This window comes from Nelumbo nucifera, chromosome 8 (assembly GCF_055504915.1).
Source record: "Nelumbo nucifera cultivar China Antique chromosome 8, China Antique-T2T, whole genome shotgun sequence".
Lineage (NCBI taxonomy): Eukaryota > Viridiplantae > Streptophyta > Magnoliopsida > Proteales > Nelumbonaceae > Nelumbo > Nelumbo nucifera.
The window spans coordinates 41,794,079-41,866,167 of record NC_142656.1 but is presented as its reverse complement, the minus strand read 5'-3'; the positions used below and the strand labels follow the sequence as shown (position 1 = coordinate 41,866,167).

The 72,089-nt window shown below is 38.6% G+C and overlaps 1 protein-coding gene across 1 annotated transcript; it reads right to left on the bottom strand.

Annotated features, from left to right (window-relative positions):
* Positions 1–23,646: 23,646 nt before the first annotated feature.
* On the bottom strand, positions 23,647–71,371 carry PFD1 (PREFOLDIN 1). Its single transcript, XM_010247821.3, has 6 exons — positions 71,195–71,371; positions 71,003–71,056; positions 41,140–41,245; positions 25,422–25,428; positions 25,225–25,309; positions 23,647–23,938 (listed from the first exon to the last, which is right to left on the bottom strand). Exons 1-6 carry the CDS (start codon positions 71,216–71,218, stop codon positions 23,825–23,827), a joined length of 390 nt encoding a protein of 129 aa, XP_010246123.1. The 5' UTR covers positions 71,219–71,371; the 3' UTR covers positions 23,647–23,824.
* Positions 71,372–72,089: the final 718 nt, after the last annotated feature.

Here is a 72,089-nt window from a genome sequence, read left to right as displayed (position 1 = left end):
ATGCTTGGTAATTGTTAGTTTATGTAGGAATAAGGAAGTAGTCAATTAAGAAATAATAAGATGAAACTATGAAAGTCATGAAACCATTAAAAAATAAAAATCACAATAGCATATAATGAAGAAGTATAAAACTATAAATCGTCATTCATCTCCACAAGTCCACAAAACATAAATATGAAGTTTAAAATTTTAAAATTTAAATGCGTCATAGACAATCCTTAAAGAAAATTCTCTATTCTCTAACTAATTGGACTGTCTAAGAAGTAAGAACCACCAACACCTACATTGAATGTATCAACATCATTAGCACCATAATCAACATCTTCATCCTTGTCATCATCATCATCATCATCATCTTCAACATCAATATCTTCTTCTTCATCTTCATTATCTTTCATATCTTTGTCCCACATCAAGTCTCCTTGTTCTTCTTGAACAACACTTTTGCCTTTATCTTGTCTTCCAGACTCACCTCCCCCACAATCACCTCTACCTCTACTTGCACCCCCAGGTCCCCCACTTGCATTTCCACGTCCATGTCCACTTCTCCTTGGCCTATTTGACCCTTCAAGGATTTCAGATGCCTATAATTATTCATCAACTTGAGTCCATGTAAGATCACACCCTTCATAGATCAAGTCACTTGAGGGGTCTTTCCCAGTCAACCTATTCACTAGTTTCATCTACATCATCAAAGCAAATAGGGTCAAATTGCTTTGGATTTCCATGCCTTGTTATAAATCTTTCTCGGAGGTGTTGGTTGTATTGAACAAATACAAGATCTTTGAGCCACTTATGATCAAGCCTATTCTTATTTTTTGTATGAATCTACATTCACAACAAAATAAGAAAAATTATAAAAATAAATATCTTAACTTTTATAAATAATTTTATCACAAAACCAACCATTAGGTCCATTACTTAGAACTTACATTCTCAAAAGTGCTCCAGGTAAAACCTAATATGCATAATGAAATATGCCTAAGGTCTTGGGTGCAATGTCCATAGCTATACCACCAATCAGCTACAAAATAGAAAAAAATTAATTAAAACAATATAAATTTAAAATAACAAGAATAAGATATAAATATAAGTTTCAAGAAAAGATAACTTGTATTACTTGGTTGCTTCGTTTCACGTTGCCTAATTGCCAATTCTTTAGAGAAAGCACCATGAGCATGCTTATACTCTTCCAACTGATGAGAGATCTTGTCTTGAATTTCAATATCATTGACCATTCTCTCAATGCAATCTACAAAGCTCATTTCAAATTTTCTAACTAATGATTCATTATCTTGTGCTTTATCCTTATAATAAAGGGGTGGATTGAGAAAAAAACAACAAGTTGCAATGGATGTTGCATCATATTAGTCCAATGCCTATCAAAAATGTCTAAAATGGGCTTATACTCCCTTTCCTTCCCACTAAAATTTTTTTTTATTTTCCCTCTTGCTCGCTCAATTGCATAGTAAAAACAACCCATTGCGAGTTTCTCATCACCATCAACCAATTGTAAAATCTCCACAATCAGTTGAGCAACCAAAAGAACAACTCTTACATTTTCCCAAAACCCAATAGAAAGCAAAGTGCTTGATGCTCTTAGTCCATCTGATTCGTTAGCCCATTTACTCTTGTTCCAAACATCACCAACAAATAAAGCACGCAAGGGCTCCTTGAAAGTATACAAACTTTGTTAAGTTAGAAAAGAGGTAGCAAACCTTGTAACTATACATCATACAAGATCTCTTCTATTTGTTTTTTCCCTTATGCATGCAAGAAGATGGTTCCTATAAATAAAAGCAGTCACATGTCTTTCCCTAGCAATACAACTTTTTGTGAACCTCAATTCTCCAATGTCTTCCAACATAAGGTCTAAACAATAAGCAGCACAAGGAGTCCAAAATATATTCTTCATCTTCAATCTTAAAAGATCACCGACAGCAACTAGGTAGAGTGGTTATTAGTAACCACTTGCACCACATGTTCCTCCCCTATATCCTCAACAACCTTATCAATCAACTCAAATAGAAAAGTTGCATTATGGACTTTAGTTGATGCATCAACTGATTTTAGAAAAAAAGTCCCTTCAAGAGAACTCACCAAAAAATTAATCAAAGATCTGTCTTTTATCAGTCCATCAATTAGACATGATGGTACAACCATAAGTCTTCCAAGAAGCCTTATATACCTTGTACATTTTCTTTGTTTTCTCAACCTCCCCTTTCAAGAGTGGCTCTCATAACTCATGGTAACTTAGAGGTTGTATCCGGACCCGAATTGTGTAATTGCTTCAACCATAACTTCAAAACTTTTCAATTTTACCGTATTGAAAAGAATCTCGGCTTGATAAAACCACTTTGCTACATATTCATTTACTTTTTTCCTTTCTTCCTTTTTCAAATGACTTTCAATGCTTGTTTGAGCCAATTGTCCATTATGCTTCGCTTCAAACTTAGTCTCACAAAACTATCCATAGGTCCTCTGACATTTTCATTCTTTTTTGGTGGAAAGGAGGAATTTGAAATTGGAGTGCTCCTACTACCACTTGATATGGAGACATCTTCTATGGGTTTAATACTTTAATTGTTAGAACCCCTTTCAGATACAATCTGCTCCCAAGCCCCACGATTATCCTCAATTGTAAAATCATCGAATGGTTTCTTCCTCTTATTCTTATGCATATATTCTTGCATCTCCTTGGCAATACTTGCAGTAGTTTTGGGACATCTAGTCACATCCCCATATCCCCCAATCAAATGTTGTTTTATCCTTTTTATTCCTCCTTTGACAACTTTACCACATAATGAGCATGAAATTGCATTTTTTATCTTCTAAAATATGCCAAAATGCATATTTTTGTGCAAGGTCCTTTGATTGAGCCTTACGCCGAACACTGCCACTTTCCTCTTCAGATATCATTCTCCATTTCTATTGAAAAAAAACCCAATCAGCAAATACAACAAACAAAAATGTTAAATTATAAAATAGTTAACAAAGCAAAGCAAGCAATGAAGTTTCAGACAAAAACAAAGCAAGCAATGAAGCAAATTTCAACTAATCAATAGTTCAGTTATTCAGTTAGAAATAGAAATTAAGTAAAATATTAAAGCAAGCAAATTTCAGCTATATCTATATAATATAATCAAGTTTGATTCAATATTACAATATTCATACATTTCCTAAACCCTAAGTAAGCAAGCAACCATAATGCAAATCAGCAAATGCAATATTGCAATATACAAATAGAAATTAAAAAAAAATCAGCCATATAATCAAATATCAAATTTTCAATTCACCCATATAATCAAGTTTCAGACTTGTTGTTCAGCCAGGTAAAAAGATTTCAGACATATGGCCCATATATATATATATATTAATGATATAAAAAACATTTGAAACAAAACTGATAGAAAAATAATAGAGTACTAGAGTAGTTCAACCATGTAAAAAAAAATTAATGAAGCAAAATAAAACATTTCAAATCTCATATTTTCAATTCAGCATACAATCAAGTTTGAGACATGTAGTTCATCTAGGTAAAAAACATTTCAGCCATATAATCATGTATATTAATGATATAAAAAAACATTTGAATGAGAAGAAGAAGAACTAAAGAAGAGAAGAATTGAAGAAGATAGGAAGAGTAGGTTTGGCTGTTAAAAACTAAGAAGTTCATTGTAAGGAGGATAAGAGTATAGGGAGGAACCCCGATTTTTTCAAAAAAAAAAACAAAAGAATAGACTCAAGGGGTGGACGACTGACGACTAAGAACAGTTGGACTCATGGGCCGGAATGGAAGAAGAAGAAGAAGAAGAAGAAGAAGAAGAAGAAGAAGAAGAAGAAGAAGAAGAAGAAGAAGAATATGATGATGATGATGATGATGATGATGATGATGATGATGATGATGATGATGATGAGTGGAGAGAGGATTGAGGAGTATAGGGGCAGAGCCCCTATTTTTTCTAAAGAAAAAGAAAGGGAGGACTGGTGGAGCCCCTGTTTTCTTGACTGAAATTTGAAGAAGAAGAGTACAAAATACAGAAGGGAGGACTAGTAGACTATTTTTTCGAAAAAAATGAAAAAATGCCAAAGAAAGAAGAAGAAGAAGAAGAAAAACTTACCTACCGCTGCTAGAGCTAAGTGTGGGGGTATTTGATGAACATACAATTTATCTATAATTTATGAGGTCTTTGCATTGATTATTATGCCGGTTTTATTTAATTTTGCCCTAATTTAGCTTAATGCTAAGAAATGATTTCAGGGGTAATTAATTCAAGAAAAAAAAAAGGCAAAAGGTAAGAAAATAAGGTCCAAAATGACCAAATTCAGCCCAGCCCAGTTATGGAAGCAAGAGAGCACACTTCGGCCCAAGAAGTACAAGTTGATTCCTTGAGAAAACCCAAGAAAAGAAAGCCTAGCAAAGAGTAAAATTTGGCTCAGCTGAGAAGGCCCATTCTCAGCCCAAAAGAGTAGCCTAGAGTGTAGCTATCATGTGCTAAGAGGGAGCCTAAGTGCAACCCAAATAGCAGCCCAAAGAGCTAGGGGCGGCAACCCATTCTCAGTTCAAGAAGGAGGTGTAATACACCCCATTTTAGAGGCTTCAAGAAAGGGCAAGAGCCCCCTTGAAAATCTATATAAGGAGGCCTCTAGAGGGGGGAGAGGTGTTCATTTGCTTGAGATCAAGGCTCTCCCACTCCTAAAGGTTCGAACACCTTGAAGAGAAGAGAAGAGAAGAAGGGCTAGGCGCAAGGAGGAGAAGAAGAAGGGCTGAAGGAGTTCAAGTCAAGCTAGCAAGAAGAGAATGTGAGTTTGAAATTGGGAGTTTTTGATTCAGAGATCTATTGTAATAATTTCATTCTAGTTTCATTTTCCTTTGATTCGAATTCAGCTTCCTTGTTGTAATTTTTTTCTCTTTCTCCCTCTTCCATTCTTTCTTGATGTAATTAAGTTTGTAAAATTTCAGATCAGCAATCAAATTCTTATTTATTCATTCGAATGGGTGTGAATTGTTCTTGAAGTTTCTTGAATAAGGGTTAATCGTATATCAATTCAGCCAATTAAACTTTCAAAACTCAAATCTGAATTCTCAGATCTGAGATTGCAAGATCTGAATTCTCTTTCAAGCAATTCAGATCTGCAATTTTTCAGATTGGCTGAATAGATCTAAGCTTGGAATTCTTAGAGTGCTTGAGAAAGACTCTAGGAATTCAGATCTACTATTCAAGAACTAAATTGGATGCAAGGTTAGAGATAACTTGCACAATTCAGTTGGTGATCAATTCTGATTTGAATTGATGCTTTAGAAGTGTTTGAAGAAATGCATGCATGGGGATTAGATTCTTGCTAGAGATAGAAGAATCGTCACTCATGCATAGGATGAACATGCACTTGAGAGAGGCTGTTCATGACCTTGGGGTTTCACCAAACCAAGGCTCAACATGATCTATTCGAATGGTTCAATTTGATTGATTGCTGAATTCTGAGATTGACATTAACTGCTTACTCTTCTAACCTGAATTGAAGGCAATTGAGCCAATAATTTAGATAGATTTTAGTTTAGGATTTTTAGCTCTTGAATAAAGTTTGATTTATTGTTGATCAGATAAGAAGTTCCCAATTTAGTATTGGTGATTGTTTCCTAAATCCTCATGGGAACGATACTTTATTCACTACTTTACTACTTGAACGGCAAGTGCACTTGCTAGTGTCACAATGGTCCACGTCACTAAGGTGTGATGGAGTTGGGTTGGGGCTTGAGGTTGAAGTGTTCGGTTCTCCTCCCTCTCCAATCGAAAGAAGAAAACCCTTGTGATAGAAAAGAAAATGGATATTAGATTAGTTGTATACTTGTCTTAATATTAAAATGATACCATGTAGCATATTTATTTTAAAAGAATACAACAACTAATAAAATATCAAAACAATAAATCAAAAAAAATAGTTTTATATAGGTAAGTAGGTGCCCACCTAGGCGCCCGCTTAAGTCTCTGGGCAGGCACCTAGTATGCAAAACTTAGGGCGTTTGGGTAAGGCGACCATTAAAAAGGAATAGGTCAAGAAGATTGTAAGATCAAAGGGGATCAACAACTGGCATATTCAAAAACTCCCTTGTTCACCACTGACACTCTTAATGGTGACCTTCTGGCACCTGCGATGTACGAGTGAGAACTAATTGAAAAGGCAACAAGACTAGACTTCTAGTTCTGACCTTTAAAGAAGGAAACGTTGCATAGAGGATTGTCTCAACTATCTTTATCAGTTTAGGTTCTACTCTATCCAGATGACAACCCCTTGCTCCCTAGAGAGAAATCTGAGCATAACCCATATTGCCCCTATTTTGGAACATAACTCTTTCCATCGAGCAAAACCCAACATCACAAGCGGTAATCACCAATGCAATTTATTCATCATAGGCCTGGTCTACCAAACCCGGGCACTACCTCCAAGCTAACACCCTGGAAACCCCAAGTGCGATGGCATACCCTGGAAACCTCAATAAGGCCTTGGCAACCCCAAGTGTGATCACATACCTTGGAAATCATAGGAAGGCCCTGGCACCCCCAAGTGCAATGACAAACCCTAAAGACCCCAAGAACGCCTTGGCAACCCTAAGTGCAAGGACATACCCTGGCAACCTCAGGAAGGCTTTGGCAACACCAAGTGTGATGACATAACCTAGAAACTCTAGGAATTCCTTAGCAACCGCAAGTGCGATGACATACCCAGGCAACCCCAAGTGCAATGTCATACCCAAGCAACCCCAAGTGCGATGACAAACCCTAGTAACACCAAGAGTTATCACATACCCTAGAAACCCTAGGAAGGCCTTGGAAACCCCAAGTGCAATCACATACCCTAAAAACTATAGGACCAATTCTACATATCTTGGCAACCCCAAGAAGGCCATGGCAAACCCAAGAGTGATTCTACATACCCTAGTAACCTCAGGAAGGCCTTGGTAACCCCAAGTGTGATTGGTGTGTCCGGAAGCGTGTCTTTAACCACTTCGGAACACCAGTTTTAATATTTATAAATTTCTCTGTTTCTCATAACAATTACAAATGTAGTAAATGGTGAGAATGGGTTGTATCCACATGGAAGCGAGGGAAAATCATTACGAACTTTAATCCGGATAAAAGAACACAAAGGGAAGGGTGGATAAAACTAGGATTAGAGAAAAAGAGGGGGGCGGCAGCTCGGTTTTAACAAAAATATGGGTGCCCTAGGGTTTAGAATGAAGGGTTAGGATGGTTCTAAGGTGATCCTGAGGCTAAGAAGAGAAGGAGAGGGTGCCCAATATTTTGTAGGGCTGAGATTTGGGTGCCCAGAATTAGATGGTGGAAATTTGGGCGCCTAGGGCAGAAAGGTGGAGATTAAAAGGAATGGGTGGCGCCCTAGAGTGAATGGCTGAGATAGAGAGTGGAATAGAGGGCTGAGATCTAGTGGCTAAAGGCTGAATGGTGAGAATTAGAAGTTAGGTGACACCCTAGGGTTAGAATGCTAAAAAGAGAGTGCCCTACAATGAATGGTGGAGATTAGAAGGGATGGAAGGTGAGGATTTAGCAATTAGGGACGGCTAGGGTTTGTTAAAGATGAAAAGAATTAGTGAAGAGGCGCCCTATGGTTTGCTAGGGAGAGGGGAGCATGCTAGTACATTAGGAAGGGCGCCATTCTGGGTTTAGCAGATAGAAGGTGCCCTCCTGTGCTCAGTTTTTCACAAAAACACCCCCCTCTCAGCTGGACTTCGCACCAGCTTCCAAAAAACTGCATTTCAGCCATGAAACTTCCCCAGTTTTCCACAAGATTTGCACAGAGACCCTTAGAGGTCATAGTATTGAATTTAACTGGGAAGAGGGCACATTTTTACTATTCTAAAGCCAAAAATACCCTTGAAATGATGCCCTTAAGGCATCAAACTACAAAGTTATCACACCCCCCAACTTAACCATTACTAGTCCCTTAGCAATGCAGCCTTAAAATTACACTGAGTATAGAGATCATTCCCATTGCAAGATCATCCCTGACAAAATTAGCCAAGTATCCTGATTTTAAAAATCTTAAACTTTGTACAGATCAGTGTTGGGATAAAGGGGTAAAACTGTCTTGCTTTGAACATTACAGAAACTTGGCTTAAAAATCTTATATACCCTTTCATTTGCAAACTGTCTTGATAAGCTGAGATTGATTTTTAAAATCAGGCAGGTATTCTTCTTATCATTTCTGATAGTGGATTTCTACCCCTGAACTTGAGACGCACACTTATTTTTATTGCTACCTTCCACTGTTTGACGTGAATATCGACACTTGACTTAGGTAAAGAGACCCGGTTACTAAGTCTAGGGTGTCCATTGACCTTTTATCCTCATTTTTTTTTTTTTTGAAACACTGTTCAGGATAGTCTACTGTCTCTGTCAATTTGAAGAATTTTTGTCTAATTCTCAATCTTTCTCTTCTTATCCTACTAGGGGCAAACTTGGAAGTATTTTCCAATTTCTAAACAGTTTCGATAATATTCAAATAAGACCAACTTTGACTCCTATCACTTGTTACCAATTTCTACAAAATTCAATATTCTTTTATCAGTTTCCTCAACTTTTTCTGTTTCTGAATCTCTTTTAATGGAAAGAATTTTTAAATTTTTTAGTGAAATGTTTAGTTCTGCATTCCTAAAGGCTTAGCTTCAATTATTTTTTTATTCTTTTTTCAATTTTTCTCTCTCTCTTTCCTCACCCCCAACTTAAGTGCCATTGTCCCTAATGGCATGACTAGAATGTTGCAAAGGAACTTGGGCCAAAGGGAGCAACTAGAAACTACATTGAGTTGCCTCCCAACCAACGCTAAGTTTAACGTCTTCAACCAAACATATTCACGCACTTCTCTCATCTACACTCTCGGGCTCACTTTCTTCTTCACACAGACAGGGTTCAGATTGGGCTAACCAAGGGGTAGACAAGGCATCTAGAAGATCGTCCAATATATCTACCTTGAACTCATCTTCTTCCCCTAGGTTTGGATACTTAGTGGCACTAAATACATTTAGCTGGACTTTCTGCTCCCCAAATGAAATGTTCATTTCTCCCGATTTATTGTTGATGTTTGTATTGGATGTTGCTAGAAATGGACATCCTTAAAATTATCGGGTTATGGTTCAGTTCCTCGGTTGGGGTCATGTCTAGGACGGTAAAATCCACTGGGAAGTGACAACCCTCTACCCTGACAATGATGTCCTCAATAACACCTCGAGGAGTCTTGATTGACCAATCAGCGAGTTGTAGAATTACCAAGGTAGGTTTTAACTCGCCGACCCTGAACCTGTTATAAATAATGGACGGAAGCAGATTTGTACTGGCCCCAAGATCCAATAGTGCCCAATCGAAGGTGATTCCAGAGATGACACAGCTTATGAGAGGAGCACTCGGGTCTTTCATTTTCTGGGGGAGTTGGTTTAGGAGGACCACACTAACATCTGCCGAGAGCATCACTTTTTGTAGCGCCGATTGTGGCTCCATCATTTGAGTACATAGCTCTTCCAAGAACTTGGCATAGGCCAGGACATGTTGGATCACATCGAGGATATGGAAGTTAATATGGACTCCCCTGCTCTCCTCGTTATGAGTCTCTTTCTTCTTTCGCACCGGCCCGACTGTGAGTGCAATTGGAAAGGGAACTACGGGTTGGTTCACTATAGGCTCTTCTCCTAATTTTTCCTTTCCTTTTTCTTCCCCCCCCCCAACTTAGGGTCTTCTTGCTCCTTTTCTTCTTCACTAACTCTCTTTTTTTCATACGGGTCCTCTAAAATCTTCTGACTCCTTAAGGTTGTAATAGCCTTGGTATTTTCAAGCTGATGGTTAGGAGGTGGTTGAATCTGCTGTGGACGAAAACCCAGTGGCTGATTTCTAGGATTCACAACCTGCTAACTCGAAAGTTGCCCTACTTTTCCCCTCGCCTTGGCTTTGGATAACTGTCCTATTTGGCTCTCTAAGTGAAGTTAGGCTGATTTTTCCACCCAGGGTTATATGGGTCAAAGAATGGTTTAGCATTGGGTTGGAAAAATCTGTTGGCCGCATGTACTTGGTCTGGCATGACTAGTTAACATGGGCTCACCGCAGGGCACTGGCTAACATGATGGGGCTTGCATAGATGGAACATGTTGGATAGGATGACAAGGTTGGGTATGGGCCACTTTGTTGATGAAATGCAAGGACTTGATCAAGTCTTTGGGCCATCCCATTAATCTTATCCAGTTGTTGAGACACATGGTTCCAATCTATCTGTGGCTCAGGTTGGAAGTAGTTTCTCATTCCACAAACTCCAGCCATTGAATTCATTTTATTTTATTTTGTTTTAACCCCCCTTTATCTTCTTTTTTTTTTTGAAATTTGAAATTTAAATTTTGAATTTTAATTTCAAATTTAGATTTTGAAATTTAAATTCTACAATTTAAACTCAAATTTGAATTTTTAAATTTTTTATTTTCTCTTCTTTTTATTATTTTTTTATTTTTTATTTGAAATTTAAATTCAATTTTAGATTTTGAAACTTAAATTTCTGAAATTTAAATTCAAATTTAAATTCAAATTTAAATTTTTTATTTTTTTTTAAATTGCAAGAAATTCAAACACACGATCTATAGGCTGGCCTAAGGTTTCCTAAACTAGTGGTTCAACCAATGTGAATCCTCTTAGGTTCACTTGGAATTACGCCACTTCCTTTGGTTAGCCAAGTAAGAGGTGGGGATGTGGGAGGCTCCCCTTGCTCTCGCAAGGACCTAATTAAGTAATCACAAAACCCGCTTAGGCTTAGTCATTTAACCTCTTTCCTTAGACACCAACCGCCGGTTATGGAAAGTAATTACAAGCTTCCCTAAAATTCAACACACTTTTGAACCAAATGTGAGGCTCCCTAAAGGATCTTGCTATCCAAATTTTAAATTAGGGTTTATGGTGAACCGCACGTGAAAGGATGGTGATTTTTGGGCCAAGGAATGTTAGATTGCCCTTAAATGGATTAACGAAAAAATACAATAAACAAAATAAATGCAACTAATTTCAATGCATGAACAATTATTTCTAATATGCAATTCAGCAATGAAACATAAAATAATAAAATAAACTAAGCAAAAGAAGCAATTAAAATAATAATAAAAAAGAAAACCTAACACATTCACAACGGACAAGATAATTTCAACAATTAAATAATCCTATATGATGCATGCTCTAGAGTATCAAACCCTAAATGTTGGAATGAAAATGCAAAAATTTTAAAATATTAATTACTTTTTTTTTGAATTATTTTTGAATTTTTTTAATTTTTTTTTAAATTCGAAATTTGAAATTTAAATTCAAATTTAGATTTGAAATAAAATTTAAATTTAAATTCAAATTTTGAAATTTAAACTCAAATTCAAAAATTTGAATAATTCCTTATTAACAATTAATTATTCAATTAAATAACTAATTAAAGGGAAATTAAATAAAGCAACAAATAATTACAGCAAACAGAAAATAAAGGATTAATTATGCTAAAAAAAATTAACAACTACAAAAATAAATTCTAACAAGAAAAATCACTACTCAAAGGATTAAACAAAAAATAAAAAAAAAAAGAAGATTATGCTGCAAAAAAAATAAAATAAACAAAGTGAATTTTTTTTTAAATAAACCTAATAAAACAGAAATTCGCTCAAGAAATTAAAATAAAGAAAAAAAAATAGATCTAAGAACAAAATGAAAGAAAAATAATAACAAAATAAATCAGATCTATATAAAAAAATAACTAAATATTCAAAAATCATTATTTTACCAAAAAAAAAGAATTCAAAAATAAAAACAAAAATAAACAAAAACAAAATGGGACGAATACACCTGAAACGCAATCCAATTTCTCTTTTCTTCTATTTTCTTCTCTTTTCTTCCGTAGCCCAGCAATGCTCTAGCACCCCACCTTTTGCTATTACGTCCTGCAAAATCAAAGAGAAACAAGAATTAAAATGAGATTACAGATCAAGTAATCAAACGAAAATAAAAAAAAAATAATGAAACAGATCCAGACAAAGCAAATAAAAAAAAATTCTCCATTGCTTCCCTGGCAATGGCGCCATAAACTTGGTGTGTCCAGAAGTGTGTCGTTAACCACTTCAGAACACCAGTTTTAATATTTATAAATTTCCCCATTTCTCATAACAATTACAAACATAGTAAATAGTGAGAATGGGTCGTATCCACAGGGAAGCGAGGGAAAAATCATTACGAACTTTAATCCGGATAAAAGAACACAAAGGGAAGTTGTAGAATCACAAAACTTTAATTAATTAAATTGGAATTCGTTAAAAACAAGATTCGAACACTACTGAAAGTGAAAAGTGCATAAAAATAAATAAATAAAAGAAATTAAATAAAAAAAGTTTGTAATCCGATCAGAGGTATAGTCTTCGGATCTCTCCTTTGACCCTCGAACTTCTCAAGCTAGGCCTTCCATCTTACCTAGCCGAATTCCAGATCTGCAGAAAAGAAACAAAGAAAAAATTAAAATGAATAAAAGTAAATTTGCAAGAAGGAAAAATCAAATTGGAAATTAAAGAATAGAAGTTAAATCTAAAATTGAATTAAAATGGTTGGGATCTGATTCTAGAGGTGGTAGTTATGGCTTTGGCAAATTGCAAGTAGGAACCCCTCCTCTTGCCTGGGCGTTCTCCTCTTCCTCTACCCTTGAACTTCTCAAGATCAACCTTCTCGAGAGCCCTTGGGCCCTTTTAATAGAGAATGGTGGATAAAACTGGGATTAGAGAGAAAGAGGAGGGCAGCAACTTGGTTTTAGCAAAAATATGGGTGCCCTAGGGTTTAGAATGAAGGGTTAGGATGGCTCTAAGGTGATCCTAAGGCCAAGAAGAGGAGAGGGCACCCAATATTATGTAGGGCTGAGATTTGGGTGCCCAAAATTGGATGGTGGAGATTTGGGCACCTAGGGCTGAAAGGTGGAGATTAAAAGGAATGGGTAGCGCCCTAGAGTGAATGGCTGAGATAAAGAGTGGAACAGAGGACTGAGATCTAGTGGCTAAAGGCTGGATGGTGAGGATTAAAAGTTAGGTGGCTCCCTAGGGTTAGAATGCTAAAAATAGTGTGCCATAGAATGAATGGTGGAGATTAAAAGGGATGGAAGATGAGCATTTAGTAGTTAAGGGCGGCTAGGGTTTGTTAGAGATGAAAAGAATGAGTGGAGAGGCACCCTAGGGTTTGCTAGGGAGAGGGGAGTATGCTAATATAGTAGGAAGGGCACCATTTTGGGTTTAGCAGATAGAAGGCGCCCTCCTATGCTCAATTTTTCACAAAAACACCCCCTCTCTCAGTTGGACTTCACACTAGCTTCCCAAAAATTGCATTTCAGCCATGAAACTTTCCCAATTTTTCACTAGATTTGCACAGAGACCCTCAGAGGTTACAATATTAAATTTAACTAGGAAGATGGCACATTTTTACTATTCTAAAGCCAAAAATACCCCTAAAACGATGCCCTTAAGGCATCAAACTACAGAGTTATTAGCGATCACATGCCTTGGCAACCCTAGGAAGGCTTTGGTATCCCCAAGAGCGATTCTACATGACTTGGCATCTCCAAGATGGCCTTGGCAATCCTAAGCACGACCTCATAACCTAGCAACCCTAGGAGCAATCTCACAATTATAGCATGAATATATCAATCCCAAGTACTAGTGATTTACCTTATCTCTGCCTATATCGCAAATAGACACAAATATAGCAGACTACAAAGCTTGCTATAGCCAAATAGTTGCACAAGAACACGACACTAGTGAGCTTCAACATCATCCATCTCATGGAAAAACGAGTAGAACAAGAACTTTATTTTTTTACAATTAATCTTTCAACACATCGACCAAACTACATGACCATATAGCCTGCACATAGTTTAGATAAAAATGCATACATGCATCATAATTTACGATATTATCGTTACAAGAATATCAGTATGTTGTAACAAAGCAATTACATCAAATGCTCAAATTACATCATAAGAGTAATATTCCTTCCAAAATTCTACACACTAAATGGGAGGCTTCTTATAAAAGAGGAGGGGGCGGACCAATCCAAGACAGCTTAATATTTTTGCAGTTTCTTGTTCTTTCTGCACCCTTTTGTCTCCCAGTTTTTTCTAGTTCAACATCAGCTACCTGGGACTGATATAGATCAGTTTTCTTTTGCTTTTTTTAAGAAAAATTCAGAGGGTATCAAGCTCACCTTCACCAATTCAATCCAAGCAGTTGGGTTGTAGTTTTGTTGAAAACTATGTTGTTGAATCAACTTTACCTATACACTGCGCCATCTTCAGTGGAGGCTGGTTTTAAGACTGATTTGGGCATGAACTTCCACTTGTGATCTGCATTTGCAGTATCCATATCAAGTACATATCTCCCTCTTTGTTTGGTTTCAAATCTAGTTTGATTTAGTGCAAGACCAATCTAAAAAAATGTAGTTTTTCAAAATATAGAGAATTTGATTCTCAAAAGGATTAAGAAATTTTTGAAAATTTGCCCAACCATCTAGCATGATTCGGCCATCCATATGATAGATTCTAACCCTTCTAATAGTGGTATCAGAGCACTACGTTCAGCCCTTGGACTGAACCAAATCAGATTTAAGCCAAAACTCAAATCGGCAAGAACTAGTCTAGCCCATTTGAGTAGTTAGTAGAAATCTCTAAACCAAACCAGATTGGGGCTTCCAGTATGATGGGTTCGCACTTACTAGTTTGAAAGGTTTAACCTAAAATGGCAATGAACCATGTCTGATGGAGTCCAATGGTAATACTCATTGGATGGGTGGATGTGTGATCCTTCATAGAAAGTTTTGGGGTTATGTAGTTAAAACAATTGGCCTCATACACCTATGTGATTTTCCGCATTTCCAATGATATGAACTATGTTCTTGTCACTGAGATAGGAGAAAAATCTCAAAAATGAACAAATAGAGATGGAACATGAATAGAAATACATTCTACAAAAGATAACATGAAACAATATTAAGGTCGTAGACTAATTAATTGTGCCTTTTTGCCAAAAAGCCATCACCATAATGTCCGAGTGGTAGGGATTCTGAGGCAAGAAGGAGGGAATATTAAGAATGGAAAGAGAAAAATTCTCATGCCCGGTGTTATGTCATAGCCTCCTTGGATAATTCTATCCAAAGACAATTTAACAAAATTGATATCTGCACAGATATCTTGGATAGTTTAAAAACCATGTATGAAGAGTAGAATCGTTCTGCAAGACAAAAGGTCCTCAAACTGTTAATGACCACGAGGATGACTGAGAGCCAACCAGTTCATGACCATATCATGCGGATGATAGGTTATATAAATGAATTAGAGACTCTTGGTTCTAAACTTGACGATGACACCAAGATTGATGTCATCCTAAACTCTCTACCATCGTCCTTTAATCAATTTGTCATGAACTATAACATGAACAAGCTAAAAGTTAACTTACAGGATCTCAGCAAAATGTTGCAAAGTGCTAAAGAACAGATTAAAAATGATAAACCCGTAGCCATGCTTGTTGAATATGGCAAATCTGACAGGAAGAAAAGGAAGGGTAAGAAGAAGCCTTAGAAAAAGGGATGCAAATTAAAGAAATAGAAGAGAGACAAGTCATCTGATGAATGTCACTTCTACAAGCAGAATGGGCATTGGAAGAGACCATTTACAGATAATATGGCAACTTGTGAGCCTTGCCTCCAAGGCAAGATGGCAAAAAGGCCATTTATAGGTAAGCTTAAAAGAACTATAGGCAGACTTGACCTTATACATATTGATATATGTAGTCTTATGAATGTTTGGACATGGAACCAATACTATTATTTCATAACTTTCACCAATGATTATTATCAGTATGGTTACGTGTACCTAATGAGACATAAGTCTAAATCATTTAAAAAGATTAGGAAGTTTAGACAAGAAGTCGACAAACAATTGGGGAGACAAATCAAAGTCATTCAATCAAATTGAGGAGGTGAATATCTCTCCAACGAATTCAGGGACTACTTAAAGGACAATGGGATTATATCATAGTTGTCTCCTCCTGCTACACCACAATTAAATAGTGTGTCAGAGAGAAGAAATAAGAATCTATTAGATATGCTTTGATCACTCCTCCTTTATTCAGAATTATCCATATCCTTTTGGGGGCATGCATTGGAGACTGCAATTTACGTGGTAAACCGAGTTCCAACCAAGTCGGTTCCTAAGACTCTTTACAAGCTATGGACTAGCAAGAAACTAAGTGTAAGACACTTGAAAATATGGGGTTGTCCAGCACACGTCAAAAGGAAAAGTGTGGACAATTTGAAATCCAAAACTAAATGTTGCCTATTTGTAGGCTACCCCAAGGACTCCATAGGGCATCTCTTCTATGACACATGAGAACAAAAATTGTTTGTTAGTCGAAATGCCTACTTCTTGGAGGAGGACTACATCCTAAGCAATCACCATCAGAAAGTTGTTCTTGATGAAGAGAGCTTAGGTGTAGTGGGAGATAATCCATAGTTTCCATATAAGACTTCGGATCTCCTACCCACGAGAACTCTGCCCACCTCTACCCACAACACACTACCCCCCATGAATTAGGAACACCTCCCCTTGTACAATACTATGCAGAGGATGAGATGTTCTCCATGTGTGGTTGTGATAAACGTGGACAGAGTTTGTGTGGGCGGATGATCTGAACTCTTCATATAATAATATACAGCTTATAAGATCTACCCGGGTTTCCAGACTTCTAGTTCGTTATGGCTATGATCAAGAAAGTTACTTGATGGAAGCTAAAGATAGTAAGGAAGATCCCGTAACTTATACAAAAGCTATATTGGACATAGACCCTAAAGTGGGTAAATGCCATGAAAGTCAAGATGGACTCAATGAAAACCAATGGAGTCTGGACTCTCGTAGAGCCACCCCCTTGGGTGAAAGCAACCGATTGCAAGTGGATGTACAAGAGGAAGAAGGGCCTTGATGGAAAATTTGAGACCCATAAAGCTTGGTTTGTAGTGAAATGGTACACTTAGAAAGAAGGAGTTGATTATGAAGAGACATTTTTGCTACTTGCCATGCTTAAATCCATAAAGATACTATTAGCTATAGCTATACACTATGACTATGATATTAGGCATATGGGTGTAAAAACCACGTTCCCCAATGGAGATCTTACTGAAGATATCTATATACAGTAGCCACAAGGCTTTGTTGTTAAGGGTCAATAACACATGGTGTGTAAATTATATAGATGCATTTATGAGTTAAAGCAAGTTTCCAAAAGACGAAACATCCGATTTGACTCAACAATCAAATAGTTTGATTTTGAACAGAATCTAGATGAATCCTATGTGTATAGAAAGACAGTGAGAGATAAGGTTACGTTTATGATTTTATATATAAACGGAATTCTACTCATTGGAAATTATATAGGAATGTTGACTACAGTGAAGGTAGCAGCAATTCTTCATGAAATATCTTGGAAAAGCCTCTTATATCTTGAGTCTTTGACTCTATAGAGAGATCAAAGAGGATAATTGGATTATCCCAATCTACTTACATTGACAAGATCGTCAATAAATACAACATGCAGAACTCCAAGAAGGGATTCGTTCCTTTCAGGCATGGAGTCACTCTCTCCAAAGGAATATCACCTAAGACCCCTGAGGAAATAATGGACATGAGAGAGGTTCCATATGCTTCAGTCGTGGGAGCATCATGTATGCTATATTGTACACAACAAAACATTGCTCAAACCATTAATGTTGTAAGTAGATATCAACCTTACCCAGGACAAAAGCATTGGACTATTGTGGAAAACATACTAAAGTACTTACAAAGAACTAAAGACTATTGTCTTATCTTTGATGGTAGTTCACTATAGATGGTCGGTTATACTGATGCCAACTTCTAGCCTGAATGTTCTCAGTCGTTGTTATGAGAACATTTTTGTTGCATAGACTTGGGGAGTTTATCCTACCAAGGCTGACACTGATGTGCTGCCAAAGAAGTTGGGCCAGCTTGTCTCAGCTGCTAGGGTTAGACCCAAATCACATGTAGTGTGTGTTTGGATGAAATACTGAACTCGGACCATTTTCCTATTATGCCCTAGACCTTAGAGATTGATGGGCAAAACTGAAAAGTTACACATAACCCCAGACTTGATTATGATACTGCACTAGGTGTTAGATTGGGTTATCTTTGATATGCCAATCAATGAGGTTCATTAAGGGTCAAAACCTAGGTATGTTGGGACAGTCTGAGAATTCATCTGAGTGAGTGATCATAGTGATAGGATCGACCTCTTTGTTGGACAAAGTGAATGATAGGGCTTACACTCTCTCTGATGGAAACCTAAACTATCGGTAATGGATTTCAGTTGTTTGAGATTTGGTTTTGCAAAATATATTTATATGATATATATATATTAATGTTTTATGAAAAATGTTTACAAAAGGTTTTAATTCCCGAGATTCATCCAAGTAGAGTGTGATACAACACTTTGCAGCCAGGGGAGAGGTCCTTCTCTATCGGACAATGTTTGATCATTATGGGCCAAGAGGTTAAGTGTAAAAGACCATTACAGGGCTAATTACTTGATGAGTTTTATCTTACTTAAGTTCATTATCCTTGGATCTTCATAGGATGGTTGAATTCAATGATCATTTTTAAGTGTAAATGTTGGGACCAGACCCCATAATGATGTGCTTAAGGGTTCACTGCGTTTAGTAGTGAATTCTGCCAAGCCTTTTCACAGAGGCTAGGTCGATTCCATGTGGACTTATGTGAGGTCATTGTGGGGTCCCATGCCATATAAATCAAGCCTAAATTGGCTATGCAACACCCTTGGGTTGTGAGCCTTATAGCTGATGGGCCTAAGGCCCATAATTAATTTGATCAATTAAGTTGTCACATAACAACTTAAGTTGTCCTGTGACATGGGGCGAATCTAGGTTTGGATCTGGGTATAGAGCACCTAATCTTATAAGAAGATAAGGCATATCTCTCATTAGATTCCAAATCTAATTTAGATCTGGATTATCTCTTATTAGATTTCATATCTAATTTAGATTTAGATTATCTCTTATTAAATTCTAGATCTAATTTAGATCCTGATTATCTCCTAATTAGATTAGAAGATAGCTCCATAAGAGATTATAAAAGATGAAGGAGCGGATTAGTCTAGGATAGTTTCATATTTTTGCAATTTCTGGTTCTTTCCGCATCCTTTTGTCTCCCAGTTTGACATTAGATATATGGGACTAATATGAATCAGTTCTTCCTCTGATTTTTCAAGAAAAATTCAGGCGATATCATGCTCACCTTCCCCAGTTCGGTCCAAGCAGTTGTATTGTAGTTTTGCTAAAACTTGTGTTGCTGAATCAACCTCACCTACACATTGTGCCATTTTTAGTAGAGGCAAGTTTTAAGACTGATTTGGAAATGAACTTTCACCTTGGGATCTGTGTTTGTGGTATCTATATCAAGTACACATATCCCTCTTTGTTTGGTTTGAAACCCGGTTCGGTTCAGTGTAAGACCGATCTAGAAAAATGCAGTTTTTCAAAACATAGGTAATTCGATTACCAGAAGGATTAGGAAATTTTTGAAATTTCGCCCAGCCATCTAGCATGGTTCGGCCATACATATGATGAATTCTAATCCTTCCAACACTCACACTTTTGAATGACTTCTTTTTGTTCTAGTTGAGGTAGATTGTTATGCTTTTGATGTTTTTAGCAAAACTGAGATAAAATATGAAGCATATAATTTAGGTACGTATATATGATTTTTATTACATATTAAATTGATCATCATATGGAAAAGAGAAAGAGTACAACATCCATGTCAAATTGATATAGTATAAATATTTCAAATTCATTATGGAAAACAATTTCACAAGTCTACACCGACATGCTAGTGTATGAGAAATAAAATGGATAAACCTTCAATTATGCTATGGCACATCAACAGATATGGTAATGTGCATTCTAGTCAAGGTAACTAAAAGATTCGATGATTTTTCTTTGAGATCTTTAGCTATGGCACATCAACTCTGTTCATCTTTATGAATTTTGTTCTTTTCTGTGAAGAATGGCTTCAGAATCAAAGAAATGGAGCATCAAACAACTCTTTTGTTTCATGGAGAATCTAAGGATAGTACGTAGAACCATTCCTAGAATATGTACACAAATGCCTCTAGCCTTCCTTAAGTACTATTTAAGTTTGAGGCCAAATATTCAAGGCAAATGTGATGAACAACTATGAAATTGCTGGATTACAATTAGATAGATGGAACTAGTCTCATCAATATAATTTGAATGGTTAAATAGTTAAAACCATGGTTTTTAAAAATGAACCGGTCAGGGGTCCGGTTACCAGTTCAAATGGTCCGACCATTTGACCCAAATGGCCGGCCCGTTCTAATAAGAAGAATAAAAAAATTAAAAAAATTGGAAAACGGTCAAAACCGTTCGAACGGTTTGAATGGTTAATCGGACGGTTCAGCGGTTTGCTGACCAAAATCAAGGGTTTTGGGGGAAAAAGCGGGTTTGGGGGAAAACGGAACCAGTCAGGTGACCGGTTCCTAGTTTTTCCGGTTCGACCGTCCGGTCCGGTCCGATTTTGAAACCATGGTTAAAACCATGTGAAGTCAAATAAATCTCATAAGGATGGGACAAATTTAATAGTTGTTCTACTCAAATTCAAAGAATAGGACAAGATGTGACCGTAATAGAAGTTCTATCAAGTGTTTTTCATTGTTCTAGTACAAAATAAGGCTTTTCCAAGAACCATTGCTTGTTCTATCCAAAGATCAAAGTATTGATATCAAGTATTTTATTAGACAACACAGATACAAATATGCTTTGTAGATGCATGGATGCCAATAAAAATATGGAAATGCTTAAATATAATAGGGAAATTCATACAAATTCCATAAAGACATTAATAACACTAAATTTAAGGTCAGAAGGGGAGGGGACAACAGCGAAGTATCTTCTTTAGACACTAAGTACGCGAAGGTGGAGAAAGAGCTTCGCGAGGAATATGAGTGTGAAGATATGACCGCGATGGCAGTGGATGTGGAGGACCCTTTGGAGATACAGGGAATAAAGAAACGAGAACGATATCACTTGTCCAAGTCCTTGGAAATGTGAAACCACTATCTTGGTTGGAATTGACTTGGTTGATTAGTTTGTCTTAATCAAATAACTGAAAATTTTGGTGTTTGTTCATATTATTTTACTTATTTATTGCTTATATATAAGAAGAAATAATATAAAATTATATATGAGTTCTAAATCAATTCGTCCTACCCTTGAATGTGGAGAAGATAGGGCCAAAAGAGGGTTTTGCATTTTCATGTGAGGAAAGCTAAAAATCCAACTAGTACAGGTTGAGATGTTTAGGGAGATGAATAGGTCATCGTCAAGCTTCTATCCATCGGCGCCTCTCAGGCTTGGTGACACCGCCATTAATGTTTGCAGGGCTTCTGAGGTACATCACGTCTTTCTTTCACATGTTTACAGGTCATGGAATAAACCAGCTCATAATCTAGCTAAGCTTGGTCTGTCTCTTGGAATTTCTGAATCATGGTCGGGGTCACCAGATTTTATTGTCTCTGATCTTATTGCCGATTGTTGTCAGACCTGATTTTGTGAATGAATGAACCCACAAAAGCTGAACTTTGGATATAAATTTATGATTTACCAATGGAGTATCTTTCCACATATATCTTCCCAGAGAAATTGGTCAACCCTACATCTCAAAGACAAAAAGTAGAAAACTGGAGCAAATACTTAGAGTGAAAGTCAACGTTGGTGCTACAAAACCACTCAACGGTGCAGTAGAGCAAACTGCAGAGATGGATGTGAAATATGAACGACAGTCTCACCTTTTACATTTTATATGGTTTGTCGGAATGGGAATACGAGGGACATATACATTTTGAGAATATCCAAGCAATAGAGGACTCATCACCTAGAAGGCTAAAACCAAGCAAGGACTCCAAAATCTATTCAAAGATCACCATCAAGACTGTTCAGTCCAAAGCTAACCTGAGCAAATCGCCTTTAATTAAAACTCAAGTCACTCTTGTATCATAAAAATTGCAATTTCTATCATGGTTTTCAAAACTGGACCAGACTGGAAAAACCGGGAACCGGTCAATTGACCGGTTTCGGTTTTCCCCAAAACCGGAATTTCCTTAAAAACCGTTGATTTTGATCAGCAAACTGATGACCTGGGCAGTTAACCGTTCGAACTGTTCGAATGGTTTTGACTTTTTTTAATTTTTTTATTTTTTTGTCAAAATGGGCCAACAATTCGACCCGATAACGGAACCCCTGACTGGTTTGGTCTCCAGGTCGGTTTTAAAAACCATGATTTCTATACTCATGAAAAGATATACCTAAAACATTCCTTAAAAAAAAAAGTATCAACTTTTAAAGCCACTTTTATGCGCTCTCTTGCGCTGTGTTTGGTTTGAAGGAAAATGTAGGGAAAGGAAGGCAAAGGTAGGAAACCTATACATAAATATTTGCCCTACCTTTTCCTTCAAACCAAGCACAGTCTTATTGATACTATATCAGACAAAACACTGAAAAGAAAGAAAATATTTGATTGATCATTAAAATTAATAACTTTAAGCACTAATTAGATTTATACTGCTTTCTAATTTATACATAAATATTTTAATCATTCTACCATTTTTCAATGTTTCTGAAGTGTTGCCCAATAGCTACACTTCACATATCTACTACTATAATGTCTTACTAGATATTATAATTTGAACCTTTGGCTCGGTGGTTGATGTGCATATTTCATTCGCATTAACACAAATGCATGAAGGTGCAAATAAGCTGTGTAGAATTGACTTAATTGTCTGAGAGAAGTAAAATAGGAAGATGATTTCCCCATCTTATATGCAAAAGAATGTAGGTAAGTAGAGGGTTGTTTGTTTAGGAACCAGATAGGAAGCTAAGCGATGTGTTTCACACTTTTATACGAGACTTGAGGTAGTTGGAAGGTGGTGCAAATTTTGTTATCTGTTTTCATATGCAAAATTTGCACTGCCAATGAGTGCAAATGCAGAAAATAAAATACATTTGACATCAGATAAGAGTATATAATAGTTACAAAAATAAGGATACAAAACTGAGCCAAGCACAAAACTTGCATCACAAATAAACAGAGCCTTGGGTTTGTGCCTTGACAAACAGGAGAAGAGTGGAGAATTGCACATTGCAAGGATTTTAGGATGAGTCTGTCCACGTAACAAAATATAAGATACTTGGATACCCACTCAAAAAATAGAGATGGTGCTGAGAAGTTCCACTTAGTAGCTCCTAAGCACTTAATTGATTTTCAGCGTTCTCCTTTTTTCAACTAAGCAATCACCAAATTAATCAGCTATAAAAATTTGTAATTTCATTCTGTGGACTTGCAAATTAGTTCTAAGTAAACTTGTATCCCATTTCGTCCTTGATAGTTGAAACTGAAAACCAACGATGCAACTAGGAATAAAATTCAACCACCTATTTGATATCCGGTTTAAAGCTAGTTCTAAATTACATGGCAATGGTATAAAGATTGATATGGTAAGAATTGAGTCAAAGATGGGATGGTCTCAGCCTTTAATCAGTTGCCATTTGGAAAATAAAACCGGTTCCGCCAAAAAAACCACAAATATACAGATAAAGATACAATAATAATCACTAAATTCACTGCTTTTAACTGCAAAATAGCAAGGAAAAAAGGAACAGAAGATTTATGATGACAATGTTCACATCACAGTCATTGACATTATCTGCCGTGCGAGTCCTGGATCTTGCTGTAACAGCTCCCTCAGGTTGCTCTCAACCTCTGCCATCTGCTTCTCCAAGTACTCCTTCGAAGTCTGCCAAAGCCAATTAAGGTACCAACAATTTCATAAGAGAAAACTAAGGTCCTTCGTGATACTGCAGCCTATGGGGAGCCACAGGTAAAATGGAGTGGAACTCACCCAATTTAAGTGCAACATAGGAGAGATAGCAAGACATTATCAACAAAAATAAAGTACTATAGAACCATTCTACTACAGAAATGAATATGATAAATAATGAAAGAAGAAAACTGGTCTCCCGATGTTCAGTTGATATAATTTCAAAGGAACTTCAAAAAGTTACCAAGATCAAGTGCAGACGCTTGAACAGGTAGTTAAAAAGAATTGAACTTGATGTCCATTAAATATGAACAGTGTTTTAAAAGAGCAAAAGCAGAACATAACAGTAAAACATACAAGTGAAGATACAAAAATAATATCAAACATAGCATATAATACATATTCAAGCACTCTACAATTCAAGAATGTGAAACTTTCAATCTCTTTATTTCTTTAACAATCAAACTACTTTAAATAGCTAATGTAAAGTTACTTGCATTCGTAATTCTACAAGCTGCCTTTGTACCAAACCCCTAAGGCAAGCCAAAACGAATCCATTTTAGGGTCCTAAATTAACATAGATAAAAACAGTTTTATAATTTTAAAAGTTCCGTATCTTTTGAAAAATGTCTTGTATTTTGAAGAAAGAATGAATTTAATAGCATGTATATCACTTGGGTCAACTAGGTCTGTCAATGAAACTCCAAAAGCCCAATACCCGATTCGATACTGAATCCAACTATGCTAGACTTGACAGAACTGATGTGGATTTAATCCCATCCAATCTGGTTAAAAATTACTATTTTATGTATATATGTAGTGTGTGTGTGTGTATATATATGTATATTTATATACAAATAACTGATAAATTTTATATGTTATATTTGTATACATATGTACAAGTAAAAAGTAGTTAGTCTTTTAAAACTTCTTTTAATTTTCTATTGTCATTTTAATCACAATAAGTTGGTATTAAATCCAAATACGATCCAAGATCCAATATGTCAGACTTGGGTCAGATTCGGATCCAAGGGCTTAATAATCAGATTGGATGCAGATAGGGTTTTTTTTAATCTTTTTTGTGGAGATGTTGGGCATGTCAAAGGGTACTCAGATTGGAATGAGAATGTCTTGTTGAATCCTTCACATTTCCCACCTTGCCTCTTGTTATGGGAATGATAGAGATCATATTTTACATTACAGTAAAGTCTTTGCATTTTGATTGAGCCATCAACGAAAAAAAAAGCAAAGAAAAGACAAACCTGCAATGAGGCAATGGCAGTCTCACTATCCTTGAGTTTCTGCTCTTGCTCTTTAACTAAAACTGATTTGGGCTCTAGCACAAATCTGGTCACAAATCAAAAACAAAAGAAAAGGTGATAAACCGAATAATTTTGGTCTCATCAAGTGAAAGGATTTGATATTTCTGGAGAAGAAAAAGGGATTGCAGATGACTCACGTTCTCCCTGCAGAACAAAAGATATGTTAGATGTGGGAGAGATGGCAAAGATCAATAAAGAAAAAAATGTGTAGTATAATCAATCATGCAATGTAGCACAGTAGCACAAGCAGAACCAGTTTCTCCCTTCATTATGAAACAAGTCATACTACTCCTAAAAGAACTAAGAGTTTCTCAACTTTTTAAACAAAATTCCCTTTCAAAATAATAAAATAGAAGCACAGACTATGAGGAGCTGTGCCTCTTACCAAAGAGATGCTGTAACTACAATAAAACCTCTTCCATATGGGAAGTGGGAACATCCACCCCTCTCCCCAGTACATTTTTCTTCAATGAATTTTCTAAGTGTCATGGAATTTAGATAGTGAAAGCTAAGAGAAGAATTGTTACAAATAAAAAACAAAAAAATAATAAAAGAAAATGGAATTTAAATGAAGATAATAACGGTCAATGTTTTAAAATGCGGAGGCGTGACACAAGGCGTTCCACTACCTAGAGGTGTGAGGCATAGTTCAGAACGCAAGAGGCGTAAGCCTCCCAAACACAATGAGGCATTAGGCTCCTTAAGAGGAGGCGGGGTTAGGAGGAAGGAAGGGGAGGAGGATGAAGAGGAAGGGGGAATCTCATTTTTTCTTTATTTTTAATAAAAATCTTTTATATTAAGAAGAATAAAGATGCATAACATTAATTGAAGGGGGGGGGGGGGGGGGGGGGTCTTGTCGAAGCGGAGGCCCCCAGCCAAAGGGGCAGGGGGCAAACCACTTTCCTTCCCCTTATCTTATCTTCTCTTTCTTTTTCTTTCCCTTCCCTTTCTTTTCTTTTCCTTTCCTTCCCTTTTTTTTCTTTTTTTCAGTCTTTTTATATAAGATGGGGGGCAAACCACTTTCTTTCCCCTAATCTTATCTTCTCTTTCTTTTTCTTTCCCTTCCCTTTCTTTTCTTTTCCTTTCCTTCCCTTTTTTTTCTTTTTTTCAGTCTTTTTATATAAGATGGGGGGCAAACCACTTTCTTTCCCCTTATCTTATCTTCTCTTTCTTTTTCTTTCCCTTCCCTTTCTTTTCTTTTCCTTTCCTTCCCTTTTTTTTTCTTTTTTTCAGTCTTTTATATAAGATGTGCATCGTACACCTCTAGCACGCCTCATGAAAAAGGCGCATGAGTGCCTCTCACGCCTTTTAAAACACTGATAACGGTATATAGCTTGAAATGACCAATTAGATAAACAGGTAGTGAATAACGGTTTGAGAAGAATTTAAAGGAAAATGGAAAGCCAAGAAAAAAAAAATTGCTAATTGGATGAAGAATTTCGAAGTTCAGGACGGAATGAGCATGCTATAAAGATCAGTCAAAAACTAAAGATGGGTTAATTGTTCAGCTAATGGATTAGCAGATACCTTGGCCAAACAAGGGGCTGAGGAGCTGGGGACAATCTATCCATTTAATTGGAAGCAAGGATTGTTGTAACCATTATTATTGTTCAGCTATTTTGATAAAATTTCTGTTACTGATCCAAACAAAACTTTAGACAACTTAGAAAATATAAAATCACCAAAGGTCTATTTAGTTCATCGTCAGAATCAGAACCGGAATCAAAATCATTTGGAATCAGAATCGGAGTGGTCTATTTCCAGTCTGTTTAGTTCAGACAAGAATCAGAATGGAATTTCATTCCCAAGGGAGGGGAGGGAATGGCCATTCCCTCAAATGGGGGAATGCCATTCCACCAGGAATGGGAATGGGAATGGGATTCCAATTCTGCCCAACCAAATAACTGGAATCAGAATGGCCCATTCCAATTCTGATTCCAGACCCTTATTCCCGTGAACCAAATTGGTCCTTAGAAAAGCTAAAAAAAAGTGTGTGAAGCTAACTTTAAAGCTTAAATTGAACTCTACCATAAGCTAGGTACTAAAGAGGGAAACCTAATAGAATTCTATTGGTCCTCAAAACTCCCCCTCAAGTTGGGAGTAAATGTCACACATTCACAATGTACATAGATCATGTCTAAGCTTGCTCTTTGTAACTCCCTTAGTAAAGACATCAGCCAACTGTGAATCGGACATATGGACGGCAAACTTCTCCAACTGTCACCCTCTCTCTTATAAAATGTCAATCAACTTCAATATGCTCTGTCCTGTCATATCCAACTGGGTTATTGGCAAAACTTTGCTGCTTGATTATCACAATATAACATCATAGGTTCCTCTGCATCAATCCAAATCTCACTCAACAGGGACCTAATCCAAAAAAGTTCTAAGACACCATGTGCCATAGATCTATACTCCATTTCTACACTTGACCTGGCCACAATTGATTGCCTTTTACTTTTACATGAGACCATATTTCCTCCCACAAAGGTCCAAACCCCATCTAGGCCCCTACCCAATCTGCATATGTATAGGCTTCCAGTTTCAAGTGCCCGTGATCAGGGAACAAAATTCCTCTGCCAAGATGTTTCTTTAAGTATGCAGGAATTCTATAATAGCCTCCAAGTGTTGAACTCGAGGAACATGCATATACTAGCTCACAACTAGTGGTGGCAATTGGGTGGGTTGGGTTGGGTTGGTTTGGGTTAAGCTTCAACCCAACCCATCTAACCCGCCAACCCATTAATGACCCAGTTATATAAAATTAAATGGGTTGGGTTCAACCCAAATCCGCTTTGACCCAATCCAATCCAACCCGCCCAAACCCATTAAATTTATATTTATGTACTTAAAACAAAAAACTTATCCCCACTTGACAAGTAAGTTGGCCATAGCTTGGTGGTAATAGTAATTGTTATTTACAGAAGTGGTGAAGGTTCAAATCACATTACATGCATGTTATTTTTAGACAAGCCATTTGACTATGTTCGGGTTTCGGGTTTGACTGAACCACTTAGGTTCAAACCAATCAGACCAACTTGAACTATCTAATTGGATTGTCTTCGTGCTAATCACATCAAGCGTGGTTGAACCGTTTAGATTCGAATCAATCCGGTCAGAGCAAACCGGCCCGGTTAAATCAATAGTGGATTGACTTAGTCTAGCCCATATCAGGTTTGTGCACGGGCTTGGGACCGAACTGACTAGCCCGAAGTGGGGCAAGGGAAGTAAAGCGGATAGGCTCGGATTCAAGTCAGGTTGTACATATACATGTCAGATTGGACGATTCAAACTGGGTCAAAGCAAAGTGGGGCAGATTTTGGGTCAGACCTGGTCCAGGTTGAACCGTCTCGTCATACCCCATTTCGGATTCGGGTCAACATAGACCTGCATGCCCTAGGTCGGGTTGGGATCGGACTGGGCTGATTGACCCAAACGAACCGAACCGAGGTGATCAGGTCTGTTCATATTTAGACCAAGTTGAGCTGGTCCGGACTCGGGTCAAGTTGATTTGGATTGTTATGTTGATTTGGGTGATGTGTGTTGATTCGAGACAAAACTACTCTTAGTCAATAATTAATAGAAAATTAATGCATTAATTATAAATTATTTCATTCAAATGAAGAAATTTAAAAAAAATGGCTAAGGAATTAATACTTATATCTTTAATGGTTAACCCAATGGTTACCCACAACCCAACCCATTTAAATTGACCCAATGGGTGATCAACCCATTTCCAACCCACCAAGTAAATTGGCAGGTTGGGTGGGTTAGATATTGGGTGGGCTGGGTGAAAAATTGCCACCCCTACTCACAAATACAGTAGCCAGCCCATCTCTCTCTGATAACCTCCCTACACCCTTAACCAACTCACCATTTAAAGCATTAATCCTATGGTTCTGACAATGATTTAAAAGGAGCGCCTAGAACACAAGCAAGGCGCATTTTAGGGTATGTGCCTCGCCTAGGTCCTAGGCGCAGCCCTTTCAAAAGGTGCACGCCTGGTGCGCCTAGGCGTGTGCATGATGCACCTAGCTCTTCAGCCCAGGTGTGTGCCTTTTGAAGATTTGACACTTTCTTGCTTTTTTTGAACATAGCAGCTAGGAAGCCCCTGGACCCCGTGCCACACCCCTCGAGGCAAGCCCAAAGAAGTCCATGTTAGGTGTTAAATTCTTAGTTCTCACACAAAAAACGATGAATTTTCAATTTTAATTGCTTTTTAAGAAAATATTTTATTAGGGCGAAGGAATGAACCATAATTGTCAAGGTGATGCCTAGGCAACAAGGCGCCCTTTGAGGCTCGCCTCACCTAATCGACAAACAATTTTGTACTATGTATTATAAATACTTTTTTATTCTTTATTTTTTGACATTATAATTATAAAATAGGCACTATTAAACTAAAATATTCATTGTGTGTTTATATACCAATTTCTTTTTATTATTTTCTTATTTGTTAGGGTTTAACCAATATAAACATTGTTAAATGTTGTATTGAACCCCCAAAGACTTTAAAACCTTAACCAATAAGTAAGGAAGAACTACATTTTCTTTTCTTCTTTTCTATACTTTAACATGAACTCTATACTTTTCTTATGAAAATTATGAATAATTATTAAGGAAATATGGTTATGGTACCTAGGGAATAGGGCTGGCAATTTTGACCCTAACCCATTTGACCCACCCACCTTGGAACCCACCCAATTTGTTGGTGGGTCAATATGGGTCGAGTAACCCATCAGGGTCATTGGAAAAGGGTTAGGGTGGGTTGGGTCGAGGGTACCCATTAGGGTCCGGATGGGTTGGGTCGTGCGGGTCAAGATGGGTTGGGTCAAAGTCGACCTAATCTATACTCGCCAAATCTCAAAAATTGGGAGTTATAGTGATTCGAACTCATGCCTCCTAGCATGACAACATCTCATTACACTTCCTAACCACTATACCATATTTCATTTTGAGAATAAAAGTGAAATAAAATAGATTTTATTAACTTTCGTGGTCACATGCAATTTTATACAAAAGCAATTTTACAAAAGTAATTTTATGAAAAGGACTATTACGAATGCAATTTTACATAAGTACTTTTACACGAAAGTACTTTTATGAAAGCACTTTTACACGAAAGTTCTTTTATGAAAGTACTTTTACAAAAACACTTTTATGAAAGCACAAAAGTACTTTTACAAGAAAGCACTTTTATTAAAGTACTTTTACGAAAACACTTTTATGAAAGAACAAAAGCACTTTTATAAAAGCACTTTTATGAAAGCACTTTTCTTAAAGTACTTTTACGAAAAGACTTTTATGAAAGCATAAAAGAACTTTTATGAAAGTACCTTTAAGAAAGCACTTTTATTAAAGTACTTTTACGAAAACACTTTTATGAAAGAACAAAAGCACTTTTATAAAAGTACTTTTATGAAAGCACTTTTACAAGAAAGCACTTTTATTAAAGTACTTTTACGAAAAGACTTTTATGAAAGCATAAAAGAACTTTTACGAAAGTACCTTTAAGAAAGCTTTTTTACAAAAGTACTTCTACACGAAAGCACTTTTATTAAAGTGATTTTACAAAAACACTTTTAGAAAAGTGCTTTTATGAAAGTACTTTTATGAAAACACTTTTAAAGTACTTTTGTAGAAGTACTTTCATAAAAGTACTTTTGCGAAAGCATTTTATAAAAGTTATGCATTTTCTGAAATTTTTCTGTTATTTTCTGCATTTTTTGTAATTTTTTAGTATTTTTCTGCATTTTCTACAGTTTTTCAGTGCTTTTTTGCATAATTTTTGCATTTTTTTGTGTTTTTCATGCATTTCCTACAATTTTCTTTTTTTTCACATTTTCTGATTTTTTCTACAAAAGTTCTGAATTTTTTGTAATTTTTTAGTATTTTTCTTAATTATTGGTATTTTTTGTATTTTTCTACAATTTTTTGGTATTTTTTGCAAATTTTCTTCAATTTTCTGCATTTATCCACAATTTTTGCATTTTTTGGTATATAGGTTGACTTGACTCGTTTTTGTCACGTGATAGTCTTGAGAGAGATTATTCTCTCAAAAATTATTATTTTGTGTATACGAGCCATCCCGAACCATTTTTGTATTTATAAGTGAGGGTGGGTGGGTTAGTATGGGTAAGGGTGGTTAAAGGTCAATATGGATGGGTCAAGTGGGTCAATATGGGTGGGTCAAGGTGGGTTAGGGTTAGGATGGGTTATGACCCTTTAACAAGAATTGATGATGGGTCATGGTGGGTTGATGGGTCAATATGGGTGGGTTGATATTCAACCCTTACCCAACCCATCCATTTGCCACCCCTACTAGGGAACTACACTAGGATCTATGTTTTCTACATAAAAAAATCCATCGCCTAGGCAACTAGGCAACGAGGCGCCCCTTGTCGCCTAGCCTCGCCTAGGCGCCTTGAAAACTATGGAATGAATAACATTAGCAAATAGGGGGTTCTCAGAGCTTCGGTGAGCGAGCAAACCAGTGTTTTAAAAGCAATTAAAATTATAAATTCATTACTTTTTGTGTGAGAACTAAGAATTTAACACCTAACATGGACTTGTTTGGGCTTGCCTCGAGGGGCGTGGCACAAAGGTGGCTCGTAGAATCAGGAATGTAATATGTTTTACATTACATTAGCTACATGAAGTAATGCAATTGAGTGAAAAAAGAGGTTAGAGGTTTTACATGCTTGAAAATGTTTTATATGTTTGATTTTATTTTTAAATTCTCATTTGAATATGCTTTACATCTTATGTTTATGTACTTTAATTTTAGATAATAGGTTTTCTAAAACATTTATTTTAAAATTTAGGTTTATATTTTTTATTAATATTATGTTTAATATTTTTTGGGCATTTTTTTTGAATTTTCTGACATTTTTTTTATTTTCAGGTTTTTTTTTTGTATTTTTCGCCTTGCTTCAAAAAGGCATGTGCCTTGCCTAGCTTCCCAGTTTCCTGTAGTATGTCCAATACCTACTTTCCTTAGAGACAAATATCCCATATATGGATCTTGCAACCTCAATCCACAAAAAATACTTCAACTCATCTAGGTCCTTAATTTTAAATTCTTGTTGTAATGACTTCTTAAGTGCATCAATCTCACTCAGACCATTCCTTGTAACAGCTATATCATCCACATATACAATCAGCACCAACACAGGTCCTCCCTTCTTTACAAAGAGAGTATGATCTGTCTAAGTATGTAAATATCCAAAACAGATTAATGCCCCTCTAAATTTGTCGAACCATGCTCTAGGTGACTACTTCAAACCATATAAAGACTTCTTTAGTCTACATTCCCTCACCAACATCATTATAAAAACCAATGAACCAGATTATGTTACGAAATAATTGTTTAGGGGCATTATGGGTTTTATTTCTTGCTTTGTTTGAGTGTATTTAGTTGTTCTTTTTTCTCTTGATCAATAATGAGTAACTTTCATTAAAAACAATGAGAATTAAATACGGAAAAAAGAGAAGATAAGCTCTTGTAAGTCTCCCACCAAAAGTCAAGAAAAGACAAGATTACAAGTGAGCCCAAAACAAAGAATCCCTATTCACCCCCTATTTAGTTAACCCATCAACAAAGGAGTAAGCACTTCTTTTTACACAATTCACTTTAACTTCAATGCCCTTGTGTCAGTAACAATGAAACTTTATTAATGATATAAAATCAGGATTACAAAGGGAGGGAGATAAAAAGTCTTAACTCCAGCTACCCAAGAAACTTTCTGATCATGCAGTGATTACAAAACAGCCCAAAATAATGTGTCTCTATTTACCCCTTGCCTAGCTAGACCATCAGCCAATGCATTTGCACTTCTCTTTATCCATGTACATTGAATTTCCATGTCTTTGGTTAGCCACTTATACTTCCTCTTTTCATTGCTGTATTTCCACATCATAGCACTATCCTCTTTTAGCCATTTCACCACAGTTTCAGAATCACCTTCTATAACCACCTTTTTTATATTCATTTCCTCAAGTGTATTTTTTATGGGAAGGGATTTGCGAGGAAGGTAGGGGAAAGAAGTTCCACTTGGTAAATTGGGGAAGAATTTGTAGACCAAAGGAGAAAGGTGGGTTGGGTTTTAGGAGAATGAAGATTTTCAACAAGGCCTTGGTAGAGAAGAGGTTATGGAGATTTGGGTTAGGGTGGGAGGAAATTTCATTATGGAGAAGAGTGGTGGTGGGTAAGTTTGGGATGGTGAGGTTTAGGTGGGAATCCAAGGAAGGTCTGGAGCTCAGATGTCTAACAAGCTTCTCAATTGGAGATGGAGCAAGAATCAAGTTTTGGGAGGACGACAGGTGCAGGGCAGGCAAGCTAATGTGAACTTAGACAAAGATTATATACGTTATCGGAGAATGAAATCTCCAAAAGTCAGTGTTATGAAAGGAGGGGTGAACAGTTGATATGGTGTCCAAAGTTTAGAAGGCCTTTGCTGGATAGGGAAGTGGAGGACTGTATATCCCTACTGGAGAAACTAGAGGAAGTGAAGATCTCAGCTCAGTTAAGGGATGAACTTTGGTGGAAAGAGTGCTCAAATGGGAGGTTTTCTGTCAAATCATGCTATTTGGCTCTTCTCAGAGATAGTTCAGATCCAAATCAGGTAGATGCTGTTTGGGGAATCCTGGTTCCTCCAAGGGTTGAAGTGTTTGCTTGGCTTGTGGCCATGGACAGCATATTAACTGCAGATCATCTAAAATCTAGGGGCTTTAGTATGGCCACTATTTGTTTCCTCTATAAAGAACAGGAGGAAATTGTTGGTTATCTATTCTTCTCATGCAAGATAGTTGGGTTTTTATGGAGAATATTTACTTCTATGTTCGGGTACTCAAACTTTTAGCTAGAATCTACTGCAGAAATTTTTTCTACATGGCCAAAGTTAAGAGGTAGCAAGAAAGCAAGGTTACTCTGGAGCTTTATCCCATTTGCAATTTGTTGGAACATATGGAAGGAAAGAAATAAAAGAATTTCTGAGGACAAATATTGGAATCTAGACAAGAATGTGGCAGCACAGCAATTCAGTTGCACACTGGGTTCTATTAACCCCAGAATTTAATCAAGTCTCTAGGGAAGAATTGGGTGACAGATTCAGAGATATTTTGGGTGTTCAACCTTGTAATTTGGATAGTTTACTTAATTCTGTTCCCTAGTAGTTCTGCTAGATTGTATTATTTTCTTTTCTTACTCAATGAATTTTCATTTTATCATCAAATAAAACTTCCTCTTCTCATTCTGTTCCCTAGCCTTTTGTAATGTTCAACTCTTTTGCTCTTTGTACTCCTAAGGCTGCCATAATCTCAGCCCGAAGAGAATCACCCACTCCAATTGGTCCAGGAAAAATAGCAGTTACAATACCTTCCTCATTCCTTAGTACACCCCCAATACCTTAAGTTCCTGGATCTCCAACACCACTCCCATCAAAATTCAACTTGAAGAAACCACTAGGAGGAAAAGTCCAAGTGAGTAAAAAGATCTCCTTAGCTAGCTGAACTTGCAATTTCCTTCCAATTTCTATGCAATTCATCAATTGGAAAGTCTTTAAACAGTTCCAGAGACGTGAGCCAGTGCACCACTCTAAAGTGAATCACCTCTAGAATGTTTTGTAAACTTCTCTCTCATTCTGAGAAGACTCTTAAGTTCCTTTCTTCCCAAATGGTTCAACAAACCACAGTCCTAACACATCTCCACATGATTCTTCCTCTTTTCTTTAGCCAATTGGACAAAGTAGGGGAAAAGAGACTTTGTACATACGGTGAAGGAGTCCACTGTCCACCTGCACCAAAACAAAGAACACCACTCCCAAATACAATTAGCAAAAGGCTAGGCGATTAGTAAGTGGTAACCATTGTCACCATCAACCTTGCAGAGAACACAACAATGAGGAGATAAGAAACTATTAGGTCTCTTTCTCTAAAGCAAATCACATGTGTTGATTCTTTCCAGGAGTTCTTCCCAACAAAAGCTCCCAACCATAGGTGGAATAGGGTTTACACAAAACTTCCTTAACAGGGAATGACTGCCTAAGAATATCAGTCAATTGAGTTAAGGCTTTAATGAAGGAGGCACAAGTGAAAATGCCAGAGGCCAAAAGAGTCCAAACCCTACTATCAGGTTTTGTGGGATCTAAATACCCCATCAAGGATGCATAATAGGGTCATGGAACTATTTAACTGAGTCCCAAATGGCTCTTCTTAAGCCTAAATTCCACACAAACCCTGAACTTACATGTGAAGGCACCAAAAAAGTGGAAATAGGCTCATTCTTCAAATTAGACAAGGCAAACATGGATGGAAATTGTTCCTTTAAGAGGGAATCCCCAACCAAGACTTGTTCCCAAAATTTAATAAGGTTACCATAGTGCAAATCATACCTGATCCAAGGCAAGAAAAGAGGCAGAATAGCTTGGATGGCTTTCCAAGGAGAAGCTCTTGTAGTCCTAGCTAGAATTCTAGCATCCCACCCATTATCCGCAAGCCCATGAATACTATCCACCATCTTGGTCCACAACTTTTCCTTCTCAAAGGGGAATCTCTATAAGCACTTCCCCAAAAGGGCCAAATTCCTCTTTTGAATATTCCCTAGGTCAAAACCTCTATACCTCTTACTTCTACTGACCAATTCCCACCTAACCCTATGGTTAAGGCTGCAAGTTGGGCCGGGTTGGCCCGAACCCAGCCCAAAAAAGTTGGATTGGGTTGGGCCGGGTTGATGTTCGGGTTAGGGTTTCAGGTGGGGTTAGGGTTGACCCCTTAGCCAACCCGAACCCAACTCTATAGTACATGTCATATATAAATATATGTTATATGTAATATATAACATACATTGATTTGTTTAGATGCATGATATTTGTATAGCCCCCACCACATATGTATTTCTTTTAAGATAATCACTTCACTTAATCCTAATCAGAAAGACTAAACCCTTAATAACATTATTTTATGTTTTTTGAAAATTTTATTCTTCATCTCCTCTATGTTGTTTGCTGCCTAAGAAAGATCTATCGTAAGTCATAACTCATAATAAACTATAGTCATTTCTAACACTTGTTTTCTGAATTCTGTACTAAAAGAACAAAAAAAAAATAACGTCAACAAACAAATACTAATGAAACATAGGATTAATATATGTAGTGAAAGTTGAGCTAAGATCTAAAATCGAGAAATTTTATGAGGTTTTAAAGGATGGGAAGAAGGTTGGGTTGGGCTCGGGCTCGGGCTCAACCTGAGCCCAACCCAACCTGAAATTGACTTTTGGTTGGATTGGTTTGGATTGGGTTAGGGTTGAAGGAATTTAGTTAGGGTTAGGGTTAGGATTGGGTTGGTCGGGTTGAAGGTCGGGTTGGGTTAGGGTTAGGGTTAGGGTTAGGGTTTATAACTTAGGGTTGGGCTAGGGTTGGCCTCAACCCGACCTAACCCGGTCCGACTTGCAGCCCTACCTATGGTCCTTTTTCTCCTCCCCCAGCTCCCAAAGAAAATCTCTCATTAATTTTTCCAATCGCCTAGTTATCCCCTCTAAAACTTTGAAAACTGACAAAAAGTAGACTAGCAAGTTGGCTAATGCGGATTCAATCAATGTGACTCTTCCCCCAAGAGATAGGTAACCTCTCTTCCAAGAAGCAAGTCTCTTTTCAAATCTTTCTACAACCAGGTCCCCAAAAATTTCTTTTCATATGGTTATCTCCTAGGGGCAATCCTAAATACTTCAATGGCCAATTAGACACTGCACACCATAGGATACATGCATACTCTACCACCTCCCCCTTCAAATTTATTCCTACTATATATATTTTTCAAAATTCCTACTACTTATATTGTCCATTTTTTAAGTGTGAAAGTTGTGAATTAGCATTGTAGAACAAGTTTTATTTTGAGTAAATAAAAGAAGCAATTCTTTTAAAATTGCAAATGCTTGGAGCTTTATCATATTCCTTCTATTGGGGGTTATATTTATAGATGATTTATCCAAATTCTCCTAGTTATATCTTATGCATTCTCAACAATAAAAATAAAAAAATAAATAATCTTGTGCATTCTTGTGATGAGGTTCCCACACTAACTAGTTATTTTCATGAGATGATTCTTACACAGCTTAGTACTAGGATCAAAATTTTCAGCTCAGATAATGTAAAGTGTTTTTCACAAAACCTTTATCCTATTACCTACTTGAATATTGTGGTATACATTAAAGTACATGTTCTTACATTTCACAACATGATGGAGGTACTAGAGGGAAAGAACAAGCACATCATGGAGGTGGAAGAGTATTATGTTAAATGCATGTGCTCCCATAAAATCCTAGGGGGATTCTACAAGGATCATCGTCCATGCCTTATCCCAACCATGTGGGGTCAGCTACATGAATCCTAGTTCACCAATCCGTTCTATTTAAAGCCATGTCCACTATTAAATTATTAGTGTTTAAATCATTTCTTACTACTTCTAACCATATGGGGTCAGCTCTTCTAACCCAAATCACTTCTTCTAACTAGCACGGTTGGTGGTCTTCTATGCACGTGCCCAAACCATCTTAGTCTACTCTCTCTCATTTTATCACCTATTGGAGCTACTCCTAGGTTCCTACAGATAACTTCATTCGTAATCCTATCCTTTTTAGTTTTTCCACTCATTCATGTTAGCATTCACATTTCTGCCACATTCATTTTTCGAACATGTTTCTTGACTGCCCAACACTGCTCCATACAACATAGCAGGCCTTACAACTGTTTTATAGAACTTTCCTTTTATAATCTAAGTGATATTTGCCTATTACATGAAAGTCCAGATGCAACCCTCCATTTTGCCCATCATGCTCTAATTCTTTGGGTGGCATCCTCCCCAATCTCTCCCTTGTATTGAATTATTGAACCAAGGTACAAGAAATGGTCACATTGAGTCATCTCTTGGTCTCCACTCCTAAATGTATGTTGATTTACACTTCTATCACTACTAAATTTTCATTATTAATAGAGTTCCTTCTCAAGTTGTAAGGAAGAAAATACATTTTAGTCTTTTACATCCCCATGATATGGTTTTGCTTGCACATATCAAGGGTTTACATTAACTTGCTTTGCTCATAATATTAGAACCTTGTTGGTATAAATTTGATCCTAAGGATACCTAGTGTATCTTTCTCCAATATACACAAAATCAGAAGAAGTATTAGTATTATGATCCTTTAGATAGCTCCTAGTATGTTAAAATGGATGTAACCTTCTTTGAGGATGTGTCATACTATCCTAGTGTTTCTTCTCAAGGGAAGTATGGTGAGAAACATGTGTTTACTCTAGATATTCCATTGCTCTTCCAATTTTTAATTCAGGACATCTTTATGAGTAGTTTTATCTCCTACTCCATAGGAGTTATAAGTGTATCAATGGTGTAAAAAAGTTTATTCTAATCCTATGATTATGCCTTAGCTAATCACACTCAATTTAAGAATACAAAATCAACTATGCAGTCTCCTACTATTTTTTATTTTCAGATTCCTAATGCCCTATGAAAAGGCAAAAGCCACTTCTACAACTCATTGTATATCCAAGTATCTGTCCTATCACTTGCTATCACCTATCCATTGTGCTTTTCTTGATTCTATTTTCTCTGTTTTGATTCCAAGACTGTGCAGGAAACTCTTGCTTGAGCGAAGGGATGTGATGCAAGTACAGATGGATTCCCTTTTACTGGTAGTTTGTCAACTTAGTAGAAGTCAAGGAACCAACAGGCTGTAGATGGGTGTTTATATTGAAATATAAAGAAAATGGCACTATTGAGAGGTGTAAGGCATGACTGATAGCAATACTTGAGCAATATGATATTGATTATTTAGAGAAATTTGATCCAATAGCTAAGATGAGTTCTATTGAAGTATCATTGTGTCTTGCTGCCTCCTATTATTAGCCTCTTTTTCAACTTGATGCAAAGAATGCATTTTTTATGAAGAATTACATAAAGTCTACATGGGATTAACTCCAAGGAAAAATAAGGAGTTAGGAGCATGCAGATAAAAAAGATCACTATATGGACTAAAATAGTCATTTAAGGCATGGTCTGATAGGTTAAGGGGCTTTGGGGAGATTTAGATAGACTCACAGTTGAATTACACTCTTTTCTCTTAAAAGAAGTGGTGCTTCATTGACCATTTTGATTGTGTATAGGGGTGTCAATTGGACTGGATTTGGTCCAATCTGATCCAGTCCAATGTGAGTCCATTACAAATGGACCAGGTCCAATCCAATGAATATTTTGGAGCATTTTTGGACCGGTCTAATTCAATGTCTGGACCGTCCAATCTGTTCAAATTCGTTTTAATTTAGATTGGTTTCAACCCAAATCTCGTCCATTGACACCTATACTCTTATCTTATTTCAATGGACCAGATATTGGCTTAATCCAACCCAATCCGATATAAATTTATTATGGACGGACCAGAACCAAATCAATTTAATAAATATTTTGAACCGGATTGGTCCAATCCAATGTCTTGTCAGTCCATCCAATCCGTCCAAATTGATTTTGGACTGGATGGGATCCAGTCCAAAACCGGTCCATTGACACTCTTAATTGTGTATGTGGATGATACAGTGGTGTGGTGACTAAAAATAACACTTCTAAGATTGATAGCCTCAAACAACTTATCCAAAAATATATATATTAATAATCTCATTCAATTTCTAAATGAAGAGTTTGAGATTAAAGATCTTAAATAGCCCAGGTATTTATTTGGAAATTGAGGTAGCTAGTAGCTAGTAGGCCCAAGGATAGTATGTTATTATCTTTATATCTCGGAGGAAATATGCACTTTGATTTGCTTCAAGTGACAAGGTGGGGGTTAAAACTATTGATACACCAATTAATCAGAACCACAAGTCAAATGTAGGAGAAATGCTGAAAGATGGAACTATACACCAAATATTGGTGAGGTGATTGCTTTATCTTTATATTACCCAACCTAATATAACTTATATGATTGGCATTATCAATCAGCAAATGCATGTTCCTATTCCTAAGAGTACTCATCTAGCTACAGCAAAAAGAATTCAATCTTATTTGAAAGGTTGCCCTAGTAAAGGTAGATGTTCTACTTCTGGTTATTGTGCTTTGGTTGGAAGAAATCTAGCATCATGGAAGAAGAGCACAAAACAAAGTGTAGTAACTCATTCCAGTACAGAAGCTAAGCCATGGCACATGGTGCTTTTGAAGTTGTGGCTGGAATAACTCATGGGAGAATTAGGTGTTTCCTTTGAGGATCCCTTGATAGTATTGTGATAACAAGCAGAAACAAATATTGTTCAACAAACAACTATTAACACACATATATATGCCAAGTAGCTATAAATATTGTTCATAGTTCTATACAGCATGAGAGAACCATATTGAGGTGGACAGGAATTTTATTTGTGAATATGATTGGGCTATAACCATGTTAACAAATCATTTCCTTAAAAGAAAAATAAGAATTCAAAATACTAAAATGTAACTTCAACAGGCATAGTAAGCTCCTAAACTCAAACAACCTATGATTAAGCATGGTTTCAAAGTGCCCCAAATACCATTAAGCTGTCAAATACATGTTAACAAATCATTTCCTTAAAAGAAAAATAATAATTCAAAATACTAAAATGTAACTTCAACAGGCATAGTAAGCTCCTAAACTCAAACAATATGATTAAGCATGGTTTCAAAGTGCCCCAAATACCATTAAGCTGTCAAATACTTGCTTCAAAACATACAGATAAAACCAACCAAATGTGGACAATGTGCCACACTATAATACCAGTAACACTTGGTTCCTAGAGAAATAAACTTGGAGCAAATTCCTATCAAACATTATATACATACCAATGGATTTGTATGTATTTGTATCATCAGTTAATTGTCGCAGTTCCTCCAATGTAAGGAAAGCGCGTTTCTTTTCTCCTTCCTTGTTACGCATCTGGTTCTGTACCTGAAATGAAAGATTTGATAAGAATGAATTCAAAATAGCTGGTTCAGTTTAGATTACCATTACTGTTACTGTATTGATATCATTAACCCACATAAAGAATGAAAGCTTTCTTTTCTGTGATACTATCATTCTTGTCAGTTAAAGACTAGATGTTTGTGCTCCATTCTAGCTCATTGACCAAATGAATGAATTTTGTTATTGTACATCCAACAAAGAAAATATCTACAGAATGTGAAGAGAGAATATATAACCAAGTAATAAATTGAACGCCTATCAACAAAGGCATATGAAAAAGACCCTACCTATGCAAGAAATCCTAAATTCTTGAAGCTCCAGAATTATAAATGCATTCAATCTACTACAAAGATTGAACCAGGGAAGTGCAAATCCACTTTCTTCTTGGTCTGAGACCATCAAAACCAGCCCTCAACCGCATTATCCATGGAGATCAAGCACAAAAGAACCCTCTCCAGACAGTTCTATCTACTCACATCAACACCTAAAAATTTTGTTGAGAGCAATCTATTGTTTTGTTTATTTGACCTAGGTATTATTTTTTTCTTATTATTACTTGAATTGGGTAGTTTGGGAAGTTTATTGTTTACATAATCAGGGGTGTACTTGTAAATTCAACTTTATGTGCTAATCTATACATAGAGACCTCACAGCTGGGAGAACTGGTTTATCTCTTCAATTCAGCAGGTTCTTTTCTTCCCCTAACCTGCTCTTGTTCCTCTCTTTCTTTACTGCTTTCTCCTTTCTTATCTCTTATATTTTCTACTATATTCACTCATTTAGTTCTGAGTCTTCTGACAACATACTAGAGATTTCTGCTATTATACTAGAAATCTCTACATGGTATCAGAGAAGGGTTCATACCCAACAAGCTCTTCTTTCTGCGATCCGGCTTTCTCTTCAAGGGTAAGATCTGTGACTTGTGATCTGATTTTCTCTTCAAGGATAGTATATGTAACCTGAACCTAGACCTTGATCATTCACTCAGAAGAGATTTGAAAAGCCAATCAGATCTAGTTGGTTCTCAGAACAGTCTGAGATGATTTCATCCATCACCACAGGCATTTATAGTTGTCAGTGATGTGTTTCCCTCTATTGGATCATACGGAGAGGAAGTATGGAATTCATTGTGCAATGGTGAATTAGCTGTGAGGCATGGTATCCACAATATGTAATGTGACTGGTTATTTGTGAGGTGAAGTGAGAATTACTAGTGAACAGAATTAGTGCAATATGAAGTTACTTTGGTCTTGGTGCATTGAGTAATATCTGTGGTACAGATTGGTTCAAACATTTTATAATCATGCTACCCACTGACCTGATGCACATTCAAATGAAATCCATCAAGTTAAATGGAAGTAAGTAAGTAACCATGCTGTGTGCAAAGTCATTGAAGTTTTCCTCACTGCCAAGAGTAAAATGAAGTACTTGACCACTAAGAAACCAGATTCAGAGAGTTCGAACTAAGATGGTCAGCCTATGATGAACTTAATATCTATCAACCTATAACATCAGATAATATTGTGATGGCACAAAGAAAAGACATTTATGTGGTGAACATTTTATCAGGAATAAAGTCTGAATTTGAACTACTCCAGGCTCATATCTTGGCAGCACAAAAATGTCACCTCTAGAAAAGGTTTTCTATTGACTTCAATAAGCCAGATTGCCTGGTATGATTCCAGATCTACACCTAGAACAGACCGTTCTGTTCTTGCTACTTCTGTCAGTTCATGTCAAAGGGATCATGATGCTTTAGAGGAAGCTGCGGTGTCATGGTAAAACTGTACCACCAGGTGGTGTGAGGTGACATTGGTGCTGGTCGTGGTCATAGAAGAACCACAAATACAAGCTTTTAAACCCATTGTGGCTTGGAAGGACACATTATTGGTTATTATACAGATCCATATGGAGTTCATTTTTGTAGGCATCATAATCATGAAAGCCACATGATTGAGTATAGTCAGGTGCTCGAGACAATGAAGTTATGCTAATCAGGTTCATTTTTGTAGGCATTGTATCATGACAGCCATACGATTGAGTATAATCAGGTGCTCAAGAGAAAATGAAGTATGCTAATCAGGTTTCATTTCATGATGATCATGCCATCTGTCGCTCAGTTACCAACTCCATCCACAGCCAGAAATTATACAGTGATCATTCCTATAGAAGAATATGCTAGACTGATAGTGGCAAAACAGCATTCCTCTTCTACCTCCTGAGTAAATGATTACACAACAAGTACCCGCTAACCTTTACACTTGATTCAGCCTACTATCTACTTCTTCTCAAACAATTACTCTTGCCAATGGCTCATCCTCTCATGTATCTAGTGTTGGACATGTTAATCCCACTCCTAAACTACCATTGTCTTCAGCTCTTTATGTGTGTTAGCATAGGGGTATTTCTGTCTTTATACCTAGATTAATGTTGTTGATCTGTAATGTTGTGTTGGAACTAGTGCTCCTAACTTAAATAAGGGCACATATGTCTTTTCAATCATTTTTAATAATATAAGTTCTGTCTGGCCGACTAGGAGAAGGTTATGTTGAGACTTCCAGTTCGAACCAGAATTTCCCTTTCTCTCTCTCTTTCTTCCACCTTTCTACCTCTTTCTACCTAACCGATCTCAAACGGATAGAATTCTAAGGCAGGCCAACACATAACATGGTATCAGAGCTGATTGAATCTGCCTAGATTTCTATTCTCTGTGCACCCTATCTAGGGTTTCTCCTTTTTTTTCTGCATTCGGTTGGAGATAAGGGAAAGGGCTGAAAAGGAGTGATCGCCCTCTTCCCTTGGAGGTTTCTATGCCTCTAGTCAGGTCGTGTGTGGTCGGTTGCTGTGGTTTCTAAGATCGCCCTCCCCTAATCGATGAAGAATAGAGGGCCGATCTGTGTGGTGCAGTGGCTGTCGTGTGTGGACTGATTTCCTGCTCGTGTGGTTGTTACTTCAGTGATAAGGTAAGAGATCTCAGTGCACGATATCTGTTATGGATCAAATAGGAAGTGTGTTTCAGACCATATGCTAGGGTTTCAGACAGTAATGTGCTAGGGTTTATGCTGGTTTTGTGTATTTCAAAGGAAGAGTTATGATCATATAGTGGTGAGATTTCATGTAGTCGTAGGAGTAGGGTTTGTGGTGTAAAGAGCACACTTTTCAGCAACAAGTGCTGAAACCAGTGTGACAGGTGTGATCTAGTTGTGTGCAGTGTGCAGAATTCAGTGGTAATAGAATTCAGCAAGTGTGCAGAATCGGTGATAACATAATGGGAGATAACAATGATTGTAAACCTAGTGTGGTGGTGCCTACAGACTACCTAAATGTTCAGATGACCTCCATTAAACTAAATGGAGAAAATTATGTGCCTTGGGCTAAATCCGTCGAAGTCTTTCTGAAGGCAAAGAAGAAGGTAAAACACATAAGAGAGGAGAAACCCTCCACTGACTCTCACGAGTATGAAGATTGGGAGCAAGAGGATGCTTAGATCATCACATGGTTGTGGAATAGTATGGAACCCAGGATTAGTGTAAACTTCATGTTTCTTGACACTGCCAAAGATGTGTGGGACCATGCGAAGAAATTGTATTCGAGTCAAGACAATACAACCAGAGTGTATCAGCTGTATCAAGACTACTTTAACCTGCAACAGGGCAATCAGAGTCTTGAGGAGTACTATGCCAACATGAGAAACATACGTAATGAGTTGAATGTCTATCACCCTTTCACCTCTGATGTCAAGATTCAGCAACAACAGAGAGAACGGCTTGACGTGACTAGATTTTTGGTGGGGCTGAAGTCTAAATATGAACCAGTACGGGCTCAAATATTAGGAGGATCAGCTCTTCCCTCTTAGAAGAGGTATTTGCTCGACTCCGGAGGATTTCTATCGGATCTACTGAGAACTCTAATATCTCAGATAGATCTGCCTTTGTTGTATCGAGAGGCCGTGGTACTAGAGGTGGAGCTAGGGGAGCTCAGTCTGGTCGTGGTAATGGTAGTGGTTCTGTGTATGGCCGAAGTGGCAATGGTGGGCCTACTTATAATCGTGGTGGTGGTCGTACTGGGGGCAGAGATTCACGAGGAGCCCGTGGTAGAAGACGTGGCTCAGGCCCGAGGAAGTGCACTCATTGTGGTATGGATGGACATACCATCAACTATTGTTATGATCTACATGGTCCACCCTTAACCTGGGCCAATCATGCCACGACCGGTGACTCAAGCTCCAGCTTTAGACAGGAGAATCATTCATCTGATCAGATACCTCCTACACCCACAGATGATCCCGTGAAGGAGATGGTGAGTGTTCCCCGTGATGAATATGAGAGGTTTATCAAATCACAGCAGAACACGACGACTTTCGCTCACTCAGGTATGGCTTGTCTGGCATCCACACCCAATCCCTGGATCATTGACTCTGGAGCCTCCGATCACATGACTAGAACTCCATGTGTGTTTTATTCCTTATCTCATTGCTCAACATCACAATCTGTCACCCTTGCTAATGGTTCCACATCCTCAATTTGTGGTGTTGGTAATGTTGACCTAGATCCTGTATCCCCCTCCTAAGTTTTGTATGTTCCTAAATTGCCTTTTAATCCTATGTCTGTTAGTAAGCTGACCAAATCACTTAACTGCTCCATTACCTTTTATCCTTCTATGTGTGTTTTTCAAGATCTCAAGACGGGGATGAAGATTGGTGGAGGGCATGAAGCTGGTGGACTGTATTATCTTGACGGTGGTGGTGGTGGTAGAACTTCAACAGCTCTCCAGTCATCCCTTTCTCCTCTCCAGTGGCACTGCTGATTTGATCATCTGTCGCTAAAAGTCTTGAAGTCTTTGGTTCCGTCCTTGAGTCAGCTTTTTGTTTTGGATTGTGAGTCGTGTCAGTTTGGGAAACACCATCGTGTTCCCTTTAGTTCTAGGGTTGATAACCGTGTATCGAATCCTTTTTCTTTAATTCATTCAGATGTTTGGGGTCCATATAAAGTGATGTCGTATAATGGATACAGATATTTTGTCATTTTTGTAGATGATTTTTCAAGGATAACGTGGCTCTATCTAATGAAAGAAAGAAGTGAATCGTTTACCATTTTTCAGAGATTTTATGCTGAGATTCGTAACCAGTTTGGTACCCACATCAAAGTTTTCCGTTCTGATAATGGTCGCGAATATTTATCCTCATCATTTCAGGAACACCTAGACCAACACGGCATTATACATCAGACCTCATGTACCTACACCCCACAACAAAACGGGGTGGCTGAGAGAAATAATCGCCATCTCCTGGAAACAGCAAGATCCCTCATGCATCACATGCACGTTCCCAAACCCTTTTGGAGTGATGCAGTGCTTACCTCGTGCTTTCTGATTAATCGGATGCCCATGTTCATCCTTGATGGTCATTCTCCGTTTCAGGTCTTATTTCCCGCCTTGTCTCTGTTTCCTCTTACGCCAAGGGTATTTGGGTGTGTCTGCTTCGTCCATAATCTGGGTCCCGGGAATGACAAGTTCGATGCCCGTTCTCTTAAGTGCATCTTCCTTGGCTATTCTCGGACCCAGAAAGGGTATAGGTGTTACCATCCTAGTTCTCGACGGTCCTTTATGTGTGTTGATGTCACCTTTTTTGAGTCTACTCCGTTCTTTTTGGGGTCCGGTGATGCTTCTTCCTCCTCATCACCTCCTCCTCTTCCACTTTTTTTTCTTTGGTCAATAACACTTTCATTAATTCATCAATAGAAGATTTACAAAAGGAAGACAAACATGCTTATCTTCCAAGAGCAACAAAGAATCTCAAGAAAAGGAAAAGAGAAAGAGAAAAGAAAGAAAACACACTAAAGTTACAGCTTGGCCCAAAAAAGTGAATCCCTTTCTGCCCCTTGTTTAGCTAAACCGTCAGCCAGGGAATTAGCCGATCTTTTAACCCAACGTATCTTAACCTCCATCTCCCACACCAGCCACTTGAATTTCCTCCTCTCATTATTGTACTTCCATAAGCCATTGTGATCTTTAAGCAGCCACCCTATCACCACCTCTAAATCCCCTTCAATTAAGAGTTTCCTGATGTTCAACTCCTTAGCTTTTTGGATTCCTTCCATAACTGCAAAGATCTCAGCTCTAAGGGAGTCACCCACTCCAATTGGGCCTGAGAGCATGGCAGAAATGACCCCATTTTCATCCCTAAAAACACCCCCAATCCCCAATTGTCCCGGATTTCCCCTGCTACACCCATCAAAGTTTAATTTCACGAATCCACTAGGTGGAGGGGTCCAAGCCACACTCATTACTGACTTAGTTTGTGTGCAACTTGCAATTTCACCACACTTCCCCAACATGTCATCCACAGTGTAATCTGTTAAAAGCCCCAAAGATTTCAGCCACTGTACTGACCTAATATGAATGATAGCCCTCAGATCTGCTGCTCCTCTCTGAGCTTCTGAGAATATCCTGGAATTTCTTTCTTCCCAAAGTGTCCAACATACCGCAGCCCTTAGTCCTCTCCACATTGTCCTTCCCCTTTTTATCCGCCACCTGAAAAAAGAAGGGGAAAAAAGGCTTGCAAGTCTGATGGGGGGTTCCAACAACAACCAAATAGGGACAAAGTCCATTCCCAAATTGAACTCGCAAAATGGCAAGACACCAGTAGGTGAAAACCAGTCTCCCTATCCGCTTTACAAAGAACACACCACTGAGGTGACAAACAAGTATTGGGTCTCTTCTTTTGGAGTAAAGCACCAGTGTTGATTCTTTCCAGATAGGCTTCCCAACAAAAACTACCAACCCTAGGAGGTATTGCTCTGCACCAAACCTCATCAACAGGAAAAGGAGGGGAGGTAGGACTGGTGGACTGACTTGAGACTTTGAAGAAAGAAGCACAAGTAAAAATGCCATTGGGAGAAGGTGTCCAAATTCTAGAGTCCGCCCTAGTGGGGTCTAAGACAACGTTATCAAGAATTGCAATAAGGCTCAAAATAATGTCAAAGTCTGAGTCCCTCAAATCCCTTCTTAGACCCAATCCCAGAAATGGAAGAGGACGGGGTGGTAAAAGACGAGATTGGCTCATTTTTCAAATCAGAAAGAGCAAACAGAGAAGGAAACTGATCCTTTAGAGGGCACTCCCAACCCAGATTTGTTCCCAAAATTTTATGGAGTTACCGGAATTCAAATCATACCTGATATTAGGGGAGAAAACTGGTAATAGGTCATGAATGGCTTTCCAAGGAGAATTGCTTGTGGTCCTAACTCTGATTCCAGCGTCCCATCCATTATGCTCCAGCCCATGAATACTTGCCACTATTCTAGCCCAAAACTTCTCCTTCTCCAATGGGAATCTCCACAACCACTTTCCCAACAGTCATATTCCTTCTCCTAATATTCCCAAGCCCCAAGCCACCACAAGTTTTACTCCTACAAACTATCTCCCAGCTCACTCTATGATCCCTCTTTTCCTCTCCCAGTTCCCACAGGAAATCTCTCATTAACTTCTCCAATCTATTAGCAACCTTCACTGGGATTTTAAACACCGACAGGAAAAAGATAGGTAAATTAGCAAGCGTGGCCTTAATAAGAGTAATTCTCCCACCAAGAGAGAAGTAGTTCTTTTTCCATGACACTAGTCTTTTTTTGAACATTTCCACCACCGGGTTCCAAAAGCTCTCTCTCATGGGATTATCCCCTAAAGGCAACCCTAAGTAGTTCAAAGGCCAGCCCGAGACTTCACAGCCCAATACTTCAGCACTCTCCCTGATCTCTCCCTCCTCCATATTCACCCCCACAACACAACTTTTCTCAAGGTTAACTTTCAAGTTGGATATTTGCTCAAACAGTTGTATCACCGACTTCAAAATCCTAATAAAGCTCACATTACCACCTTTACAAAAAAGAATCGTGTCGTCAGCAAACTGCAAGTGAGTAAGAGGGGTTTCCGCCCTCCCAACTCTCCAGCCTCTAATGAGCACCCTAGAATCTGCTCTGTGAATCAATTTCCCCAAAACCTCCGCAATTAGAATGAACAAGAAAGGAGAAAGGGGGTCTCCTTGTCTTATACCCCTACTGGCTGGAAAGAAGTCTACCACTGTCCCATTCACTAGAACTGAGTAATGACAATTCCGGACACAACCCATGATCCACTTACACAATCTAGCCCCGAACCCAAATTTATTCAAAACTTTCCTCAAAAATTCACAGTCCACCAAGTCATAAGCCTTTTCCAAATCCAACTTACAAACCACTACCTTCTTCTTATCCCTCTTAAAGTTCTCCACACTCTCATTAGCAATTAAAATCTGATCAGTGATTTGTCTTCCATTCACAAAAACTCCTTGGTAGTGTGCAATGATATCTGGCAAGACCTTCTTCAGCCTCAAAGACAACACTTTTGCAACGATCTTATACAAGCTATTAACCAAGCTAATTGGCCTAAAATCCTTCGGGTGGGAAGCATCTTTCTTTTTTGGAATTAAGGCTATAAATGTGGAATTCACACCTGGATTGACAATTCCTCTCCTGTAAAACTCCTCAAATACCTGCAAAAGATCATCTTTCAAAATGTCCCAACAGTCCTGATAAAAACCCATTGTGAACCTATCTGGCCCTGGGGCTTTTGTTCTATCCATAGAAAATACAGTCTCCTTGATCTCTTCTAAACTAAAGCTTCTCTCCAACCTTCCCCTGTTCTCCACTCCTACATCTGGCCAGTCCAAACCTTCTACCCACACCCTTCTACACACAGGCCTTCTTAGGATAGATTTGAAGTGCTCCACACAAGCCCCAGCAATCTCCTCTTGATGCACTAGCTCAACTCCATCTACTACCAATTTGGAGATCAGGTTCTTCCTTCTCCTGCCTTCTGCTAGAGAGTGGAAAAACCTAATGTTTCTGTCCCCCTCTTGCACCCATTTACACCGAGATTTTTGCCTCCAACTAATTTCCTCCTTGTGCAGGCAATCCTCTAACTGTCTTCTTAAATCTCTCCTGAGCTCAATGTCTTCCTCTCCAACTTCTCCCCTTTCTTCTTTAGAGTCAAGGCTTTCAATCTTATCCAGCAGATCTCCCTTTCTTTTTTCTATCCTCCCAAACTCCACCAAATTCCACTCCTTGATTTTTGCTTTCAAAAATTGAAGTTTCTTATGGAATTTCATCCCCTCCCATTCTACCAATGGATTACACTCAAACCACCACTCCCTCACTTTGTTGTTAAACCCTGGGTGGAGTAACCACATATTTTCAAATCTAAAGGGGGTAGGACCTCCATGCCTTCTTTCCTCCTTACATAACACTATGGGCCAATGATCGGAGGTCACCCTTGGAGGAGCTCTAGAAGCCAAGGTTCCCCAATGGACTTCCCAATCCAGAGAGAACAGGAATCCATCCAATTTAGAGCAAATGGGTCTAGATTGGAGATTTGACCAAGTAAATGTCTTACGAGCTAAGGGCATCTCTTTAAGCTCAAAGTCCTCCACAAAGCTGTTAAACTTCCTCATACTTTTTGTCACTCTCTGGTTAATCTTATTGGATTCCTCCGAGAATCTAATCACATTGAAGTCCCCACCCAAGCACCAGGGCCCATCCCACAACCCTCTAACATCCGTCAATTCCTCTCACAACTCCTTTCTCTTTCTGTAGTCATTCGGTCCGTAAACATTTGTGAGAACCCACGTAAAATCACCCTCACGCTGCTTAAACTTCACGGAAACCGAGAACTTTCCGATCAACTCCTCCAGACCTTCAACCACATCCCTCTTCCACATTGTTGCAATCCCCCCGGATGCACCCCAAGAGGGAGCAGCCACCCAACTGACCCCCCTGGCTTTCCAAACACTCTGTGCCCAACTGCTATTAAACTCCATTCTCTTAGACTCTTGCAACAGCACAATGTCTGGGTCAAACCGTTTTATTACCTCATTTATTGTCGCTCTCTTCCTTGCACTCCCAATTCCCCTCACATTCCAACTGAGTATCTTCATTTATTGTCGCTCACTGAAAGCGCGATTGGTTGTAAAAGGGTACTCTCAAATCTATGGTATTGACTACACAGAGACCTCACCGGTTGCTAAGATAGGGTCAGTTTGTGTTGTGATCTCTCTTGCAGCCATGTATGAGTGGCCACTATATCAGCTTGATATCAAGAATGCCTTTTTGCATGGTGACTTACTCGAGGAGGTCTACATGGAGCAACCTCCAGGGTTTGTTGCTCAGGGGGAGGATGGTAAGGTGTGCAGACTAAGGAAGGCTATATATGGGCTTAAACAGTCTCCTCGAGCATAGTTTAATAGGTTCAGTGAGGTGGTAAAGAAGTTTGGTATGAAACAGTGCAAAGTTGACCATTCTGTATTTAGTCATGACTCTCCGGGAGGAAAAATACTGTTGGTGGTGTATGTAGATGATATTGTTATTACTGGAAATGATAACATGGGTATTGGCGGGCTGATGATTTATCTGCAGGATCATTTTTAGACAAAGGATCTTGGTAAGCTGAAATACTTCTTGGGGATAGAGGTAGCAAGATCCAAGTATGGTATTAACCTGTGCCAGAGAAAATATGTGCTTGATTTGCTGGAAGAAACAGGCTTGTTGGGTGCCAAACCAGCTGAAACGCCCATGGACACAAATACCAAGCTAAGCAATGATATGGATGAAGAGTTTGAAGACCCTGGCAGATACCGACGACTTGTGGGTAAACTGAACTACCTAACCATTACTAGACCAGACATCTCATTTGCGGTTAGTGTGGTAAGCCAGTTCATGCAAAAACCTCTGATTCCTCATTGGAATGCAGTTCTGAGAATTGTGAGGTATCTAAAAGGGGCTCCGGGTCGCGGTCTGATATACAAGAGTGGCGGAAAGCTTGAAATAGAAGGGTATTCTGATGCTGACTAGGCCGGTTCTATGTCTGATAGGCGGTCTACTACAGGCTATTGCACTTTCCTAGGAGGTAACCTAGTGACATGGAAAAGTAAGAAGCAGACGGTTGTGGCAAGAAGTAGTGCAGAAGCAGAATATAGGGCTATGGCGCACACCGCTTGTGAATTAGTGTGGCTAAGGAACCTTCTACAGGAAGTAGGGTACAACATCAACACTCCAATGAAGCTCTATTGTGATAATCAGGCTGTAGTTCATATTTCCTCTAATATGGTGTTTCATGAAAGAACCAAGCACATTGAAGTTGATTGCCACTTTGTGAGGGAGAAGGTGCTGAATGGAGAACTAGACACTACACATGTTAATATAGGAAATCAGTGGGCTGACTTATTTACAAAAGGCTTGAGTCGGGGAAGAGTGGACAGCTTGAGGGGGAGTGTTAGCGTAGGGGTATTTCTGTCTTCATACCTAGATTAATGTTGCTGATCTGTAATGTTGTGTTGGAACTAGTGCTCCTAACTTAAATAAGGGCACATATGTCTTTTCAATCATTTTTAATAATATAAGTTCTATCTGGCCGACTGGGAGAAGGTTATGTTGAGACTTCCAGTTCGAACCAGAATTTCCCTTTCTCTCTCTCTCTTTCTTCCACCTTTCTACCTCCTTCTACCTAACCGATCTCAGACGGATAGAATTCTAAGGCAGGCCGAATCATAACAATGTGGTTTTCCTTCAATCTTATTTCAGTTAGTCATCATCATCATCTAAGCCTTGTCCCAACTCCCAACCACATGGGGTCAGGTACATTGATCTTGTTTGGCCATTCCATTCTGCTCAATGCCATATCCATTGTTAAATTATGGGCGCTTAAATCATTTCTTATTACTGCAACTCAGTCCCTTTCACTCTGCCCCTAGCTCTTCTAGCCCCTTCAACTTGTAACAGACATTTTCCCTAGCAGGTGCTGTAAGTGGTCTTTAATGCACATGAACAAACCATCTCAATCTACTTTTTCTCATTTTATCACCTATTGGAGCTACTATTAGGTTCCTTTACATGGTTACATTTCTAACCTTGCCCCTTCTAGTTTAACCATGCATCCATCTAAGCATTCGCATTTCTGCCACACTCATTTTTTGGACATGCTGTTTTCTTTTATCCTTTCCTATTCTTCAATTATATTGTTTACGTCATGCATTCACAGTTCAACTTTGCTCGAATAGGCTCCACTTGTCCACTGTTAGTTGAGGCTCCAACATTTCATTCCCCCCAAGAACATCCTCATCCTCAAGGATAAGTTAAGGATAACAATTTTTCCATGTTGCATCTTCTTGAGGTAAGCTTATCCAGCCCACCAAAGGCCTCCCCAACCAGCTGCTCACCAAAGTCAGTAATAGTCTAGCGCTCTGGCTAGCCGAAGTTGCAACTGGCCATCCTCATCAAAGTCAGGAAGCAGTGCAGAAGGTGTAACAATTGGCCCAATATGCTCCATGAGAAGGGAAACATGAAATATCAGGTCAAGGCGAGAGTTTGGTGGAAGAGCTAGGCAATAAGCAACAGGTCTCTTTCTATCACCATAAAAGGCTCATAGAACTTCAGTGAAAGCTTGTGCCAAATGCGTCGAGCTAAGGATGTTTGCTTATAAGGGTGCAACTTAAGGTAAACCAAATCATTGACCCGGTATTCAAAATGACAATGCCAGGTTGCTAGTGGTCACAGTGGGCCTTCATCTACTGTTGGGTTGGGACCACAGAAGATTTTTTTTTGAGAGACTTGAGAATGTTATCCCTTGCTATAGTTGACTAACAACAGCAGCCACCCAAGCTGCACCTCATACACACGGAAGTATGGATGGAGGTATTCTACCATAGTGTGAAACGATGTCATTTCGACCAAGATGTGATAACTAGAATTATACCAAAATTCTGCCCACGACAGCCAATGCACCCACTAACCATGGGTTCTCTCCTCCAAAGCATCTTAGATAAGTCTCCAGGCATTGATTGAGGACTTCAGTTTGACCATCCAACTGAGGATGGTAACTAGTGGATCTATTTAGTTGAGTCCCTTCTAGCTTGAAGTACTCCCACCAAAAATTTCTTAAGAAGGTGAGGTCCCCATCAGACACAATAGCCTTAGGCGTCCCATGCAACCTGGTAATCTCCTGGATGAAGGCCTCCACCACTGATGCTGCAATACAAGGATATGCCAAGGGAACAAAATGACAATGGTTTGAAAGACGATCCACAACAACAAGAATGATGGAGTACCCCTTCGACTTTGGAAGGCACACGATGAAGTCCATGGAAACCTCATCCCCCACCAATTCAAGAATCTTGAGTGGTTGCTAGAGCCCTGCAAGGGATTGGACCCCATACTTTTGTTGTTGACAGACAGAGCACAAAGCTATAAAGTTCTGGTCGTATTCTTCATACCAAACCAAAAATAATAGGACAAGACCTGACGGTAAGTCCTAAGCACCCTAGAATGCACTCCTTCTGGTGAGGCAAAAAATAGGTGTAAGAGTTTCTGCAACTGGGCCAAAGATGATGATAAAACAAGTCAGCCCTTGTAAAGGAGTGCAGTGCCCTCAACTATATACCCAAGTGTTGAGGTTAGGTCTTGGGATCATTTAGGACAAATAAGTTGTAGCTTGGTGTCCTCCTATGCTTTGCATTTCAAAGTGTGCAATAGTGGGTAAATGGGCTTAGAAACCATCAAGTTACTGAATTCATGGACACAGGATAGTGCATTTTCCACCCAATTGGCTTAACCCAGCTTATATTCAATAATATAGCCAAGGCTCATTTCTGTGCTCATTATTTTTTTATCAGCAACTCAAAGAATTTAATAAAACTTAAAAAGAGGAGAGTACAACAAGTTGTTAGAAATAACACCCTTTACAACAAAGAGTCCCACCACCCTATTAAGATAGAATCCAAAAGAAATGATGTCAATTAACTCCTTGTTTAGTTAATCCATCCGCCAATCCATTAGCGGACCCCCTAACCCACCTTAAATAAATTTGCATTTCTGTTGTTCATCTGTGTGGAGTTTCTGTTCCACAAAAACTTTACTCTTCCGATCCATACAAACAATGAACTTGTGGCCTAACAAATAGGCCCTCCATTTTTGCACACAAGAACCAAGGCTATTAATTACCATTGATATATGGATTTCGATTGGGCATGAGGAGACAAGGCTTTTCTGAAATACATAATAGGTTGTCCCTCTTGCATCAAAGCAAAACCTAGCGTGCCCCCCAAAGCATCACACACTAAGACAAAGGGCTAAGAGAAGTTCAGTAGGGCCAATGAAAGAGGGCTGGAAAGAGCTTGCTTGAGACCTTCAAAAGGCCAATTAGGCTGTATCCTAGTCAAAAGAATCAGTTTTCAAGCAGAAGGTTGAAAACTGGTTCTGGACAATTTTCAGATATAACAAATTTGGAAAAAAGAATATCATTTTGAGAGATGGGGAGGATTAATAAGAGTGTTCAAAGCAATGTATTCAATGATAGTTCGCCTGGGTGCTGTGTTCGAGAAAAGGTAGTGAGACTGTATTGGCTTTTGGTGTGCCTGATCAAAAGGTTGGTGCTATGTCAATTTTGGAATGCTTCTCTGCTTGATTGCGACTTCTTCAAGCAACCCAGGGGTGAAATTTGGGTTGGGGGCAGGGTGGAGGAAATCGAGAAAGTAGAATGTTTGGTGAGAGAGCTAGAAAAACTGGAGTTGTTAAAGCAGGGGCTGAAGCCAATGTTGTGGGGTTAGCGATGGTTTCCTGGACGAGAGTCTTGTTTGTGACCTTTAAGAAAGCTAAGGGCTGACTTTGGAAGGCTGAAGAGAAAGAAGAGGCTGCTGTTGAGGTGGCCCCTAAGAAACCTCATGGTTCAAATAGTTTACATATTGTTCATGTAATTAAAGCTTGGTGTGGTTGGAACAGGTCCTACAAATAAGTTCAAGAGGGTAAAAAAGGGCAGCCTAGTGCACGAGGCACCCGCCAATGTGGGGTCTGGGGAGGGATAGATGGGCACAGCCTTACCCCTGCTCATACACAGGCTGTTTCCAAGATTTGAACCCTAGGTGTTTAAGAGAAAAGGACTGAAGACAAAAGCATCGACTTTTGAGGTGTTTGAGGGGAGGCACCTCATGCCCGCATCAAGATAGAAGCTAATGAATTTGCCTCAAGAAAATAGGAAAAATGAGGGTGGGAATGAATCTGTATTGAGAGTGCTTGATAGATTTAGAAGAAAAGGTGGAAAGGGAAGGAAGTTTGGCTCTTGAGAAAAATTGTTGAGAGAGATCTAGAGGTGGGTAAAGTCTTCATTTGCCTTTTTAGGGCAGAGAGGCATTTGCAAGAAAAGCATTTGAGGAGTTTGAGAGAAGGAAGGAAGAGCGGTTGAAAAAGGTTATAGTAGGGAAAGGAGGAGAGATTTGGAATGAGGGTGTTCGAGGAGGAGGACTAGGGGTGGTTTTTGCAAGGTGGTTTGTTGTTTTTGATTGGGTGGAGGATTCTAAAGTTTTCTCGGGTAAGGAGTCAGGGAGTGGTGCTTTGGTATCTGGAAGAATCTGATTTTTTCAGTTGTAAGTTTTGTGATTTTAACCTTGATGTTTGGTTCTGTTGGAAGTTATTTGTATTTGTAGGTGTTTCTGTCTTTCTTTCAGGTGATAGCTTATCACCTTCCTTTTGTATTCTCTTTTTTCTTTTAATGAATTTCTTTTTTACTATCAAAAAAAATAATCGGTTTTCAACAGATGGTTTAATAGGCCGGCCAGCTCCTCATATCCTTTAATTCATCATTGGTGAAAGCCCGTTATCCCCAAGAAGCCTCTTAGGCTTTTAAGTGACCTACGTTGGGGCCAAGATTGAATGCTAACCACATGGCCCAAATATTATATTTGGGTTTGTTTGCCAAATTCGCACATAGACGCCATGGCATAGAACTGGTGTAAACAGGGTTTGTCTAATGTGATGGTTAGGTGTTGTAGATAGGATTCCCAATCTTGTTTTTTTTTTTTTCTTATCAGCAGCACAGAATTGATTTCATTAATAAAAAGCAGGCATGAATACAACAAGAGATTATAAAAAAAGAAAAAACACAGCTATAGAAAGCTGACACAACCCAGATATTACAATTGAGCCCAACTCTAATTGTCATGCCCTTTGATAACCATTTAAACCGCCTGAAATCATTCCTCAGGTGCCATGTCACCCCCTCCCCTTTCTTCAGCCATTTCACAACAGTTCTCGAATCACCCTCAATGACTAGACTATCAATGCCCAACTCCTTTGCCTTCTCGACCCCGTGTACTGCAGCTAACAGTTCTGCTCTTGCCACATCGCCCTGTTCAGCAGGCCCAGAGTTTAAAGGCTATAATGTTTCCTTCCTCATCCCTAATTACCCCCCTATGCATGAGGGGCCCAGGTTACCCAAACAACTCCCATCAAAATCCAGTTTCTTCCAGCCGCATAATGGGGGTGACCCCATCTCAGCAGCAGGTTTCTGTCTTCTAGAAAATGAAGCAGCAATAACAGCCCAGGTCCTAAAGAAGTCTTCAACCTTAAAGTCTGAAAACATTGTCAAACTTTTTGCCCATTGTGCCACTCTTAAGATTATGATTTCTACCAAGGCTTCCTTGCTCCTCTCTCTTTTTTTTTTTTTGATAGATAAAGACTTTTATTAATAGATATTAATAAAGAAAGATACAAAAGGAGGGGTAAAAACTCGTAACCCTCCCAAGAATACAGTTCACATTATAATATTGCCCAGAAAAAATTAACTCTTCCCACCCCTTGTTTGGCCAATGAATCTGCCAAAGAATTGACGCACCTCTTAGTCCATTGAAACTTGATCTTCCATATTTTGTGTGAGATGTCTAACTTTCTTCTCACTTAGAAACTTCCACAAACTAGAATCATCCTTCATTAACCAGTTTATAGCCAACTTAGAATCACCTTCCACTCTCAATTTTCTGATATTTAATTCTTGCTCCTTTCTCTTTCTTCAAATATTCTTGAATTTCTTTCCTTCCAAATTGTCCAAAGTACCGCTGCTCCTCCTTTTAGTACAGCTAAAAATAGAAGGGCTAAACAATCTTTCCAACCTATCAAGAGGAGACCAAATACATCCAAAGAGGGAAGAAAACCAATTCCAAATAAAGCTAACAAGAGAGCAAGAGATTAGAAGATTAAAGGCAGTTTCACCACTTAACTTGCACAAAACACACCAGCTGGGAGATAAAACACCAAGTTGGTCTTTTTCTTTGAAGCAAGTCACAGGTATTAATACAGCCATGAAACACTTCCCAACAGAAAGCACTGATTTTCAAGGGAATGTGAAAGCACCAAACTTCCTTAACTAGGAAAGAAGGAGAGGATGAATTGGCTACCAAAGAATTGAGGAAGGATTTACAAGAGAACAAACCATCAAAATTAAGGCCCCAAACCCTGGAATCATAGTTGTCAAGGCGATGCCTAGGCGACAAGGCGCCCTTTGAGGCTCGCCTCGCCTAATCGCCAAGCAGTTTTGTACTATGTATTGTAAAATACTTTTTTATTCTTTATTTTTTGACATTATAATTATAAAATAGGCACTATTAAACTAAAATATTCATTTTGTGTGTTTATATTCTAATTTCTTTTTATAAAATTTGTTATGATTTAATCAATACAAACATTGCTAAACGCTGTATTGAACCCTCAAAGACTTTAAAACTGTTACTAATAAGGAAGAACTTAAAATTTTGTCTAATCAACACATTTTCTACTACTACTACTATTTCTTTTCTTCTTTTCCTATAACAAAAATTAAGGGTTCAGCCCCTATATTTTTTGAATTTTCTTTTCCTTCTTTTTTTTTCTTTTCATGAATTTGTTGATTTTCTATACTTTAACAGGAACCCTATACTTTTCTTATGAAAATTATGAATAATTATTGAGGAAATATAGTTATGGTACCTAGGGAACTACCCTATGATCTATGTTTTCTATATAAAAAAGTCCATCGCCTAGGCAACACCTAGACTCCCACCTAGTCGACTAGGCGACAAGGTGCCACCTTGACGCCCAGCCTCGCCTTGGCGCCTTGAAAACTATGCCTGGAATCCAAAGTCCCTTCACCCAAACACACTGAATTCAGCAAGCCAAGCAACTCAGACACATTAGGAATTTCAGCTTCTCTAAGGTTCCTGTTAAAGCCAAAGTTCCAATTCAACCCAGAAGGATGAAGTTTTTGGGTCAAGAAGTCAGATATAGGTCTATCCTTAAAATTGGAAAGATCAAAAAGAGTAAGAAATCGCTCACCTAGAGGGACATCTTCAATCCACACATCCTCCCAAAACCTAATTTTCTGACTCAAAGCCAAGTCATACCTAACATGATTTAGAAAGGTAGGAAGAATCTCAAGGATGGCCTTCTAGGGAGTAGCCAAGGTAGCTCTACAAAGACAACCAGCATCCCATCCATTGCTTGATATGTCGTGAATGCTTGAAACAGCTTGGTGACATAGCTTCCCATCTCATTAGGTAATCTCCAAAGCCATTTTCTAAGTAGAGCCGTCTTCTTCAAATTGATATTACCAATTCCCAACCCCCCCCCCCTCTACCTCTAATTTCACCACCTTGTCCCAATGATTTAAAAGGCGCACCTGAATCTCCAAAGCCATTTTCTAAGTAGAGTCGTATTCTTCAGCTTGATATTACCAATTCCCAACCCCCCCCCCCTCTGCCTCTAATTTCACCACCTTGTCCCAATGATTTAAAAAGCGCACTTGAGGCGCACCTAGGCGCATTTTAGGGTATAAGCTTCGCCCAGGTCCTAGGCACACCCCTTTCAAAAGGCGCACGCCTAGTGCACCTGATGCGCCTCATCCCAGGCGCTCACCGAAGCTCCGAGAACCCCCTATTTGCTAATGTTGTTCATTCATTCATTGCAATAAAATGTCTTCTTAAAAGGCAATGAAAGTTATACAATCATTATTTTTTATGCAAGAAATAAGAATTTCAGACCCTAACATAGACTTGTTCGGGCTTACTCTAGAATCCAAACCACCATCCCTGAAGAAAACTGAATTCAACAAGCTCAAAAGTTCAGTCACCATAGGAAGTTCAGAATCTCTAAGGTTCCTAATGAAGCCAAAATTCTAGTTCGGTTCTCCATCCCACATCTTGTTCCCTTCTCTATAGGAGTTTGGCCCATAGACATTCGTAAGGACCCATTCAAATCCATCCTGTAGATTCCTCAATTTAATAGATAATGAAAAATTGCACACCAACACTTCCAAGCACTGAACAACCTCTTCTTTCCAAATTGTAATCATGCCCCCCTGAAGCACCTCATGATGGAGCAAAACTCCAACTAATATTCCTCTCTACCCAAAGACTTCAAATCCATTTCCTATCTACTTCCTTAAATTTTGGATTCTTGAATCAAGACAAAATCCAGCCTCTCCTTAGACCTCTTTAATTGCTCTTCTTTTTGTGGCACTCCCTAACCCCCTTACATTCCGACTAATAATATCTATCCTATAGGACTCCTTTCCTTCTTCCTCCTCTAGCACTGAATTCATTATTCCCTTCCACATCATTAATAAGTTTTTCAACTTCATTTAGCTTTCTTCTCCTCTTACCTCCCTTTGATTAATTTTCTTTATTTTGAGGTCTCACTTCCTTAGCTTTTTCCACCTTTAACCCCATCTTGTCATCCAAGTCCATCACCAGGTCCTTTGCAATCTATGTTCCTCCATTTCTTATATTCTCCCCAACCCCTTCTATTACTTCCTTCCCCTTAACCGATTCCCTCTCCAACTCCTCACTTTTAGATCTAAGTCTTTCACAAGCTCTACTTTCGCAAGCACTACTACAGGCACATCAAAGCCATGAATGGGACCTGAGATATCTTTAGAACCAATAGGGTAGACATTAGTATCAAAAACTAAACCAGCAAAGATATCGAGGTTACCAAGGTATGACTGAGAGGTCAAAGCAAAGGGGGATGAAGAAGCAGCTCCTTCAAATCATTGTTCCTTTTGGTAAGTCCCCACACCCCTAGCTTCAGTTCTATCAACTTGGGAAGGTTTCGAACCTGTGATAGATTTAGGCAACTCTTGTTTGTAACCCCAGGCATATTGTCCTTCATAATTACCTAGTTCCCTTGCCTAATCATCATCCCTTCAACCTATCCTTGTTGCTCACTTGGGCTTTTATCCTTGTCTCCTTGGAAACTTCTTTTCATCACCTGACGAGGGAATTGATCCATTAGGCGGTTAGGCCACTATCTGAAGATAGCCGCACGTCTTCATTCTTTCTTTAATGGTGGAAAAAAGATCATCATTTTGTAAGTCCTGCTTGTAACCAACAGCCTATCCTCCCTCGAAGAGGGAATCTAAATGAAGGTTGTCATCGTTTTTTTTTTTGAAAGGTAAGATAAATTTATTAAAACTAACTCATAAAAGTACAAAATACCTGCCCACAAACGGACAGGCCTGAGGGACTCCCATTACAAGCACCAGATTGATTGAGTTCTCAATAGATGAGTTACATTTGAGTGTCTGAATTCAGGAGTGACTGAGATCCAAGAGAGCAGTTTACCAACAGCTAGCTGAACTATATCCTCGGCCCCTCTCACTTTTTGATTAAAAATTATGTTGTTTCTCTCAGCCCAAATGGCCCAAATCACAACTGTCGGAATAGTGGTCCAAATCAATTTCCCTCTTTTCTTCATATTAATGACTTTCCAGCTACATAGTAACTCCTTAACTGATTTAGGCATGACCCAACAAATCCCCACCGCCTTCAAGAAGTGATGCCACACCTGAGCAACAAAAGGGCAATGAATGCATATATGATCCGTAGTTTCCAGATGACCATCACAAAGGACACAAGACTTATTCAGAATCTGCAAACCTCTTCTCTCAAGATTGGTTCGGGACTGACATTTGTCCAATGCCATTGTCTAAACAAGAAAATTAACTTTAGAAGGGCAGGTTGGGCTCCAAATCTGTTTCGCAGGGAAATCTCCCACAGCCACTCTACTACCAAGTCTACTAGCCATTGATTTAACTGAAAAAACACCTTCTTTGGACCAAATCCAAAACTGCTCGTCATCCTGATTGTGGTCGACGATTTGAGCCTATAGAGCCTCCAATAGATTTGAAGCTTCTTGAATTTCCCAGTCAAAAAGACCTCTTCTAAACTAGGGAGCCCAAACCACTTCATTGCCCAAAACTGAGTAAGTTATAGCAACTGAGGCATCCTGGTTGGAGGCACATTGGAAGATAAGAGGGAATTCTTCAGCCAAGGAATGATTCAAACACCAATGATCTTTCCAAAATTTGATTCTGTCCCCTTTTCCGACTTTGAGGCTGATTCCCCCATCAAACAAGAGAGAAGCTTTCATAATACTTTTCCATAAGGAATAACCCCAGTTAGGTGGGGGGGTTAGTTTTCCAATCACCCCACAGAACCCCAAATTTAGATGCAATTAGGTTTCTCCACCAAGCTCTCCTTTCAGTGGCAAATCTTTTTTTGATCGATCCTTCCTTTCAGTGGCAAATCTCCAGATTCATTTACACAGCCTAGCTGAATTTGTCACCTTGATTCTTCTCAGACCAAGACCCCCTTGTTCCTTAGGAAGGCAGATTTGGTTCCAATTCACAAGGTGGATTTTCCTTTCTTCCTCCCAACCCCTCCACAAAAAGTTTTTTTGGAGAGTCTCTATTTTCCTAGCCACTTTATTTGGGATAGGGAAAAGAGACAAAAAGTAGGTAAGGAGATTAGATAGAGTACTTTTTAGAATTTCTTTTCCAAGATGACAATGGAAGGCCACAAAGGAACATTTAGCCCCTAATGGAAGGCCTAGGTACTTTACCGGAAGTGGATCCACTTGACTAGCCAGAACATTGGCACAATCTTCAAGATTAGGGACTTCGCCCACTGAGATGATTTGACTTTTATTAAGGTTAACTTTCAAACCTGTGACAACTTCAAACCAACTGAGGATCCCAAGCAGATTATCCAGCTGATCAAGAGAAGCATCTAAAAAGCATAAGGTATAATCCGCAAATTGAAGGATGTTCACTTTTTCACCCCCTAGGGCAATTGCAAACCCTTCCCACAGATCAGAGGTTGCTACCTTCTGACTAAATAGAGTAAGAATCTCTGCAATACAAATAAAGAGAAGGGGAGAAAGGGGGTCTCCCTGCCTTAACCCTCTAGAGCTCTCAAAGAAGCTTGTAGATTGACCATTAATCAGAATAGAAAATTTGGGGGAAGAAACACAAACTTTATCCAATTTCTCCACTTTTGCCCAAAATTCATCTTTTCCAGAACTTTGTCTAAACAATTCCAATTAACATGATCATAGGCTTTTTCAATATCCAATTTATAAACCAAACCTGGACTCCCCTCTCTCATCCTTGAATCCAACAACTCATTTGCAATAAGAACTGAGTCAATCATTTGCCTACTCGGCACAAAAGCACTTTGATTTTTCGAGATCACACTATCCAAAACCCCTTTCATCCTTTCAGCTAAGACCTTGGCCAAAATCTTGTAAAAGCTATTCAGAAGGTTAATTGGTCTGAAATCTTTAACATGTACAGCTCCTTCAATCTTGGGAATGAGGATGATAAAGACATTATTCAGGCTCTTTTGAAGAGAGGCATTAGAATGGAATGACTGAAAGGCATTTAGGATATCTTGCTTCACAAAATCCCAGCACTTAACATAAAATAAGTTGGAAAAGCCATCCGGTCCAGGGGATTTCTCATTGTCCAAGCTGCTGATTGCCATCTTAATCTCCCCCTCAGAAAAAGGTTTTTCAAGAGAAATCCTCTGATCTTCACTTAGCCTTTTAAAAGGAAGGCCTATGGGGAAAGGTCTGTATTTCCAGTTCTCCTTATAGAGATTTTTGTAAGAAAAGGTAGCTATTACCTTGATTTCTGCATCCGTGGCACCCACCTTATCATCCCAAATAAGTTTGCTGATTGCGGATAGTCTTTTTTTGCATTTCCTAGCTTGTGAAAATAGTGAGTATTCCTATCTCCCGCTTTCATCCATTCAGATTTTGCTATCTGTCTCCATTTTAATTCTTCTTTGGCTGCCAAATTGTCAAAAACTGCCTTCGCTTGAATTCTTTTCAGTTTAAGCTCTTCGGAAATTGGACCAGCTTCCTCTACTCTATCAATATCAGCAATAAGGCCTAGACAAGCCTTCTTCTCTGTTTCTACATTCAGGTTATTTTCCACTTTCCAAATTTTCAGCTTCTCTTTAACTGCCCTCAGCTTTTGAGCTAAAACAAAGGAGCTGGACCCTTCAGTCTTCACATCACACCAAAAGGATTCCAATAGTGACAGAAAATTAGTCTCTTCAAACCATGCATTCTCAAACTTGAATGGATTTTTGAACCTGTTCCTACTTCCACAAATGAGCTGAATTGGAGCATGGTCTGAGATGGGTCTCGGCAGAATTATTTGCTTGAATTCTGAAAAGAGATTGTCCCAGTTTTCAGAAACCAGGAATCTATCAAGCCTGACCAGTGTTGGATTATCCTGATTGTTGGTCCAAGTAAAACTTCCTCCCACTAGAGGAAGGTCAATGAGCTCTAAATTGTTAACAAAATCAGCAAAAAGACCCATACCCCTTGATCTCCTGCTCCTGATATTTTTCTCTTCAACTGACAGAGTAATGTTGAAATCCCCACCAATAACCCACGGAAGAGAAGAAGAACCTCTCGCTGCTTCAAGTTCTTCCAGAAAAATGGTTTTGAGATTTGCTTCAGTAGGACCGTACACATTAGTAACTTGAAAAGTGTTACCATTAGCCAATTCCATAACCATAGAGATGGAAAAGGAACCCACCCTGAACGAGATTAGCCTACACACAGTAGGATCCCAAAGAGTGATCAAACCCCCAGCACTACCCCTTGCCGCTTTCGCTCTCCATCTCACCAGACCCTCCCCCCAAATGCTCCTCACAGTTCCAGCGTCCAGACATTCTAGCTTTGTCTCCTGAAGCAATACAATTTGAGTTTTTGCTTTTTTGACAACCTCACACACAACCAATCTCCTTCTACCCGAACCCAAGCCTCTGACATTCCAAGATAAAATCTTCAGATCCATATATAAATTAATTCACAGATGGAATCCAACCCTCTTCCCTAACTACTTCTTATTGACTCTCACCCCCCTTCATAACTTCCCGCCCTATCATTTAAGCCCCAGTTCAGTCTCATCATTTCTCTGTTCTTTCTTGAAGTATTACCTCCCTTCTTCACAGCTAACTTTCCCCTTCCCATAAGAATTGTGTGCTCGATTCCTTCCAAAAATTTCGTTGTTTCTTCCTCAAGACCATCAAGTGACACTCCCAAAAACATCCCTAACCCCAATAATTTTGATGAGACCCAAGAGGAAGAAGAACCCGCCATAGTAACCTTATCTCCTTGTGTCGCTAAATCTGCATCTTTGCCATCAAAGCCTGCGGATGGGATGGGTTCCATACCTTGCAAATTATCTGTATGAGTTGTGATCGGTGTAGATGTCACCTTCTCCCCTTCTTGAACGGCAACATTTCTCATCAGATGAGAAGAGGAGTCAATCACCATAATCGGCTGCACCTCCAATGGCTCCGTTTCCATATGTAAAACAAGTAGTTGACTTGGGTTTCGGGTTTGGGTATGCTCCAGGTTAACCAAAAGAGCTGGGGGGTGTTCAACAGCCATCTGTCTTCTCTCCTCTGATGCAGCCAATCTGTCCTCCACCACCTGCCCTCTTTGTATTTCCTCAATACATTCTTTAGTGAGATTTTTTAATTGGTCCACCGCCAACACACCCCTCTCCTACGAAGATTCCAAAATTTGAACCTCCCCAACTCTTGGTCTTCTCGAGACACCATCTCTATCATCCAATTGAATATGAATCCGATGGTTTGTATTCCCCCTCTCTTCATCTTCTTCTTCCTACCTAACACCGAACTCTGACAGCCGGGAAACCTAGCACTTCCCCGGAACTAGTGTGGGAAGAAAGGATGTCGCTTCTCTTCCACGCTCTTTTGAAGACAGACTCTCCTCAACATCTTCAACAATGAAGGTTTTGAGTCCTCTTTTTCCTCTCCTATCTTCAGAGAATTCCATCTTCTAGCCGACGGGAGGATCTCCGGCCAGATTCTGAATGAAAGAGGACCTCTCCAGCCACCACTTCCACACAATCAGGGATATGTCCACCACTTCGCACTTGCATCCTAACCCACTCACATGTTTCGAGTTTCGCCAGAGAGTCATCAGTCTCCAAAAATCCCCCACATCTATCCCCAATCGCCTTGATCACGCTCGAACACCAAAGGATTAAAGGAAGGCCGAAAATCCTAACCCAGGTTGAGTTGTCATGGATCGAGTCATTCTCCGCTTCTAGATAAAAACATCCGGCACTAGCCCCCCACCAGTCAAGAAAGAGTTGGTTTCCAAGGATCTAGCCTGCATCTTCCTTAGACAGAAGAATGAAAAGGAAGAGGTCATCCGCCATCTTCTTCACTTTCGCACCTCCCACCTCCCTCTAAACCCTCCTCACCCAGTCCCCAACTTCTTTCACTCCCACTCCCCACCGAAACCTCCCCACTAGGCATCCCCTAAGGAACTCTTTTCTCGCATCAACTTCTCGTTGTTCAGTGACTATGACCACACACCTGCTGCCACTACTCTGCTATAGGTAAGATTTTTCCTAGTTTTTGCCTCCAAACCTCCCCGACTATAGCAGTTCCCTGAGTCCCACCCCCTTCTCCCAGCCGAGGTTTTCTTTGGAAAATCTCTTCGAAACATTTTGCCACCACTTCCAGATCACCAATCTCCATCTAGGATCTTATCTCCAACTTCAGAGAGGATGAACATCGCTGATCAACACCATTCAGCACCACACGCTTCGTCGTCACCGCAAGCTTCGTCGTTCATTCATGATGAAAGTAAACTTTAACCGTACCTTCAATGTTTCCTATAAGTGAATCATCATTAAAGGATAGGTCTTCATCTGAATCTCCACAATCAATCTAATGTTTGTCCCCTTCAACTTCCTTCCAATCAGTCTTGGACCAGGAAAGCAAGGGTTAGGGCTTATCTCACTTAACCCACCGCTATTGAGACGAGTTCGCCCTTGAATGATTGTCAAAGATCAATGGAGACGATGATAGACTGACATTACCGTCTCCCGTCATTCCAACCTTGCTCCCACGCATGCCATTTAAGTTGTTACATGATGGCTTCCTATACACCAATCCAGCCACACGGTTCACCCCTGTTTCAAAATCTGGCCCTCCCTTCTTATCCCCTCTTCTTATTGCTTCCACATAGGATTTTCCTTCTCTTATTTCAGACGTTCAATGAAATTTAAAAACATTTGAACAGCCCCATTTTAAAGGAAAGATGGAGCCGAGAAAATTAGAATTTGACAATCCACCTTCCAAAGTAGGAAAGTGGACAGTCAACTTGGGATTTTTTAATTCTTTTAATCCACATGGCTGCCAACTAGACACATTACCATCATCTTCTTCCTCTCTCCGTCTCCCACAGCGACGATTCGACTTGGAGCACTAACCAATACTCTCCTCCATCACCCACTGGAAAGAAAACTCCACTGATCTTGGAATCCTTTCTGGCCTGGTACCAATAATTTTGATAATCGCCGTTTGAAGGGACGATGTGTTCACTGCTAACAGATGTCCACTGCAGAGCACTGCCACTTAAGAGAACACTTCTTCTTTCCACAAATTGAATAGGAGCCCTATCAACTTGATTTTTAGAACCTCTTCCTCCAGAACAACCTCATTACATGAAGGATTCCAATTCTCCAGAATCACCACCATCCTCTCGCGTGTCTCTAATCTGGTTACAACCTCAATATGGCAGCTCAAGTCAAGGAACAGCTGCTTTCTCCTCAAACGGAATCAGAATAACCTTTTCTACCGATGGGAGAGCCACCATTAAATCAAAAAGAACTCCATTCCAGTCTTGCACTTTCTTTTCTACCCTAATTACCTTTCTCTATCTCCAATCCTCCAGGCTTCCATCTAACACCAACTTCGAACACACGGTAGCTCCACTCAGGCCTTCAACCTTCTCTACCACTCCGCTCCATTTTGTAATTTAGAAGCTTGCTCAGGTACTGGAGTGTCCGGCATAGCAGTAGTGCTGTTCTCTTCCTTTTCCAGAAACCATGTCCTCTGTTCAAAGTCATCCAAGGCTCCTGCAAACATGACCCAACCTTGCTTACCTTTGCTTCTAGAATACACACCACCTGTTTCTCACCGTTTCCAAAGAGCTCACTTAGTTGAATGAAAGCTCCCCTATTGTTAATCTTCTTTTCCACTGTAAATCTTTTCTTTATCAAGTCAAGTTCTGCTTTCCACCCAGATTCAGTGATGACAAAAATTATACCATCAATGAACCCTTTCAACCAGCTTATCGCCTCCCTGCTTAACACTACCATTGATCTTTTGTCTTCTCTGATTTTGATTGCTGAACCTCCACCAATTTCTTCCAATAATATCCTCTTTTTTTCAGACAAGCAGCTCCTTCCTCCACCTTGTCATTGGCAAGAATCTCTTCTACATTTCTTCCTACAATTCTCCATCTCTTTCCGCTTTCAATCCCTTGTAACTTTAAATTATATAATGTGCAATATGAAAAAAAAATATTGAATTGGCCCAAGCTAGGTCGAGCTTGGCTTGGCTTTGGGCCTTAAACACAAAAGATTTCCCAATATGGCTGTAGACTAAAATGTCATCAAAAAACACAAAAGTATGAAGCAGCAAAAAGCCATTTTGTGCACATCTTTTACCAAGAATTCATAATGACTGGTCAAACTATATGGCATTACCAAGAATTCATAATGATTGCTGCGAGTGCAAAAAGCCATTTTGTGCACATCTTTTTGGTAGATATGGACCTGATAGTAGTCAAACATCAAGCCCAGTTCAGAAAAAATAGTCACTTCCCTTAACTCATCCAAAAGTTCCCCAATCCCTCTAAAGACATTTTGATAAAGTATCTACCATTCCATTTGTTCTTCTGCTCATCCATTTTAAAGACACATTTAACTCCCTTATTAAGCTCTCAATCCCCCTAAATTTATATTGAAAAACCCATGGGATTTGGGTACAGCATCTTGTCCAAGAAATGACTACCTAAAAATCCCCTTCCACTTCTAGATTCTGGAACCCAAATTGTTTGGCAAGTTTTAATCCCTGTGGTAAGCTTCCCATTTCTGCTGTTGGTGTGTCCCCATGCTCCAAAGGACCTGAATACAAGGACACCACTCTTCCTTCCGAATTCCTAAAGACTTCCCCTATTCCCGCCAATCCCACATCAACAATGAATCTTCCACCAAAGTTGAGCATTATGAAAGATGCCAAGGATTTCCAAATCATAATTTGCCTTTACTTTTCTTGAGCAGAGAGTGCCACCTCTTTCTAATTTCTCAATATATCATTTAGGGAGAAATTTTGGAAAGCCTCCATGGATTTTACCTAGTGCACCACCTTGATTTTAATTAAACTCAATAATCTCCCCCTCGGTTCTATTTTTGTCATTGAAGATTCTACCATTTCTTTCTTCCCAAATGGTTCAGACCACAGCTGCCCTCACTGTTTCCCACAAAAGACTTCCTCTTTTCTTTGAACCTTGAGCAAGCTGTCTACTAATGTGGCTTCCTTGAGTATATTTATTGAACAATAGCCTTTGCTCGAATAGGATCCACCTGCCCATTGTTAGTTGAGGCTCTAACAATTTCAAAGAAATATTGAAAAATTACAAGCCAACTAGCAGTTAAACACAAAACATTCATGCACCAGCCCCACTCATGCATATTTTGCCTTATTAACATTTTGATCAGCTTTCCTGATTTCCATAGTTCTTATAGGTTGGTTGTTCCAAACAAATATATCCCATGTGCATAAGTCCGTAATGTAAGAAATAGGAAGTAAACCATTCCTGGCCACCGCATGTTTTAGGACCTGACAAAAGGGGAAAACTTATGACAAGGAAAAAAAGTAGATCAATTTATCATCCACAGATGAATCAGGCACTGGTTTGCATGTAAGGACCAATACGTCAACACCCAAACACACTTGTGTTGGCCATCCAAAAATGGTTAGAAAGTCCAATTTCTTACTCCGATTGTTTCAAGTTACTTAAAAAGTAGAAAAAGGAATTTCAAAATGTATGCCATGTAGCCAACCACAGACAGTTGGGACAAGGCTTGGACAATTCTCATGATATGCATCAAACATTTTCATAGTCTTTAAACAACTTATCACCGTTGATCAGGTCAAAGAAGAATGTCATGATCAAATCTGCCATGTAATAAGAACTAAGTAGCACTACAAACTATTCTGTTGAAAGTTAGATCCCATTTTCAGATATTCAAACTGAAAAAAAAAAACGTAAAACATATAAGAAAATAGATATTCCTAAATTACCCAAATATCACTATACCAGGTTAATCCTAAAATCTAAAACTCTTAAAACATTTGGAATTCAGGCAACATATTTCGTTTTGGAAAAATTTCAAGATTAATTTTCACCCGAAGACCTTCAACTGAAAGCAAACACACACAAATGCAAGAACATTTCAACCCTTTTCCCAATATCAAAAATGAAAATTCCAGGCATAAATACCGCTACTAGTTTCCAAACAAAAACCTAATGCCAACCTACTGCAAACATGCCAGAGATGTTTGCGGTAACAATAATGGATTTCATTCCGTAGTTTTCTCAAATGAGTATCTCAATAATTGTTAAACTTATAACTATATAAATGGAGAAACAATTACTGGAAATCATAATCAAAGAGGTTATTTTTTCATACATGAAGAACTACGAAAAGACCACATCGTGCAGACTAACCTGCTTCAACTTTCCAGTGATCTCAATCATACGACCTTGAATCTCAAGAAACGCCTGTATCCAAAAACCCCAAAAAGAAAAGATAGAATTCTCTTAATACACCAAGCATTAACAACAATGATTCCAATAGTCTGTACAGAAAGGGACGGATATTGAACGAAAAGCAGAGAAGAGAAAATGACATTCTCTTACGGTTCTGTTTGTTTCATCGGCCATTTGAGTTGAGGCAAAACCTTCAGAGACAAAGAAAGATGAGCCCCACCAAAACCCTAAAATTTACAGAACGGAAATAGAGGACTGGGGGACGAAAGCGATGAAAGTTCAAACAAGGAGCTTGACGCTGTAGGAGAAATCGAGTGTTATACGAACGCAACGCGTCGGGGTGTTCAACCGTAGGTGTATTTTTGAAACCGAACCGATACTACCGGTTTCTGAAAAACCGAAATCGAATCAAAGCTGATCGGTTAATCGGTCGACCAGTTGTTAACCATTGGTTTATTTTATCGGTTTTTTGTTTTTTTATATTTATAGTATATATTATTAAAAAATATATAAATATTATATATAATATTATATTTTAAATAATAAATAATATATTATATATTAAATATAATGCAATATTTATTAATTTTGAGTAAATTATAATAGGTAACCAATACTTTGGGAATAGTGACAGATACGTATCTAAAATTTTAATTGTAATACTTGAGTACCCCCAAATTTCATGGTACCCATTTCAGATTTTTGAATTCAAAATTTAGAATGACATCTAAACTCAATTTTTTCAAACTTATGACAAGTTCTCACGCCAACTAAGCAACTTTGTTTTGCCTATGAGGTGGCATTCCAACGTGGATTTCAGGTCTCAATTTTCCTTATTTCTCTTTTAATTTCAAAATTATCCTTAATTTGTAAAGATTAAAATGACCCTACTTAAAAGACGGGTCAATTGTCATTGATCTTTCCCTCTCTCTCTCTCTCTCTCCCCCACAACTTTGAGGTCGTGCTCAACAAAAATAACTCCACACTATGGTTTTGCTCAATGCATTGAAGACAACTCTCTCTCTCTCTCTTATTGAACATCGGT

Excerpts from the sequence above, each read along its gene's own strand:
- PFD1 (XM_010247821.3), bottom strand. The coding sequence starts at position 71,218 with ATGGCCGATGAAACAAACAGAACC. Across the intron at positions 71,057-71,194 it reads CCGATGAAACAAACAGAACC|GCGTTTCTTGAGATTCAAGG; the intron begins GTAAGAGAATGT and ends TTTTGGATACAG. Across the intron at positions 41,246-71,002 it reads TCACTGGAAAGTTGAAGCAG|GTACAGAACCAGATGCGTAA; the intron begins GTTAGTCTGCAC and ends CTTTCATTTCAG.